The sequence below is a fragment of the Cibotium barometz genome, chromosome 7 (assembly GCF_041138505.1).
Source record: "Cibotium barometz isolate CiBa-2024 chromosome 7, ASM4113850v1, whole genome shotgun sequence".
Taxonomy (NCBI): domain Eukaryota; kingdom Viridiplantae; phylum Streptophyta; class Polypodiopsida; order Cyatheales; family Cibotiaceae; genus Cibotium; species Cibotium barometz.
Window position 1 is genome coordinate 2426077 of NC_141052.1, and position 72089 is coordinate 2498165.

General features: G+C 42.2%; 3 protein-coding genes and 2 pseudogenes across 8 annotated transcripts; 4 read left to right on the forward strand and 1 right to left on the reverse strand.

The window, feature by feature from the left end:
- Nucleotides 1-20063: 20063 nt before the first annotated feature.
- On the forward strand, nt 20064-22380 carry LOC147636581 (uncharacterized). Its single transcript, XM_086799809.1, has 2 exons — nt 20064-22105; nt 22186-22380. The coding sequence occupies exons 1-2, from the start codon at nt 21818-21820 to the stop codon at nt 22378-22380; spliced, it is 483 nt and encodes a 160-aa protein (XP_086655935.1). The 5' UTR covers nt 20064-21817.
- Nucleotides 22381-22573: 193 nt separating this feature from the next.
- On the reverse strand, nt 22574-24162 carry LOC147636582 (uncharacterized; annotated as a pseudogene).
- Nucleotides 24163-24895: 733 nt separating this feature from the next.
- Nucleotides 24896-25669, forward strand: LOC147636583 (uncharacterized; annotated as a pseudogene).
- Nucleotides 25670-25877: 208 nt separating this feature from the next.
- LOC147636584 (uncharacterized) lies at nt 25878-26797 on the forward strand. The gene is made up of 4 exons (XM_086799947.1): nt 25878-25918; nt 26057-26146; nt 26234-26414; nt 26501-26797. The coding sequence occupies exons 1-4, from the start codon at nt 25878-25880 to the stop codon at nt 26795-26797; spliced, it is 609 nt and encodes a 202-aa protein (XP_086656073.1).
- Nucleotides 26798-56408: 29611 nt separating this feature from the next.
- On the forward strand, nt 56409-61709 carry LOC147636585 (uncharacterized). 6 transcript variants are annotated; one of them, XM_086800002.1, is made up of 6 exons: nt 56409-56506; nt 56595-56837; nt 56928-57135; nt 58130-58405; nt 61012-61231; nt 61337-61709. In XM_086800002.1, the coding sequence occupies exons 3-6, from the start codon at nt 56993-56995 to the stop codon at nt 61601-61603; spliced, it is 906 nt and encodes a 301-aa protein (XP_086656128.1). In that variant the 5' UTR covers nt 56409-56506; nt 56595-56837; nt 56928-56992; the 3' UTR covers nt 61604-61709. The 6 variants fall into 6 exon arrangements, with proteins under 6 accessions (XP_086656128.1, XP_086656127.1, XP_086656130.1 ...); XM_086800004.1 differs by having other exon boundaries at nt 56428-56506; nt 56595-56652; XM_086800001.1 differs by having other exon boundaries at nt 56595-57135.
- Nucleotides 61710-72089: the final 10380 nt, after the last annotated feature.

Below are 72089 nucleotides of genomic sequence, written 5' to 3' on the forward strand. Positions count from 1 at the left end.
GTCAAAGCTACGCCGACCAGCTCCTGGTGTCCTACGGCTTTCTGTCCTTTGGTGGTTGGTGGTGTTGCTCGCCTTTACATTCTCGACGGTAGTGGCTCTTTCTTTTGTACCTCCTCCTTCACCTACTGGTCGGGTGATGGTCATGCAGTAGAGAGCAAGTCATCTATCCCTAGAGCAGTGGATGCGGGCGTAGACTTTGTCCGTCTCTGTGTGTGTTGACGGCAAGAAAATTGATAGAGACGACCCCACACAGTATAGTGCTAGTAAGGGCAATGCTGTGCGAAGGAGCTGGGGTGGCGAGGCTGCATGCTCTACATGGCCCTCTGGGAAGTATTTCACCTTGGTGCAGCTTACCACTTAGTAGTAGCTGTAGGAGCACTCTCGGGCCTGAGGCTAGACCATCACCATGCCTAACCCCTCAGGCAAAGCCCTCATGCTCCATACCCCCACGCCTTTGAATCTATCGCCTCCCGCTTCATACCACCACGCCTTCACATCTTCATTTGAATCTGGTGGTGACGCAGCAACAACAGAAGCAGCATAACCGCCCTTGCCTTTCATTGGCGAGGTAGCAATAACAGCAACAATGGCACAACCTCCCTTGCCTTCCGTTGCCATTCTTTTTCACCTGTGAATTTGACTTGAAGGTTTTCTGAGGACCCGGCATCCCGCTGAAAGCGGTGGCGTCTCCAAAAAGCAGGCAGAGAGGATGATTGAAGAGCGATCCAGATGCTAAAAGAGTTGAAATGCAAGAAAACGCTTGTTAATGAGCAATCTTGCACAACTGAAGCTAGGGGAAAATGCTAATTTCTGTGCCCTCCAAACCCCCAAAGCACACACCCACACACGGGATGGAAAAGCGAACCAAGGTTCAGATTTGTCTAGATATATGAAGTGCAGAAAGAAACGGAAATGCTTCCAACAGAGTGGAATGCTACAGCAAAAAGGATGCCTTTCTTGTAAGGAGAGGAAAAACCTCATCGTTAGGAGCGATGTTGCAGATGGAGAGGCGGGGTGGCTGCTGTCCAAGAGGCTGAAGAAGAACCTATTAAAAGGCTGGCCTATGCTTTGCAGTGAAGTCTTCCATCTCGCCCCTTTTCTACATCTCTGGAATGCTCCTTTACATGGGAACACCATCCCCCTCGACGTCCCTACACTCCCCCGGAGTTCACTGCCAGGAGGTCTTCCATCATCTCTGGCTTGAGATGCAAGAAGAAGGCTATGTAGACACTAAAGCAATGAGCTGTATGGTGTTGCGTGCAACCCTCCAAAGAGAGAAAGAGAGGACGACCCAAACGGCTAGCATTTGAATTTGAAATAGAATTTTTTGAATTTGAAATAGCAATAGCCTTTATTTTTGAAATAGAATTTCTTGAATTTGAAATAGCAATAGCCTTTATTTTTTGAATTTGAAAGATGTGAGATGAGATCTTCTTAGATTCAATTTCAAAATTGCATTGGAAGATGTGACATTTGGCTCCTCCTCACGCTTGCAGGAGGAGTGGTTATTTTGAAATAGCCCCACCTCCTTTGCCCACGTGGAGGGAGGTGGGGTTGTGGGGTTAATCCTGTATATATATATATATATATATATATATACACACACACACACACACATATGTATGTATGTATATATAAATGTAAATAAAAACACACATACACACACACACACACAATGTATACACACATATACATATATGTTTTCTATTTAATTTATATTTTATTAAAAGATACTTTTTATTCTCTATCTCTCACTCTCTCTCTTTTCACCTTCCCTCATTACATCTCTCTCTCTCTCTCTCCAAGTCTGCCCCATCTCACTCTCTCTCTCAAGCAGATAGATACATTCTACACATAGATGCAGATGTACGCACATGCATGCATATACTCTCTCTCTCTCTCTCTCTTTCACACACACACACACACACACATGTACACACCGCATATACACTAATCTAAACGCACACTCTCTCCTCCCACACAAACTATCTCCTACGTAAAAATTATCTATCGCCTCTCTCTCTCTCTCTCTCTCTCTCTCTCTCTCACACACACACACACACACACATACACACACACATGTACACACCGCATGTACACTAATGAAAACACACACTATCTCCTCCCACACAAACTATCTCCTACATAGAAATTCTCAGCCTCTCTCTCTCTCTCTCATGCATACACACACACACACACTCTCTCTTCACGCACACTCTCTCACATAGAAACTCTCTCTCGCTCTCTCTCTCTCTCACACACACACACACACTTAAATAGATTTACACACACATATATAATTTTAATAAATTAAATTTTAATGGTAGGGATGAGTGGTGAGGTGTGCTCACTCTCAAATAAATGCATCTTACATGTAATCTCTCTCTCTCACACACACACCCACACATGCACATGCACACTATTTATATATACATGCTTACATACCTATAGATACACATACATACATAATATATATAAGTGTGTGTATCTATAGGTATGTAAGCATGTATACAAAGATTTCATTGAAAGATGTGAGATATGATCTTCTTAGATTCAAATTCAAAATTGCATTGGAAGATGTGAGATTTGGCTCCTCCTCACGCTTGCAAGGAGGAGTGGTTATTTTGAAATAGCCCCACCTCCTTTGCCCACGTGGAGGGAGGTGGGGTTGTGGTTAATCCTGTATAGATAGTAAGATAATTTAATTCTTTCTAGCCTATGGTGCCCACTATAAATACACTTTTGGGGGATCCATGGGTTCTATGGTGTCTTCTCTCTATGTCAAACTTCTTGCCTTGTTATTACCAACCTCGTAAAAGGACATCGATTGTTTCCGGCCAAATTTTTGTTCTATTTAGTTGCCTGATAATACCTCCATCTTTGTGATGAATTGAACTTTTTGCTAAAAAAATGTGGTTTCCTTTCTCTTCTTAGATCAAAACATTTTATGAGGTAAAAAAAAATTGGCCCAATTTTTTAATTGTTGATAAAGACTTTTTTTGTCTTTTATCTTTCAAGGTGTATATTCAACTTTTTTTTATAAGCATAATCATTGATTGTTGACTAACATTTTGTTTTATAAGGTGAAAGAGACTTTATTGTTGAATTACATCCTTTGTTTTATTTTGACCTTTTTTTTCTCATAAAAAGATCCTTCCATTGTTATAAATAATCTGCCATAAGGATACATCACTCCTTCAAGGCATAGAATACATTAAAGGACTGTCCCTCTTTTGAATTTTTTTATGATTAGCATTTAAGTATAAAATAAGAAAGAGACTTTGTTGTTAATTTTCAACCCTCCATTTCTTTATTTTACCATTTTTAAAAATGAAAATATCCTTTTATTAGTTTAAACAAATCCACCACAAGGATACATCAACCCTTGGAAGGGAAGGCATAAGTTACAAAAGAGGGGGACTCCTCCTACAAGAGACAAGCTAAGTAGGGGATCATATCACAAAATAGAAGGTGGAAAGAGCCACACAAGTGGCATATAGTGTATGCAGATGCCCTGCTCTTGGCTCGTATCCAAAGGGGGATGAAAGCCAAATCGCATGATTCGAGCTCCCCTAGATGAGATCATACTAAAGGCTGAGAGTGTTAATAAGGTCAAGCAAGAGGGTGTAGGTAGTCTCTCTAGCCTCCACTTGAAGATCCTAAAACAACAAGCCCGCCAAGTAAGCCGTAGTGTAGTTGCTAATGAGCTCTCAATGTATGTCTTGCTCCTAAATGTAGACCTTTATTGAGGGGGGATTGGTACAACCTCACTCTAAAAGCTCTCTCAATACTTATAAAACCAAAAATCTTGCTCTTTTCCTCTCTCTCTCTCTCTCTCTCTCTCTCTCTCAAGTGTGGTAGAGTGGTTAGCTCATTTCCCTCTTGAATCAAAGATCTTGAGTTCAGAACCCGTCGGATAGATCAATTTGGTCTCTTAGACGTTAAAAAAAACTCTTCTCTTCTTCTTCTTCTTCTTCTTCTTCTTCTTCTTCTTCTTCTTCTTCTCTCTCTCTCTCTCTCTCTCTCTCTCTCTCTCTCTCTCTCTCTCTCTCTCTCTCTCTCTCTCTCTCATGTAAATGTTACAAACGTTGATAGCCACGCCTTAGAGTTTACAAATATTTACACATCTAAATAACACGATTACAAATATCCAGAGCCGCACACGACAAGTTACAATTTGTCAGAGCGGTAGTTCTTGGGCTCCCCTACATAAATGGTAATCCACTACATCAATTACAAAGTACAATGACAGTTGAGTACTCGCAATAGATCTTCATTTGTGAACTTGCTTTGATTGATAAATATTCTAATTCACATCCAATCCAAAGTACTGAAGGAAAAATAAGGTAAATTTATTTGCAAGCCATGTATGGCTTGCCTTGTGTTGTGTGATTTATAAAGTCCCCACATGTACAAATTAGATTATTTGCAATGTGAATTTCATACACCTAGCCTCGAACCTGTGAACTAGATGTACCAACCAAGAATTAGATCTTCATTTGTGAACTTGCTTTCATGGATAAATATTATGATTCACATCCAATCCAAAGTATTGAAGGAAAAATAAGGTAAATTTATTCGAAAGCCATGTATGGCTTGCCTTGTGTTGTGTGATTTATAAAGTCCCCACGTGTACAAATTAGATTATTTGCAATGTGAACTTCATACACCTAGCCTCGAACTTGTTAACTAGATGTACCAACCAAGAATTTTTCATGCATGTTAACCTTAATACCAGTGTGCCCCTCAAACTGAGCCTCCATCAAAACTATTGAATCGATTCGCTTTGAGATTGCTATTGAGATGCTCGGTCAATAACGCACATTTGTTGGTTCTTTCATTGCACTCTTCTTAATTGTGTATCCTGTATCCTCTAAATTCTTCAGTTCACTAGGTGTTAAGCTTGTTCCTTTCTCTATAGGCCATATTCTTGGTACTCTTGTTGGACATTGTGTGATGGTGTTACTATCAGAGATGGTAGCGAAAGTTTACGGGGAATTTGACCAAATCCCCAATCTTGGGAATGGAACGGAGCACACATGGACACGAGAACAAAACCCTAACCGACTTAAGTCCTTTGGGAGGGAAAATCGACACCACACAGCACTCGAGAGTGTGTGTGTGTGTGTGTGTGTGTGTGTGTGTGTGCGATCTCGGTTGTCTCAGAGAGGGAGAGAGAGTGTGTGTGTGTGCAAAAACTTCTCGGGCACTCAAAAATAGAAAACACTGAGCAAAGAGAGTTGAAGATGCAATTCGGCAAGCAAGGCATGCACACGTGTATGTGTGTATGGGCTGTAGACGGAGAGAAACAGGAAGAGAATTCCAACGCTGATCAAAGAGAGAGAGAGAGAGAGAGAGAGAGAGAGAGAGAGAGATGGGGACACTTGGAGATTGAATTGAAGGTGGGGAGGGCACCCTCTGCTATACTTCTTCTCCACACGAGCAGTACAATTGCTTCTCTATGTTAAGAGAAGAAGAAAACAAGAATGCACTTTTCTACTCTCTGGTTTGTAATCACGACTCAATATTTTGCCATGACACACACTTAATTGAATTGAGACTCTCAATTCAATTAAGGTACAACTTGGGCACCCCACACTTATCACGCAGATAAAATTGGCCCCCTAACTGGCACACTGTCTGACCTAGTAGCACAAGAGGTCGGGCGTAGCCACAAAATAGCCCTCACTCACTCCCAATCCACACGAGAGATCAAAGATGAAACACATAACTCCGGAGTGGAGTTACATAAAATCACACCCCCAAAACCCCCACGAGATCCTAACACCCCCTCTCAACTCCAAGAACAACCCGAGTGATTTGGAGCGCGCAGATAGAAGCGTCTAAGGTAGAGGCTTTGTCAAAAGATCTGCTAGATTTGATGCCATAGGTCAGTACAAAAGCTCCAATGTATCGTCCAACACCTTTTCTCAAACAAAATGGTATTGGATCTCAATATGCTTGATCTTGGCATGGAAGATAGGATTTCGAGCAATCATTATACAACTCTGGTTATCGGTGGAGAGTACAATCTTTTGTTGGGGTAGCCCAACTCCTTCAAAAGACACCGTATCCAAATAGCTTCACAGGTTTCAGAACAGGTAGCACGATACTCTACTTTTGTAGAGGAAAGAGTGACGATCAACTACTTCGTACTAATCCATGAAACGAATCTTGATCCAAGTGAAAATGCATGATCAATGGTAGAATGCTTGTGATCCGAATCACCTCCCCGATCAAAGTCACACCAACCATGTTGTGTGATTGAGGACTCAAATCCTCCTACAGCATACCACAAACTAAGAGCTGGAGTATGTCAAAGATATCGCAAGATTTGGAGCACCTGCCCCAAGTGTATCTGCCAAGGCAATTGCATAAAAGAATTGAGGATGCCGATTGACTAGCTAAGATCTAGCCGAGTGTCATGAATCTAGATTAGAGAACCAACAAGATGATGGTACAAAATAACATCCCCATGTCCAAAGGAGTTGACTGTGGGAAGCTTGACATTGGCATCCATCAAAGATGAGATAGGTCAAGCCGCACTCATCTGAAACTTCTTGCAAGCAGCTCTCGGACATACCGCTGCTGCTGAGAAACAAACATTCGTGCCGGCAACTACTGAATCTCCAAACCAAGGAAGAAATGCAACAAACCTAAGTCTATCATCTCAAAGCGCTGGCATAGAGCGGACTTGATCCGCTCAATCAATTGTAAAATATTGCCGGTAAGAATCAAATCATCAATATACAAAATGAGAATACATATGTGACCCCCTCTTGATGATAGTACAAGTTGTAGTCCGCCAAGGAATGTGTGAACTCCATGGATTTTAGGAAGTCATTGATCTTCTCATTCCAAGCTCACAAAGCTTGCTTCAATCCGTACACGGCTTTGTGAAGCCGATAGACACAATCTTCTTTTCTAGGGATTGAGAAACCAAGATGTTGAGACACATACATATCCTCTTTTAGATCACCATTTAGGATTGTGGATTTGACATCCATCTAAAAGATAGGCCACTTCTCATGAGCAACAAGGGCAAAAATTGTGTGGATTGTTGTCATACGTGCAAAAGGAGCAAAGGTCTCATCAAAGTCCATGCCAACCTTTTGGGTAAATCCACAAACTACAAGTTAGGCTTTATGTTTGTCCAAATTGCCATCTGATTTGTACTTTGTCTTGTACACCCAATGTACTCTGATCACTTTCCACCAATGAGGACGAGGCACTAACTCCCAAGTATCATTTTGCTCAATCAAGCCAATCTCTGCATCCATAGTAGCAGCCTTCCACTCTAGTTGTGAAAGAGGTTCTTCAATGGTGATTGGTTTGTGCGCCTGCATGATAGTAGTCAGCAAAGCATAATTGTTCTACAAGACTACACTCACAGACTTGGATTGTTGTGACGTTTGAGATTGAGCCCAACAGACCCAATGTCGGAGAAGATGTAATATCGATAATTCTCGAGTCTTTCAAAGCCTGGATCACCCAACAAGGATAACGCTCAAGCTCTTCTGCTACTTCCACTTGTTCAAGAAGATGATCCAATCTAAAGCCAGGATTGTTACAAGACAACTCATTGGGACCATTGTCTTCATCTGTAAAAATATTCACCTTCTCCAAAATAGGCGCTTTTGTGGCCGTGTCCAAAAAGAAGGTAAACGGTGGAAATTTGATGAAGTAGGGAAATTGTCGGAGGGTCCAACAAAAGTCTCAAAGACTATTGTATGGTTTGGTATATCAAGATCCACAAAAACATGAGGAGAGTCCCCTCTCTAAAGGTAAATTGGGAGCTCCTTCCAAAATTGAAGACTCGTCAAAGATAATATCACGACTATGCTCGATCTTCCGCGTAGCAAGACGATACGATGCAAAAACAGAATTATATCCCACATGAATCACGACTATGCTCGATCTTCGGCGTAGCAAGACGATACGATGCAAAAACAGAATTATATCCCACATGAATCAACTTGCAAGACTTTGCATCAAACTTTGATCTATCCTTCTCTAGACTATGAGCGTATGCATCACATCCAAATACTTGCAAATGGGAGATCGATGGTTTTTTCCCAAAGTAGGCCTCATAGGGAGTCATTTGGGGAATTGTGAAAGTAGGAGGGTGGTTGAGGATATGAACAAAAGTAGCCACAACTTTCGCCCATAGGAATCAAGGCATATCATGATGCTCCAACATAGTACATCCCATCTCCACAGTCATTGTTTGATTCTTCCACTCCACAACCCCATTCTCTAACAGAGTGTCGACATTGGAAAATTTGCAGTAGATTCCAAACCTCGTACAATAGTCAACAAATCGATGCAATGTAAATTTTGAATCGTGATTGGAACGGATAGCCTTCACATGGTGTCTTGATTCTTTCTCAACATGTGCTTTCTAACAAATAAATGTAGAAATGGCTTTGAACTTGTTAGTAAGAAAGTATACCCGCAGGAATCTGTTGTAGTTGTTGACAATAAGCATGAAATACTTTGAGCCTCCTAGAGAGTCCACGGACATAGGAATGCAAAGATCCATATGTACCAACTCGAATGGTTGAGCCTCCTAGAGAGTCCACGGACATAGGAATGCAAAGATCCATATGTACCAACTCGAATGGTTGAGTAGCTCTCCTAGAAGCCTTCTTTGGAAAAGCTTCCCTATCTTGCTTCCCACAGATGCATGGAATGCATCGTACTTTGAGCCTCCTAGAGAGTCCACGGACATAGGAATGCAAAGATCCATATGTACCAACTCGAATGGTTGAGTAGCTCTCCTAGAAGCCTTCTTTGGAAAAGCTTCCCTATCTTGCTTCCCACAGATGCATGGAATGCATCGTCCTTTGGGAGGTCAAACAGCCGTCCACCAATTACTGTGTGAAAGCAAGCCAAAGAGAACTTGCATGGAGATGTCTATAGCAGTAGTGCCATAGATCTCCTAAGTTGTTAGTAATAGTTGAGAGGGCATGTAGCTTGTACAAGCCACCAAAAGAAAATCCCCCTTTGACTTCTTGTCTCGTCTCCTTGTCTTGGATTGATACTAAATCTTCATCAAAGACCTCCTACTTCCCTAGCTTGCAAATCTCATAGATTAAGAGTAAATGGAAACCAAGTTGTGAGGGCAATAGATTACCTAGGAAGAGTGTACGCCTCCCTTGCCATCCAAAATCAAGCTCATGATCCCCTCATTGCATATAAGGATCTGAGACTTATTGCCGATACATACGGCTCTATCTCGAGGAAAAAAGTTGCTCAAGTTGAGATACAATGGAGTCATATGTCAAGCTGCACCACTATCAATAATCCATTCTCATTGAGAGGGAATGGGATTGCTTATTGTAATTGCTATAAGAACAGTGATCTCTCTAATGAAGGCCCGTAGCAACTAGTGGAGTGGAACCAAAAGTGCCTTGTCAATGAGGGCACTTCCTCTAATAGTGGCCTCTTTTCCCACAATTACTACATGTCCTCTAAGCATGCAGAGCATCTCGCTTTGATTGAAAATGCTGCTGAGTAGGACTCGACTGGGGGGTGGATCCCCTCAAGGTAAAGTTGGAGGAGCAAGATGTCGTGGATTACTTGGGCCAGCTTGGGGTTGAGGCCTAGGAGGAGTAGGTGCTAGAGCCTCTATGGTCCAAAAGTTGCCTTGCCAAGTAATCCGCCTGCTTACCTAGAGATATTCCAATCTTCTTGTTCAAGAAGAACTTGACTACTGGCTGAACAGGGCCCTTTGAAGTATTCAGGATATATGAAAATGGTTCAGTTCAGTTAAAAGATCTAGAAGGCCTGGAATTTCCTGAATGGGTGAATATTGCAAAAATTAAGAAATACCAGATAAGGTCTGGGGTTCAAGAAGCAGCTGATCAGGAAGTGCCACCACAAGAGAACCTAGAAGAGGGTGAACCAAGAGAGGCAACACTGGGAACTGAATATGAAGGGAGAAATCAAGGGGTAAGGGCACCAAGAGTGACAATAAGGGCGGGTTCAGATAAGGCGGCAGCCAAGCTGCCGCCAGCCTGCGCTGCAATCGCAGAGTGCCCCATGGCACCTTTCATTCACAGTGGGCGGTGGAAATCCACCCCCCCCTTGCCACGTGATGGAAGAAGGGGGTTGATGTTGTGCCGACCCCCCCCCCCCCCTCGCCCAAAATGTATTCCACCCTCCATGTGCAGGAGGAGCCCACGAAATTCCCAACGTCCATTTTTCCCAACGTTCATTTTCCAACGTTCATTTTCCAACGTACAAACCCCCCCCCCCCCCCAACACCCTTCAATTTCCTATAAATTAAAGGGTTTAGGGTGAGATTTTGTACCCTCTAGAATTTCTAGAGAACATAATAAGCTTCACAAGTTCCATTCTCCAAGGTGCTTTTACATGCACTTCAATCATGCTTTCTTTTTATCCACCCATTTACCTTTCTTTTAATGTTTTTGTGGTACACTTGCCATGCCTTTGACATTGTGTGCTTTTGTTTTTCTTTTAGGGGTGTGCGAAAAGGGCGGGAGGCAACGTGAAGCGAGCGCATAAGGTGACCCCTCACAAACCGCATTTCCATTATCATGACTTATCTATGTGTTTTTAATTTATGTGGTGCTAATATTCTCTTCGTGTTTGATGTAGGTACTATGGATTCCAACACGAGCCATGAATTTGATTCATCGCAACAACGAGGCGACGATGATCCTATTTTCTCCCAAACTTCTCTCCCGCACTCTAATTTCTATTCATTTCCCCATCCTCCTTTTCATGTGCCACCTCATGGCTTCCAAGCCATGCTCAATTCTCCTTCCTTTTCTCCAAACTCTCCCTTCATGTTTCGCCCCCCCATTCACCTATGGTAGCGCAACCTCCTAATCGATCATCCCCCCTAGGTATCCCAAACAAGGGTTCCATTCCCAATTCCCCAGGAAGCCAACCATCACCCAACTCGCTCAATAACTCCCCTTTATCTTCTCAACCAAAGCGAGTTCGTGGCATGAGGAAGGAGCCTAGCAATGAGGAGATTGTGTCAGAGACCCAACCTGCGCCAAAGAAACCCAGGAACTCCAAGGTGGTGGTGGACTTGGGGGAAGATGACGACAACGACAATAAGAAGCGAACCGTAAGAGGGGTCATGAACACAGACAAGCGTGGGCATATCCACGGCCTCAAGGCTTTGTAAAATGCTATCTCCTAAGTGCTTATAGTGCTACCATGTTCAAGCGGCGTCTTAGGGTTAGCAAAGAAACCTTTCATTACCTTTGTGGGAGTCTAGCACCATTCATGCAAAAGAAAACCACAAACTTCCGTGTGCCTGTGTCTATTCAAGATAGGGTAGCCATTGCTCTAAGCAGACTTGCTACAGGAGATGGACTACTGGGCCTTGGTGACACCTATGGTTGTGCTAAGAGCACATGTTGTGAAATAATCCTTGCATTTTCCAAGACAATTGTGAAATCGGGTCTCCGGAATATGTACATAAGATGGCCTTCAAGATCTCGGCTTGCAACGAGAGTTTGAGGCACTTAGGGGAATTCCCTACGTCGTTGGTGCGATAGATGGTTCTCACATCCCCATCATTGCACCCCGTGACAACCATGTTGACTACTTCAATCGGAAAGGGTTCCACTCTATTTTGCTACAACTAACAGTAGCCGCCAATTGCTCAGTATGGAATTATGATGTCGGTTGGGCCGGATCAGCGCATGACTCCTTGAACTTCTCCAGAAGTGATATAGGGCAAGCATGTGCAAGGGGCGAGCTGGGTAACTATTGTTTGGTTGGCAACTGTGCTTACCCCGCACAGCCATACATGTTAGTGCCTTTCAAAGGATGCAAGGAAGGGTTGACACGTCTAAAGTACCATTGGAATTTCATTCAATCGAGCACAAGGATGCCAGTTGAGAGAGCGTTTGGTATGCTCAAGGAAAGGTTTCGCATCTTGCTAAAAAGATGTGACATGAATCTACGTCATGTCCTAGATCTTGTTGCGGCTTGTCTTGTGCTACACAACATTTGTATCCAACATGGAGAGTCTTTTGATATGGAGTGGGTACGTGAGGCGGAAGCAGAATTGTCAGCATGCTCTGGACGTGTAGAAGAGGATCGAAGAGCAATAGCTACCTCCATGAGGGAGCATCAAGCAATACGTGAAGTTGACATAGAGGATGCAATGGAGCGCGCTCAAGGAGGCAATGAAGGGGGTGCGAGTGACCTTGGAGTTGGCTCGGAGCGGCGAGATAGTCTTGCCCGAACAATGTATAGAGAGCAAGCAAGGATGAATGTCCTACAAGTTTTTGGAAGGGCGGCTTTAGAGGAGCTGGACTCACCTACCAACTCCGATTAAGCCTTTGTAATACAAGTCTTTTGTCTGGCTTATTGTGGTTTGTAGTGTGGCTTCTTTATTTTTGTAGTTACACTATGCTTTGTGGACATAATATAGCTTTGTTCTATGGTTTTTGGTATGGTGTTTACTCTTTCTTCCGCCGCCCCCCAGTGTTCACAGTGGGCGGCGGAAGAAGTCAGGCTCCCTTTTACTTCCCCCTCCCTATGTGAACACTTGGACGGCGGAAGTGTGCATTTTGTAAGAGTTCCACCTGGAAAAGTGTGTTTGAGAGTATGTTTTCCGTCGCTCCAATGTGAACCCGCCCTAAGAGTGACCAGACAGTAGGCTCAAGAGGCGGGAAGCTGACATGGCAATAGTAGCTGTCACTAAAAATAATTATGAAAATAGGGGGAAAAAATTAAAAATAAAGATCATAAGAAATGATTGTGTAGGATTGAGCATTATAGGGCTTTTAATGCTGATTCTGATAGGATCGTGGGTGCACAACTCGATGGCAAGCACCGATAACACAGGAGAGAGAAGTAACGCGCAAAGCCATAGGGTAAACAAAGTTCTCTTTTGCGCACTATCACCTTCGTGCTCTCTATCTTCTTGTTCCCTACCATCTACTTGCTGTTCACCCTCCATCGCTACACCTTTACGCACGCAAAGCCTGCAATACATTCTCTCTCTTCAAGATAACAAGATGGCTGCTTCTGTTGCGCCAAAAATAGTCAAGATAAAAGTCCCTGAGTTGAACGCAGAAGAACGACAAGAGTTCAAAGCTGCGGGACTATACGGGCTCTATGAGATGATGCAAATGCAAGTGGATGAGTCCATAGCCGAAGAAGCAATAGCAAACTACAATAAGTCCGCCCACAAAACACGCATCAAAGGGGTAATCCTGCAGGTGACCAGGGACACATTACAAAAGTGTTTAGGGTTACCAGGGGAGTCTACAGGTCATAGCTGGACTTCCAAGGAGGTAGCAAGTTTTCTGGGGAAAACTGAAGAAGAAACAGCCAGGAGAAAGAAAGGGACACAAGGGGTGCCTACGCAGAACCTCCCAAAAAAGGAGAAGCTTATGAAGTTTGTAGCTTAGGCAGTGTGCCTGAAGAAAGATGATAAGTACTTGTCCGAACAGGCATTCTGTGAAGCAGCTAGGATGCTTGAAGGCAACAAGTGTGACCTGGCCAAATTGTTGGAAAAGGCCATGACCACTCAGATGACCGCGATAAAGGAAAAAGGGCAAAAGTTATATACTTATGCCCCAATCTGGCAAGCATTATACAAAGCCAAAGGTCGGAAAGTGTTGAAAAGGCCCAGCACGACAGAAGGTGCTGGGGTATCGAAGAAGGCAAGAATTGAAGAGGCAAAGGGTGAGGGCAGCCAGGAAGTTGGCAGTCCATAACAAGGGCAAAAGGGGGCTCAAGGCAGCCAGGGAGTGGGCAGCCCAGGACAGGGTCAGAAGGGGGCTTGAGCATTGAAAATCAATATTCAGCCAGCAGGCCTATCCCAGGAGAAGGCGCAAGCAAACTTGAAAGGGCTGTTGGCGAATATGACAAAGAAGGCCTTTGGGACTCCAACGGCTGCAAAGAAGGCTGGCCAGGAACCAGCTCAGGCTAGGACTCAGGAAAAGGAGACCCAGACAGTACCCCCAGTAAAGACCAGGGTTCAGGGGTCCCAGGACCAGCAGACTGCAGGGACAGCACCTTCAGCCCAAACCAGCACCCAAGAAGCCCCAGACACAGTTGGCAAACAAAGCTCAACCTTGGGAAAAATATGGGAAAACCAACGCAGCAAGGTTGACAGGCCAGCTCAATTGAGTTTAAAGACCTGGGGGAGACTGGTAAAGGTGGATTATTGTTTCTTGAAACCTCAGAAATTTTATTGCCTAAAGAGCAGCAACCCAATAACCTGGAAATTAACCTGAGGGCAACAATGATAGCAATGAATACAATGGCTCTTCAGGTGGGACAACTGGCCCAGGCAGCCCAAGAAGGATCGGAAAGGGCCAGAAGGGAGCAAGCTTTCAAAGAAGAAGTCAACCAATTGGAGGCTCAGGTGGCTGACAATGCCAAGAAAGAGCAAATGCTTAAAAAACAAGTCATTCAGCTGGAGGCCCAGGTGGCCGAATTAAAAAATCAAGCCAAGGAGAGCCAGAATGAAAAAGAGCAATTAGAAACCCAGAAGCAAAAGTGGGCAAAGGAGAGGTCTAAGTCTAAAAAGAGGCTTAGGAAGGCTAAAGAGGAGGTGGAACATCAGAAGAAAAAAGCAGAGGAAGAGACAACTAGGGCCAAGGAATGCACGGATAAGTTTAATCTGGCCGTCCTCTTAAGGTTAATGGAGGGAATGACCGATCCATCGGAAGAAGGTCTCTGGGTGGATGCTGGGATAGTTCAGCAACTCACGACCAATGCCCATGAATTGATAGCCCAGCACACTCAGAGTCTGTTAAGTGAGCTTTCAAAAGGTAAGGAAGAGGAAAAGAATGAAGAGGAAGAGGAGAGGGAGGAAAATTCAGATGAGGATCATAGTTCTGCTGGGTCTGACTCTCAGACGGATAAAGATGATCATGATGGACCAGGAGGATTAGCTCAAGGGGGAGCAGAGGAACAGCAGCCCACCGGCTGAGTATGGGGGAGAAGAGCCAACCCAGGAGACAACTGGGGAGCAGCAGCCACCGGCTGGGGAAGGAGAGCCAACCCAAGAAAAGGCTGGGGAGGGGGAAGGCCAAGAGAATGCTGAGACAACTGGGGAGCAGCAGCAGTCACCAGCCGGCGAAGGAGAACCAACCCAAGAAAAGGTTGGGGAAGGAGAAGGCCAGGATGATGTTGGAAAGGACACTCCCCAGAAACAGAAGAATCAAGAGAAATTGGGGGAAGGGGCAGATAATCAGAAGCAGAAAGGCAAGTGGTATGGGCAGAAAACATTTATAGTCAATCTGATAAGTAGACTGAAGAAAGACCACGAGGAGTTAAAAATTTTCAAAAGAGATCATCGACTCAGCAAGTTCACAGTAGCTGGGCTTGGATATGATCAAAGATTGACTGAGCTGAAAAGTAATATTAAAGGATTTTTGAAAAATTGGCCCAGGAAACTACACACGCCAAAAAAGTGCCGACTACCTCCTCACCCAGCGTGCATTCAAGTATTGGATGAACCGCCAAAAATAACCCTTCTAGAGGAGGAACAGTTAAGGCTCAGGGATACAACCTATAGTTTAAAAAGTCTGGCGATCAAGGTTGAGCTCCTACTGGGAGAAAAACCCAAGTACACCTGCATGGAGGAGTGCAGATGAGGAGTTCAGGCAATCATTGAACAGGCTCAGTCCCTGAAAGAAGATTTAAAAAATGAACTGGATCAGATCCAGATCCCAGAAGGAGAAGGGACTGAGCGCTGGGAATAGTGTTTGACCCAGGCTCTTGGTTGGCTCCAGAAGTGGTTCGGGGTTTTTAGAGGAGAGGTAAACTACATGGAAGAAGTCTTGGCTCAGTTGCCTGATAGCCCAACATTACTCTATGCGGTAGCTCCTCCACCTGAGGCACTTCCCCCCTTCTACCCAGTATTATTCCCTAACATGACACAGCCACTGGATGCTGATACATATGTGGCCCTAACAAAGGATTTCAATAATTGGAGTGCACATATGGAAGGAAATAAGAAGATGATGGAGCAGACGATTCAGAATCTGCAGGGCCCAGATAAAGAGCTTTGCCAAGATATGTTTGATAACTGGGCCCGCCATCAAAAAATGCTTATCAGACTCTGTAACGACCTGCTCCAGCATCATGTGTTGGCTCAGAGGGTACCACCAGAAAGTCAGGAAAAGATGAGCCTAGACTCGGAGGTTCAGTATCTGGCTAATAAACTATTAACAGCCAGGATTCAGGCAAAGAGACTTGCCTTTGGGTCTTGGCTGGCTACTGCTTACTGGTGTACACAACTGGCCAGGGCTAGGGCAAACAGTGACCCTAACATAATTGAAGATATTAAGGATGGGAAGCGCAGGTGGCAAAGGGTGCACATATTTGAAAAAATAAGGGCCTCAAAAATTTGTAAACCTGAGGTGCACGGCACTACCTCTGGCGATCTCTGGGAGGCTGCAAAAAGAAGAGAAGGGGAACCGTACGACGATGAAGTGGCCAAGGGACTACATCTTGACCATGAGCTGGAGTGGGAGAGAGTGAAGAAACAAGCCCAGGAAGGCAGAAGAGCTGAAGATGAAAAGGAAGAAGCTAGAAAGAAAAAGGGCCAAGGAATTGAGGCAGAAGCTGGGACTTCTGGTTCTGGCAAGAAGAGTAAGAGTCAGAAGAAGAGCAAGATGGCTAAAGAGCCACCCCCAGTAATGGAGGAAATTGATTTTGATTAATCTCCTGGATTGGGATGTGTCACAGCAGCTCCAACCATGATAGTTGGCTTGTTAAAGGTGCTACACATCTGAGACAGCACTGGGAAATTACCCTCAATTGAGTTTCGCAGATTCTTTTCAATTCACCATAGGGTGTCTTCAGACCAGCAGCAGCTGGAGGATTCCTCTGGGATTACTGGCCTGGGAAGCTGGAGCTTCCAATCTCCCACATTCCTGGGATTTTCATTCAACCAGAGGCAGATGCTGATTCAAAAAAAGGGAGAAGAATGTTAAGGGTAAAAGTAGATGGCCGGCATACGAAAGGATGTCCAGTCGGCAAGTGACAGCTCAATGGGAGCCGTTAGAGTTCAAACGAGCACAAGCCCTCATAAAAGAAAGAGCGGCAAAGGCACGCGGTGCGCGAGGATACCGAAGTGACGTCGACTTACTACCACTGTGTGTGTGTGTGTGTGTGTGTGTGTGTGTGTGTATGTGTGAGTGGGCTATCTTAGCCTTGTAATCAGTGTACTTTGTATTGTGTAGGTTACCTATTTGTGTATCTGAGGTTGTGTATTAACAGTCCAGCAGTATCTCTAACTGTGAGATTTGACTGCTTACACAGTGTTGTACTTCTCTTAGTATCAATGAGTTAATCTGGTTTATAGTAACAGTCCCTGGTAATCTTTGGTGTACAAGGTTTTCTTGGTGTCAGCTAGTGGTTGTCTAGCAGGTCCTCTTGGTACAGTCAAGGACTGTCACCATAGTTAGCTCACCTAGACTTTGTGTGTAGCAAGTAGTACAGTTCAACAGGTCCTTACAAAGTAGTGAAGAAGTACGACAACGGCAGCTATCAGCTCATGGATGCAACAGGTACACTTCATAAGACACGGGTGAATGGATGGCGACTCAAGCCATATTCTCCTCACAATTCCCCAAGTAGTCACCATCATAAGGTCGTAATCAAGGAATTAAGGCGGTCACCTCTAATGAAGAAAATGCTACTTTGGAGCTAGGTTACCTTATCATAAGTGCCAAGCTTCTTTCTATTACTCCCTAATCTCAAAAGGAGCCTCTCTTTTCATGCTCCATAGCCACTAAACCTCTTCCCCTTGACGGCGACAATTGTACTCTCACTTTCAACAATGGAGCTTCCACTTTCTATGGTAAAGAGTCTTGCTTATGGTGTTTTTGTGTTGTTATGTTGAGTGATTGTATGCCGTGGGTCTTGTTTCAAGTCTATGTGAGTTTGATGCATGCTTGTGTGCATGTATGTGAGGTGGTGGGCTGATTTGCCCTTTGTGTCTTGTGTGTTATGTGTTGGAAGTGGTATAGAATCCCCACGTGTGCATAGCATCCAAGCAGTAAGGCTTGTTGATTAGCTATAATCGCACTTTTGGGAGTTTGTTTCCACTGAGATGGTTGTGCGTGTTTATGTTGTTGAATTAAGGATATGTGAAACAAGATTGCATGACTAATCACTCAAATGTGGGTAGAGTTGTTGCCGTTAAGGAAGCTCATTTGTTTGAAGTGCTTGATGCTTGATTTGGGATATAGGTGCCACTGAAATTCTTGCTTGTTTGATGCATGTTAGCATGAGGTTTTGTTTCTCAAAATAGTGCATATGTTGTGTTTTTGGTGTGAAAGTGTTGTGTCAATCTCATGAGAATATTCATTCATTAGCTTACTCATTTCATTAGTTATGTTTGCTTCATTAAGGCGTGTATTTAAAGTATTTAGAGTCTTTGTTTGGCTGGTTTTGAGCATGTGCATGAGCTGATTTGAAGCATGCTTATGGTCGCCTAAATAGTCCATCATCCTAGCCTTAAAAGAGGCTCATTTTATCATGGTCTATGGTAATCCATTTAGTGCATGCATTTTTGTGGATGGGTGTTGAGATTTGTGTGTGTGTGAAGTGTTGCTTTAACCAAAGATCTTGTGTCTTTGTGAGCACTGTGTGTTTAATGCATACATATGATTCCCACAAGTGCGTAGCATCCAAACCTTGGAAGAGGCTGTGTTTTGTCATGGTTTGCGTGCGTCAAATTAGGGCATACCTTCATATGGTTTGAGTTTCTGGTTGTGTGCATGTTTGAGTGTGATCTTTTGTTCATAGTTCTTGTGTGTACATAAGCACTATGCACGGTTTCCTTGTTCCAACCTCAAAACAAGGTGGTGCCCCCTTTAACATTAGTGTCAGGTTATCGTCAAAGTGAGCACTGTGAGAGTGTGTGCACGAGTAGAGAGGCAAACCCGACTGTGTACATTTTTCGACACTCAGTACCTACTTGATCCATGTGACAGCTGATTTAGAAATATTTGTGACTTGAGTAACCACCTGTATCCCATAGACTCTCACTAATTAAAAATTGAGCTTATTGACTTGGTTCACCTCATTGACTCACTCTTTACTCTTTACTTTTCACAAGAGGTAGCTTCCACATTTGCTTGGGGGGAAATAGGAAATAGTAATAACCCATATGCACATTTACTTTTTTACTTTTTATTTTTTACTTTGCAATAAATAGTGAATATTATTTACGATGGGATAAATATTTTTTACTTTTTATTTTTTATTGTTGTGCAATAAATAGTAAATATTATTTACCATTGGGTAAATATTTTCTATCGGGGGTAAAAAATGAAAATTTACGGAGCTGAAGAGGAGTCCAAAATACACACACCTATATAAAAAATATGATATATGTACACCCGTAAATGCTCGTATATATATATAATAACTCACACACTCATACGCACACATTGAGACGGCCTAACTAACGGCCTAAAACATAAAAGCAAAAATAAAGTAGTGCCCTGGTGATCCCTGTTGCTTGAAATAAGGGGGGTTTTCCATAGTGCCAAATTCTTGCATCATTAGCCCTCCCCCTAGATGCTAGAGGTATTCATGCCTCTAGCTCCAAATGCTCTTCGTTGAAGTCATGTGCAAAATATGGCATTAGGGCCAAAAACGACTCAAAAAGGGTTGTGTAAAGAAGTGATTAATTTGCTAATTAGCGGAGCTGTTGACGGTCAAAACGACTCCAAATTTAGCGATTTTTCTAAATAAAAGCACATCCAAGTTATTTAAAGCGCATTCAAGTACATACCTTTTAAAATTAAAAAACAATTTCACGATTCTCGGGATAGTTAATGCCAACGTGACCACGATTCTTATTTTTGAATTTTTGTTGCCCCTCTCTCATACCGACTTGACTCACGATTCTTACTTTTGTCATTTGAATTTTTGCCGTCCCTCTCTCACTGTTTCTTTGCCATTCTCTCCCTTTTTTTGTCACTCTCGGATATGGCTCTGTTCTTCACGAGCTTTCTCTACTAACTTTTTATGCTTATTGCTCTGTTGCATCTTTTATCAAACTTAACATGAGTGAAACACATAATAAATTTCACCTCAATATTAAGCTCAATAAAGAGTATGCGACTACACGAAGTTCTTTTCAAAGGCCGTTGTGACAGATTTCAATGAAGTTCAACGACTTTGGAATGAAGGTAAAAAACATATCGATTTATGGACGGAGGGAAGTTTATATCCACCAGACCCTGAAACTGGAAGGTATCCTTCTTTTCATACTCCTCATGATTTGACGAGATTTGTTGGAGATGGGGTTAATGGCTTACTGGGTTATAGTTTAAGGCTTGCTTACTCTTCAATAAACTATTTATCATACATTCAAAATCTTGAAATATCTTTGTCTTTTGAAAAAACAAAAAATTCGGAGCTTGAAAAACAAATAGTTCACCTCAAACAAGAAAATGAGCACTTACAAAGTTTAAGAGAAACTCCAATAGGATTAAGAGCACGATCTAAACAAATGAAAGATATAATAAACTTAACAAAAGGATCGGGTCAAAGAAAAAAAAGGTTAAAAATTGTTAGACAATATGTTTCTCAGCTTTTAGGACTTAATATGTCGAATGTTGAAGAGAGAATTAATTTCTTAAATGAAATAATGAATAGGTCAGATATACTAAGACTTCTTAAACTTCCTGAAAACAAATTTCATAAAAAATTAGTTTTAAAATATCTATTAAAAGATATGGATTTATTAGTTCAACCTTCTCAAATGCAAGAGGTTTGTGATACTGTGGGAGTAAGTAGAAAAGGATACAGAGCCATTTCTAAACCTTGGTTTCAAATTTTAAAATACAACCAGATCAAAGCCTTTGGACTGCCAAGACCACATTGTGTTGGAAAAGAAAGAATTATGTTAAATGAAGAAATATCTAAACATTTTGGAGACTATTTTCATATCGAAAGAACTATGCCATATGAAAAATAGAAGAAAAAGGCTTTTTTTGAGTACAATGCTTTCAATAATATTTGGATGGATCTTAAAAAAGTTCAACTTGCAATGGTGAAATTCTATCAAATTAAAGAGACAGATTGTGAAGGAAAACTTGTTTTCGTCTTAAAATTAGATGAGGCTCAGATTCAAAAATGTCAAAAAATGGAAAGAATGTCTATATCTCTTATGAACAAAGCCTTAGACTATAGCCAGGGTAGGCTTAATTCTCCACAACACAAGACTCAATCAGAAATGGAGCTATGGTGGATTGGATCAGCACAAGTGCCAGTTGAAAATCATGATACATTAAAGTGGCTCTTTCAACAAACCGAAATTCCATCACTAATACAGAGCCAAAATGCAGGTGAACAACTTCATTTAGATGACTTTGGTGATTTTACTGTAGAATGGCATTTAAGTGCTGACCTCAAAGCTCTCAAATGTATGTTTGGTGTTTGTGGAGGAGCAAACACTAAGTATCCTTGCCTATATTGCATGGCAAGCTCTGGAACAAGAGGATGGACTGCAGAACAAGAGGTTGGGAAATCGCCATCTAGGAATAATGTGAATATAGCCAATTATCCTTCGTCTCAAATGATTTGGGATCCGATTCTACAAATAGAATTGAAAAACGTACATATATGTACTCTTCATGCAGAAATTAGGATCTTGGATAAATTGCTTCGACTACATCTTGATTATGCATATTCTATCAAACCGACAAAACTTGCTGATGAGTTCATAGAGAAATGCGAGGCTTTACTTTCTCAAATGGGATTCCATGGTGGTCAAGTTCATTTAAAAAAAGACACAAAACTTTCTAGAGGAACAGGTGATGTCCTATAAGATGTTTCAATGGGAGGGGCAAAAGCCAGAAGATTCCTTAGTAATCATGACAATAAACAGGTCAATGCTATGTGGAATTGTTGGAAAGATCTTTGTGTCATCACAACAAATATCAAAAGTAGGCCAGACGTAGCTTACAAACGTTTGGAGGTGTGGAAACATCTCGACAATTTTTTAAAGGTTCTTAGACGACAAGTATGCTCTGATACTTATGCAGATGACTTTAAATCAACAATAAAAAAGTTGATAAAAGCAATCATAGATGCTTGGGGAGAGAAGGACATCACATATTACTTGGTAAGCTCAATCCTTTCTTTTTTAACTATCAGTTTAAAATAACAATGCAAATTTTAACTCTTTAAAATATGTTTTTGCAGGATATTCTCTACTTGCATGGACCATATTTTGCAAAACAGGGTACCCTTGCAACATGGAACACACAAGGAATGGCAAGGCCTTCATTTTTTAGATGCATAAGAAAGGGAGGAGGAGGACAAAGGAGAAGCAATGCACTCAGGGAATTATTCAATTGGTTCTACAGAAGGCAATTACAAAGAATCAGATCAAACTAACTGAAGCTCCAGATGATTTTTGTAACTCATTTCAAAAAGATCAGTTGAACTTACAAGAGGCATTAACTAACTTCAATGGCATTCAAGATGATGACTTTGTATCTAAGTGCAAAACTTATATGTATATCATTTCAAAAAGATCAACAAAATAAAAAATCATTATATGGGATCTACATCAGTTTTTGATTCTTTTTTAATCACTGGGCAAGTCACCTCTATATCTTAGAAATTTTCTCCTTTTGTAACCTCCGAGAAGTTGAATATCTCTTTCCTTGGCTGCAGCAGCATAGCTAGCATAGAAAAGAAAGTAACCTGTTCTAGAGGCATTAAAGCCTGCAGCATAACCAAAAATCCTAAGGGCAGTAGCTCTCTCAAGAAGCAATATCTTGTTAGCATTTATTTGAAGGGGTGTGTAACCAAGAAACCTTGACAATACCTTTAGTGCAAATAAAGGTAGCTCAGGCTCTTCAGAATATTGACTATGAAAGGCACAAAAGGTTGCCTTGTCCAACAAACGAAGATAGTGCAAAAGAGAGGATGAATCTTTCTTAAAGGTTCCTTCTGTTGCCTTTCCTCGTGAACCTTTGGCTCTTCCAAGAAAATTATCATTGTCAACAAGTTCAAGCTGCAGAAAAAAAATAATTGATTAAAAAAAGCTTTAAAAGACAGAAAATAAATCAAGGGTCATTAATGAAACAACCTTCTGCAATTCATCATCTGCAAAACAACCTTCTCCTGTGCGAGGTTGAATAAACCAAATTTTTCCTTCTTTGCAACCTCTTCTTCTAAATCTCTCAGCTTGATATCTCTCCCAAAAGATTGAATACCAAGCTCCTGGAGCCTGTTTTCAAAATCCTCATCCTTCAAAGAAGGTGCTTCCTCCTCAACTCTCTTCATGCAAACAGCAAGTGCATCAAGAGCAGTAACAAAAGAATCATTTGAAGTCTGGAGATCAAGAGATAAAAACTCCTCCTTGGACTCTTCCTCTGTGTCAATAAAGTCCAAGGCAACCTCAGAAGCCTCAGCTATAGCTGCAATACAGTAGTCCTCCCTTATATTGAGAAGAAATTGAATCTGATGAAGAGGGATGAAATCTTTGTCATTAATAAGAAAGGAGGGGAGGCTTGGTATAGTAAGGGAGGCCTCAGACACCTCCACATCTTCAATGGGTTCAGGGATGAGGGTGCTTGCTTTACACTCTGCAACATCCAAACCTGCACTTTCTTTTTCCTCCGAAGCAAAATCAATCTTTTCCATCTCCAAGGTCTCAGATTTCTCTATGTTCAAAATAGTGGAGACATTCAAGTTTAATTCATCCTTGGAAGGAACATCCTCACCTAGAACTTGAGCACTTTTCTCATCTTTGAAAAAAAGAAAGAAAAGAAAAGCAATGTCCTTTGAAACAAGGTTGCAACTTTTAACATGGAGTGGACAGGATATGGATTAGGGGATTAGAACATTGGACTTCTTTGAAAACCTGCCAAACCTTCTTAAAACTTTATTTTTTTCAAGAGAATTTTGAGTGAAATCAGTGAGATGAATGTTATCTTTTCCTTCCAGAATCAAACACCGACCAAGAACTGCATCCTCAAATTCCTTTAATTCATCTAAAATAAACTCTCTAAGTTTATCCAAGATTTCACCACGGACAAATTTGGGATTGAAAATTTTCAATGCCTCTGAGTAGACTTGCATGTCTCCACCAACCTCCAAAACGGCCTCCAGCAACCTTTCACTTGGGTCATCGAAAATTTGTTCTCTTCCCTCAAGATTAGTACTCATATCTTCGGTTCAATCTGCAAAAGAAATGGAATAGAAGCACCAAAACATAGTGGAAAACCTGCCTTAGAACCAATTCAACGTCTTAATTCAAGCCTCTAGGTTGTTTAAAGGTTCAAGAAGCACTTACCAATACGGCGCACATCCTCTGACCCTCCACTATTGCGTCGTTCTGACTAGCTCATCTCCTTCACGGTGCTCTAACGCCCCTTCAGTCAAAGTCCAATTCTCCTTCACGACGCGATAGGGGCTCTTCCCACATCCTCTGACCCTCCACTATCGCGTCGTTCCGGCTAGCTCGTCTCCTTCATGGCGCGATAATGCCCTTTCGGTCAAAGTCTAAGCCTTCTCCATCGTGTCGTTTCGGATACAATATTCACCTCTGAGAATTAAACAGAGCAAGAAGCATATCTCCTGCACGACGCGATACAGACCCTTCAGTCAGAGTCTGAGCCTTCTCCATCGCGTCGTTCCGGCTATCATATTCACCTTCTCTGAGAATTCTACAGCGCAAAAAGCAATCCTCCTACACGACGCGATACAGCCACCTCAGTCAAAGTCGGAGCCACATCTATCGCGTCGTTTTGGATATCATTTTTACAACTTAAAAAAGGCTGTTTTTTCAATCTAAAAGCCTTCTGTATCGCATGCTCTTTTCAATTCTCTGAGCCTTGTCTCGCTTCATCTTGGATTCAGTCATTCTTTTGTGTCAACTTTTTCTAGTGTCCTCTTTCCGATGGCAAGGACAAAGCAGACTGCAAGGAAAGTTTACGTTCAAAAAGATATTCCTCCTCCAACATCTCAGAAGACTTTTCGAGCCAGACCAAATGCAAGGAAAAGACTTAATTATCAGGTCAAGTCTTTAAGGGAGATAAGAGCTGCCCAGAAAAACACCAATATGCTTATTCCCATGCTTCCTTTTATGAGGGTTGTCAAAGATATTTCACAGAGATTGTTGGCTCTCATGAACAGTAGTTTTTTAACAACAATGAGATGGCAGTCGCAAGCATTGATGTGCTTACACGAGGCTGTAGAGGATTTTCTCATTGACTTTAAGGCTTGATACAAGAACAAAATCTTTTACCATAAGTGTGACCCTGTGTGCAAAGGCAGCTGCAATGTAGATAAGGTTTTAGAGCCTATTCCCAGTGAAGATCTCAAAGCATTTCGTATATTGAATATTCCACCTGCTAGAGTGAAGAAGCCAGCTGTTGTCATTAAAGACGTCACACACCTTTATGAGACAAGAAAATCTCATGAAATCAAAGCTGGAAAGGAAAAAGAGAGAAAAGATTGTGATATGCAAGAGGATGAAATTGTGAAAGAGAGGGTTGACATTTTAAGAGCTTCTAACCTTCAACAGTTTAAGCATGTGACAGGGCAAATGGTTGTTGATGTCTCCTTGCATGGAGATGAGATGTACTGTGACATTGCTCCTGAAGACACATCAATGTTGATTGATCACAGTATTGAGATCTCTGACAGTGTTGTTTTAATTTGTTTGAAGTAAGTTTTGTAAAATTGTTTTTTTGATTCTTTGTTGAAAAATGAGTTCAATTATCTTTACATGTATTTGCTTTTGTCTTTGCCACATTAGGTGTCTTTTGAGAGATCTTCCCATAGAATCTGCCATGCAAGTATTTATACTTGATCCACTTGTTACCCAGTGTCTCTTCAACAACCAAGGAATACTTTCAAAGTTTTTTGAGCAGTCTGACATGCTGACCATCAACTATATTTTGTATCCCTATGTAGAAATGTATGTCTCAATACCAATGTTTTGATATTTTTTTATTTTTTCTATTTTGTATCCCTATGTAGAAATGTATGTCTCAATACCAATGTTTTGATATTTTTTTATTTTTTCTATTATTTATACTTATTGTTTTTTTTGTAGTGGACACTGGAGTCTTATTATAATCAACCTCTTGGACAAAGAAGTCTTGTTTGTTAATTCACTCTCAGGTGTCCACGGTCGAAGCAAAGTGTAAGCACGAGCTTTTTTGGTGTTGAATATTAATATTTACTTGATGTTTTATTGCTCATCTAGAAATTTTTCCTTTCATTTTTGCAGAGCTGCCAAGCTAATTCTTTCACACTTGAACTCTCAATATGAAGAAGATTACAATATGAGTGATTTTAAGTTCTTCAACCAAAGGTGTCCTTTGCAGCCTGACTCAACTTCCTGTGGGTGGAGGGTTCCTGCGAATGCATGGCGATATTTGGAATCAAGATTCAGGATGACAACACTTTCTGTAAGTTTGTTTTATATTTACAAAAGACTGAAGTTATTGGAAAGCTTTATAGCTTTTTTTTATCTTTTTTCTTCTTCTTGTTACAGTTGCAAGAATATCCAGAGTCCTGGGTCAGCTGGGTAAGGGAAAAGACTGTTTCAATGGTCCTTGAAAGATCAATCAATCCATACGACCCAGATTTCCCTTTCCCAACCAAAAAGCAAAAATCTTCGAAGAAAGTATCTACAAAGAAGGAATCAAAGAAGATTTTGGAGGAACCTATTAAGACTGAAGAGAAATCTGAGAAGAAAAGCCAGGGAAAAGAGAGAAAAGGAAAGAAGAAGGCGAAAGGTCCTCCGTTCCATTCACCACATTCAGATTCAACATTAGAAAAATTCTATTGAACAAGAATAAGAAGGTTGCTCAATCACCGAAGCCTCCTATGCCAACACCCATGCCTCCAAAATCATCTCCCAAATTATCACCTAAAAAATCTCCCAAGCCTTTTGAAGAGCCACAATTCTCAGAAGCCCCCAAGGTTTTATCAAGAGAGCACCCTGAAGACTCTTCACAGTCCCCTGTCCAGTCTCCTAAGCCAGCAACCCCCCCCAAGACCAAGTTCAACAAAGAAGGCTAGTGAGCCTTTCTTTTCACCTGGATTCAGCAAACAAAAAAGAAAGAGGGACTCTGAAGCTCCTGGGTCCTCGAATGTAAAGAGAAAGATGGATTTTGATTAATGTTCATTTCTAGCCTCATTTATGTAAAAATTTGTTTATTTTTACTTTGTAATGAAGCAGCCAGTTTGTGTCAAATAGATGTACTCCTCAACTGAGAAAAATCTTTGATGATGATTTTGCAGTAAAAAATGTCATAAGTACCAGCATATTGAGTTAGACAACAAGATCAAAACAAAATCTTTATTTGAAAAGTATTGTGATTACAATTTCATGATCTTGCATTTGGCTCAAATACAACTCTTTTGGGTGGAAGACATGTGATACAAGATGTTACATTCTCCATCCTTTTGCTTACAACAATTTCATCTACTTTAAATTTATATTCAGAGGATGTTTCATCAAGAAACTCAAGTGACTCTCTGACATCTTTCAGCATCCAATTAGTTGTAACTATAAGTTCTCTAGGCTCAGTTAGTTGATGTACATATATTTTTAATTCAAACTCTGGACAGTTCTCTTCTGAATCTAGGGGTACCCAGAAACCTGGCTTGCTTCTCCATCTTCTATAATCATAACCTAAAACTAATGATTGACGACATAATTGATATGAAATTGACAGAGAATTGGGGGTACCCAGAAACCTGGCTTGCTTCTCCATCTTCTATAATCATAACCTAAAACTAATGATTGACGACATAATTGATATGAAATTGACAGAGAATTGGGGCTTATTCTGCAACTAATATTGTCACCAATGTGGTAAGTTTCTTTGGTTCTCCATCCTTCTCCAAGCACAATGTCGAGTTCAGCCATAGAAAGTCTTCTGTTGAGCCACATTGTCTTTGATCGTTGTAAATCCATGGTTTTGAAACATGCCACAAAGAAATGTAAAGGTAAGAACCATTGAACCTTTATCCTTCTTGATATTCTACCCGGAGACATAGCTTTCAAAATGTCTTCTTTGATTTTGAATTTGAAGCTCGATAAAGTAAGTGAGTCTGGAGATTTCCAATGGAGTTGATGGTAGGAACAGGCACTTCACGAAGTTGTCCTTTCTCACCTTCTCTTGATGGAACCATATATTCTGCAAAATAGACAAACAAATCCATCGATTTGAAAAAAGATGGTGGTTTATCAGCATACAAAACATCTGCAATTCCTTTGTGAATTGCATTGAAGGTTCCACTCAGACTTTCAATAGGTTGCCACTCCACAGCTGTCGATGGAAAGATAACTGAAAGAAAAACCATAAACACTTACATCAAAAGAAAATATGAGATATTTTCATATTGTCTTTAAAAATAATATTTCTTACAATAAGATTGTAGCATGTGATGCTCATTTGGATTAAGCATCATATCTTTGGCCATGTACACATGTTGAACTTTGGCAAGCCAGCCATTGTTAGTCACTTTGAAGGCAAGAATTTTTCCTTTCTAGTGATTTTTAACTGCATCTCGCTTGATTCTTTTCACTTTATGTGCACCTTTACAAGAAGGAAGCATTGTTACCCAGTCATTTATTTGAAAAGACATAGGTTTCCAAAGTCCTTCCTCCCTGATATTATTAAAAACACAAGAAGTGATACTATGAGATGGACAACGTGCAGAGTTTGCCATGGGAACTTAGAAACAGAGAAAAGCCGCAAAAATTCTACAAAGAGAGAGAGAGAGAGAGAATGTGAAAGAAAGGATACGAGAAGGAAACAATGTGAGATTGAAACAAAGGATAGTGTAGACGTTCGAGACTGACTTGTCATGTCATAAATGACGTTATTTTCAAATTTTGAAATAAAGATTTCGTATCTTCTTTGATTTTTTTGAAATAAAATATAGAGCTCACGTCTGGTACGGTGGGTCCAAACTTTTATGTTTAGTCGTCCGGAACTCTCAAAAATAGCGGTCTCTGCCAAAAGATAGTGATTTTTCGCCGTTCTGCGTGAAAATAGTTCTCCAAGACCCAAGATGGAGGAGACAAGCCTATGCCATACTTTTGTATACGTGGCAAATATCTACTGGACCATTCCTTAATCTTTAGATTAACAAACAGCCCGTTTTTAGACGTTTTTGGCCCTAATGGCTTGAGTCTCCATCCATTCACCCGTGTCTTATGAAGTGTACCTGTTGCATCCATGAGCTAATAGCTACCGTTGTCGTACTTCTTCACTATCTTGTAAGAACCCTCCCAATGAGGCACAAACTTGTCATCCTTCTTATGATCAAACCTGTTGTCGTATCGCAGAACCAAGGTGTTCTCCTTGATTGCCTTGGTTGTCAACCTATCATTGAACTTCAATCTTCTCTTCTCTGCTTGGCGTAATGAAGAATTGCTTCTTCTCTGTTCAAGTGTAAGGATTCTATACTTAATCTTTTCTTTAGGACTATCCTTACCCCTTTTCATGACACGCAAACTAGACAACTCCACTTCTATGGGTAAAAGTGCTTTGTGCCCATACACTAGCTGGAAAGGAGTGTAACCTAAGGATGCCTTAAACAAAGTGCGATATTGCCCAAAGTGCTGAATTCAAGTGCCTCTCCCAAAATTGTGCTTTGTCCCCAATGTGCTTAGTGATTATTTTACAAATCATTCCATTCACTTTCTCAAGTAAACCATTGCATTGGGGGTGGTAGGGGATAGAATGCCTACGCTTAATGCCCAATTTTAACATGAGTTCCCCTACTAACTCTCCTCAAAATCCGGGTCCTCTGTTTGAGATGACTTCCAAAGGCATGCCAACCCTTGTAGGCAGATGTTATTGAAGACAAAATTGGTGACGTCCTTGGCGGTGATTCTACTTATAGGTACAGCTTCTGCCCATTTGGTCATGTAGTCGACACCCACGATGATGTACTCCTTACCATTGGCTGTTGTGGAAGTGGTCCAGTGGCATCGATTCCCCATTTTTCAAATAGACCAAAAGAGGTGATGGGATGTTAAGGTCCATAATTAAGCTTCTTAGGTCTTGTGCATTGACAAGCATCACATGTTTTGCACCAAAAATGAACATCTTGATGAAGAGATGGCTGCTTGTAAATTTTTTCTAAATGTAATGTCATGAGCAAAATGTCCACCACATACACCATTATGCCATGAATGCAAGATGCAATGGATTTCTTCTTTTGGGGAGATTTTGCGGAGTATTTAATCCTTCCCCAGGTTGTAAAGATCTTTGTTGATGAGCCAATATCTTATCGCTTTCCTTGCAAGCCATCTTCATTCACCTGTTGTGAGATGAGATGGTGCTTCACTTATTTCCAAGAAATTGATCACATCATTTAACAATTCTTTACCCTACAACTTTGGTTCTTGAAGTTTTAAGGCTCCTATCATAGCCTCCTTAAGACCATCATTGGCTAAAGTATCAGCCAATTGATTCTTTCCCCTTGCTACATAGTGTACCTGCACTGTTTTAAATTCCTGAGAATTTTCTTAATTGCACGGAGCTTAGCTGCCAATATATCACTTTTACAAGCCCAAGTTCCTTGAATTTGCTTTACAATTAACATAGAATCCCCATAAACATTTAGATGAGTGACCCCATTAGATATACACCACTCCAGACCAAAACTCAAAGCTGCATATTCAGCTTCATTGTTGGAGTGAATATCCTGCTAAGAAACACCTTTTATAATCATTTTCCCAATTGGATTGAAAACGACCATGCCTGCAGAGGATTTGTCTTCCTTTCTCTTGTGAGCTCCATCAAAGTAGAGGGAATAGGCCTCCTCTAATTTCTTCACTGCTAGTGGTGGTGGCGTACGCTTCACTTTCTTTTCATGAAAGCAATGGATCAAGACGTTGGCCAAGGTCACTCTGGTTGAATCTTCTACCATGATGGTATAATCAAATTCTTATAATTTGACTACCCACTTGGCTATCCTGGTTGAAACATCCATGTGTTGCGAAACATATAAAAAAAAAATTCAATAGTGAGCACAACAAAATGCCTAGGCAAAAGGTAAGAACAAAACCACTGTGTGGCAAACATCAAGGCCTGTACCATCTATTTTGCATTAGTGTAATTTTTTTCAATTTCTTTCATGACTCTTCTAGCAAATTAAACAAGCCGCATAAGAGACGTCTTTGGGTCCTTTTGAAAAAGAATTGCACCAATAGAATCTGATCCCACACTAGGATTAACATAAAATTCTTGATCCCAACATGGTGGCATAATCACAGGTAGAGTGTTGAATACCTACTTGACATTTTGAAAGCATTCCTTGCCTTCCTCATCCCAAACTAAGGCTTTTACATTAGTAAAACGCTGCAATGGTAGTGCCAATTGTGAGAGCAAATAAATAAACCTTCCCAAGTACCTAACCTTTTGAATGAAGGATGTAACCTCCTTAACCAAAGTAGGTAAAGGTAATGCCATCAAATCTTGCACCTTAGCCGGATCTGCTTCAATTCCTTCTTCAAAAACTAAGTGGCCAAGCAATGCTACTTTTGACTCACTAATGTGACACTTTGACTCATTTAGCTGCCCTCCCATTTACGTTAACCTCTTCAAATCTTCTTCTACCTTAACAACATGAAGCAATCAAGAACTATAGATGCAAAAGTCATCTATGTAAACCCTGATAAATTTTCCAAAGTAAGGCTAGAAAACAAGATTCATAAACCTTTGAAAAGTAGTTGGAGCATTTGTGAGACCAAATGGCATCACCTTATAAGCAAAATACTCCCATGGCATGATGAAAATTGTCTTTTTTTTATCCTCCTCTGCTATGCTAATTTGAGAGTAGCCATCGCACACTGTGTGAAGCTCATGACCTACCACTTCATTTAAAATTTCATCTTGAAAAGGAAGAGGAAAATGATCCCTCTCTGTAGCTGCATTCAAAGGTTTGTAGTTAACACACACCCTCTATTTACCATTCTTTTTTGGAATCACCACCACAAGAGACACCCACTCCAAATCTGAAACCGCATAGATGAAACCTGCTCGCAGTAGTTTCTTCACCTCTGTCATCAACAATGCATCTTGTTGCACTATTCCCAATTGTTGTAACTTCTGGGCCACTGGTTTGCTACCCACCTTTAGGTTGATGTGGTGTTGAAAAACCGTCACACCTAAAATCTATTCATAGTTAGAAATGAAAAAGGAAGCATACTTCCTCAGCATGTCCTTGTAGTCTTCTTTCTCACCATTTGTAAGATCCTTGGATAGCATTTGCTCTATTCTCTCATCACTCAAGCACTCAATAGAACTTTTCCCACTTAGTACAGGATTAGCCAAGACCACACCCATCACTTCAAGGGAACTCTCACTCTCACTCGTACTTCTACTAACCCCACTGCTGATTTCTTCAGACAAAGAAGAGGAGGATCCACTCATCCTCTGAATCCTCTAACCTCATGTCTCTCAACTTTGTCTGATTTCTTCAGACAAAGAAGAGGAGTCCTCACTGATCCACTCATCCTCTGAATCCTCTAACCTCATGTCTCTCAACTTTCCCTCCTTCATGCTATAGACTATGCGCTGACTTGATCTCCCTCCCTTTCCTTGTGGCTTAAGTACTAAAGTACCCTCATCCCAATCTTGGTATGCTTTCATTGCCATCAACCAAGGCCTACCTAAGATGATAGGATAGCCCTCCCCCTTGGTAGGTAGAATATACATGTCCATGGCTACTTGAGTCCCAAACACAGTAACCTTTACATTTTTAACAATTTCCAAGAACTTGGCTTTCCTATTGTTAGCCAATTTTGCCTTAATTTCAGCTGGGTTGCTAACTTCTAACCCCAAACCATTCATCATCTTTTCACTCATCACACACACTTGTGCCCCCCCATCCACATATACATTGGAAACACTTTGTCCCTTAATTTGGGCTTTTACAACAAGTAAAATGTCCTCTTTGTTGTGCAGTGATTGCACCCACCAATCTGGGCCTTCTTGTGCTTACCATGCAAGACCACTAACGTCGCATCTTTGGGGATAGGTGTAGAAGTTACGGCCAAGACAACTTTGGACCTTGGTTACTTACATCTTCCAGTAAGTCATATGGCTGTGAACCAGCTCCCAATGGAAAATCTTTGATCCCAATCTTCCTTTGGCTTGTGCTGTTCTTCTTTTGCTTATGCCCTTGCTTTGAAGTGCCCGCCTCATTCTGTGACTCCATGCTGTCCCTCCTTAAGCTAGACTCTTCATGGATTTGTGCCTTCTTAATTGGCATGATTGTCGGCTCCTTGATCTTTGTCTTCCCTTTTTCTTCCACACTGATGACGTTCACCGTACGGTCCCCATTGTTGGTTGGTAAGGGCAACAATTGGTTGAGGAATCACCGGAGGTCATAGAATAACAATTGGTAGTTTTGGTAAAATTGGAGGTTGCATTTGTGGTATCGGCCTTTCCCTTGGCGGAGTTAATTGTTGTTGTTCCCTCAATATCCCTTCGTGCTGTCTTTGTTGCCGACCAAGCCCATTTGGCCCTCTTTCTCCATTGCGGGGTTATTGTGATTGCCGCGCACCTTGCACCATATTAATAGATAGGTTGTTTAGCTGGTTCGTCACCCTCTGGAGTAACTCAAGGTGTGGGTCTTCAACAACTGCTATTGGAGTAGGTAAGGGTTGCTCGTTCTCCATGTTTGGAGCTTGAGTATGCAGCTTGAGTATGCTCCACTCTTGACACATACGCCTGGAACTGCAGCTTACGATATTTCAAGCACGCTATTTGTAACGCCTCTTCAAAGGAGTCAGGAAACTTTCCTTTCACCTTTTTCTGCAAGTGAGGTGACAGTCTTGCCAAAAACTTTTCCTTCTAAAGAAAATTAGGAGCCCTCTCCCCATTTTCTATGCTAGCTTTTCATTCCGCCCATAGCTTCAAGAACTATGCCGCATAAGCTAAGTATGATCCCATAGTAGCCTGTTGCAATGCAAAAAGCCTATGCCATAACTCCTCTAGGTTGGTCACTCCACCAAAGTGGTTCATAAAGTCTTCCCTCAAGATGTTCCAATTAGTCTTCCTCCTTGGGTCTAAGCTTTGATACCACACTTTAGCCTCTTCCCTCAAGACAAGTGGAGAGGCTCTAAGCTTCACCTGTTCTTCATCCCTCCCAGATACTAAGAATGCCATTTTTAAGTCATCTAAGAAGTTGTTAGCATTTTCATACTTCTTTCCAAAGAAGTTAGGGAACACCATGGCTCGAGAAGAACAAAGATGAAAACGTCCAGTGATCGATTGAAATCCAAGTGAGGTAAGATGAAAGGGTTCACTGACGCGTTGATGGAACCAAGTCTTGCTTCACCAAAGATTCTCCTAGGTGTCGCTTGAAATCGAAGCTTTGTGCCTACAAATATGTGGATCCTTTGATGTGGAGATGGAATGAAAGGTCCTGATACGTCTCTAGCACTCATCACTCATCAAAACAATATGAAGATGTGCATATTGAAAGAGTCGACATAATCCATTAAAGTTAAGATGATGGGATTTGGGTCAACCATAACTTGGTTTAGAATTGCTAGACCAAAAAGAAAAACAATTCTCTGCATAAAGTGTATTTTTCTATGATTACATACATGCACTCTCATTTATTGAACCATATGGAATGGTTGGAAAGGATGGTCTGGATCATTGTTCATAACTACAAATTTGTAAGCTAAAATTTATGCACTCTCCTTAGTGAGAAAGATAGAAAATAAACCCTCCCCAATGGATTGTAAATTGAAATTGAATTCCTCAGCGGGGGCACCAAAAAATGAGTGTTCGAAAGAGTGCGCAATTGGGTTTGCCTCTCTACTCGGGCACACACTCTCACAATGCTCACTTTGGCAGATAACCTAACACTAATGAGGGCACCACCTTGTTTTGAGGTTGGAACAAGGAAACCATGCAAAGCTCTAAGCACACACACACACACAACACTTATGACAATGAAAACAATGCAAACATACAAACGACCATCAACACAAAAACATAGGAATGTATGCACCAATTTGACTACCGCAAACCATGACACAAACCAGCCTCTTTTAAGGCTTGGATGATAAACACATTTGGCAACCATATGCATGCTTCAAATCAGCCCTCCCTCATGCACAAAATCAGCCATACAGACATACAACACACCATAGATGTACACACATCAATGTAAAAACCATGACTCATGAAATCAGCAAGACAATGAACGAGTACTCACATAAAACCTGATACACAACCATCACACAAAACCATCAAATCATACACACTCATTTGGCAACCAAAACTCATGATACCATCCACCATACAAGAAACAATTTCAGCGGCACATAAATATCAACTCAAACATCATGCACCATAACCAAACATACTTCTTTTACACCAAAAATTAGCCATACAATCGAGTGATCACTCATGCAAACCTTCTCACACATATCACCATGCAAATACCAAAAATAGACACAACAATACTAGTGGGAAACAAACTCCCGAAAGTGCAATTCTCGCCACTCAACAAGCCTTCATGCTTGGAGACTACTCACACATGGGGATGCTATACCACTTGTGACACACCACACAAAACACAAGGGCAAATCAGCCCACCATTTCACACACATGCACATAAGCATGCATCAAAATTGCACGGGATTCACACAAAGGTTTGGGACATTCAATCACTCAACATAACACAATAATTATGCAATAAACAAGACAAGTTACCAATGACAAGGGAAGCTCCATTTTTGCTTATTTGGAAAGTAGATAAAGAGTACAATCCGCTGCCGTCAAGATGAAGAGGTAGAATGGCTATGGAGCATGAATAGAGAAGGCTCCTTTTAGATTAGGGATAATAGAGAGTAGCTTGACACTCTATGCCAAGGTAAGCCTAACTCCAAGCTAGCATAGCCTTCATTAGAGTAGAGTAGCTTGATGGTGACCACCTTTGTTCCTTCAGTACAACCTTATGATTGTGACCCTAATGGTAGTGACCAACGGGTAATGACCAAAGGGTACCTTGTGAGGGAGAAGAGGGGTCTTTATATAGGAGAAGAGGCTAGAGACTTGTAGTTTTCATCCCATGGGTCATCTCAAAGACTTGGCTGATTTTTGACCATAAGATGTGAATTTTTCAAGATGGGGCTGAATAATCATCATCAAGGGCTGAAAATTCAGCAAAGGGGGCTGTAAATATATTTTTTAAATACCCAAGTTGTCCCCACATTGGGGTGCTTTTTTATTTTATCATTTTTTGACATCTGAAGTCCACTTTGGCTGGCTGGGGTACCTCTTTTCAATGTGTGGTACCTACTTGATTCATGTGACAGTTGATTTAGAAATATTTGTGACTTGAGTAACCACCTGTATCCCATAGACTCTCACCAATTAAAAATTCAACTTATTGACTTGGTTCACCTCATTAACTTACTCTTTACTCTTCACTTTTTACAAGAGGTAGCTTTCACGTTTGCCTGGGAGGAAATAGGAAATAGTAAAGGATAATAGTAATAACCCATATGCACATTTATTTTTTTACTTTTTATTTTTTATTGTGCAGTAAATAGTAATATTATTTACCATTGGATAAATATTTTTTATCGGGGGGTAAAAATGAAAATTTACGGAGCTAAAGAGGAGCCCAAAATACACAAATCTATATCAAAAATATGATATATGTACACCCGTAAATGCTCGTATATGTACATAATAACTCACACACTCATACGCACACATTGAGACGGCCTAACTAACGGCCTAAAACATAAAAGCAAAAAGAAAGTAGTGCCCTGATGATCCCTGTTGCTTGCAATAAGGGGGGTTTCCCATAGTGCTAAATTCCCACATCAATAGAAATTTGTGCCCTTGAGATATACTCGACTGCTGTCTAAAAGTATAGCTCGCTTGCGTGCATCCAATAGGGTGCATACAATGGCTCTCGGCTTTCCATCTTCTTTCTTCTTACCCATATGTCGAGCGCCAAAAATAAGTACATCCGCCATAGCAAAGTGCTTTCCAAAAAATCCAGTGACTTTCGTGGCCAGAGAGAGTGCGTTCTCATCACCCTTTTCTGGCAACCCCCAAATAACCAAGTTTTAAGCCCGTTTTTTCCTTTCTTTCCGTTCATCCATGTCCACATTGTCTACTACCTTGCCACCATTCCCTGCATGAGATACAGGTATGTTTCCATTTGGAGTCGTGTGTGCCACCACTCCAGCCCACCCCTGTGGTGTTTCCATGCATGGACGTGTCATGTTTGTTTCTATGTCTGTTATCTTTTTGACTTGCTCTTCCACGATCTGTTCCAACTTTGTATTCTTGCTTTCTAGCTCTGTATACTTGCTTTCTATCTCTTGGCATTTGAGAGTCAAACGTGTAATCTCTTGGTTTTGCGCATTGATAGAAGCTTGCAGTGTCGCCAAAAAATTCCAGAGTCCGTCCTGGAGTCTCCTGTTCCATGCTAGCAGAAAGAGGCAAACCTGTGGTGATAACTTTGTTGCGTGCAGATGGTGGCTTGGATTCAATCGATCTTCCACTCCGAGAGAGGTGCTCGTGTTTATCACCTATCATAGTCATACCTTCGGCATGCAAAAGTCCCAAGCTCAAAGGCGAAGAAACTTAAAACGGAAGGATGAAGAGAGAGAGAGAGAGAGAGAGAGAGAGAGAGAGAGAGAGAGAGAGAGAGAGAGAGAGAGAGAGAGAGAGAGAGAGAGAGAGAGAGAGAGAGAGGCATGAAGGCGACAAGGGAAAGGTGGAAACAAAGGGGTGGGACCCCCCCTCAAAAGAGAGAGAGAGAGAGAGAGAGAGAGAGAGAGAGAGAGAGAGAGAGAGAGAGAGAGAGAGAGAGAGCAATAAAAGAGAAGAGAGAGAAGAGAGAGAGAGAGAAAGAAGAGAGCTTGTTGAATTGCAAGACTTACTACACACAGGAGCTTTAGGTAAGACAACTGTGGTGACAGTCCTAGACTGTACCACGAGGACCTACCAGACAATCACAGATACACACACTCAACACAACCCAAGGTACTCAGAGAGATGATACACGAGAGAGCCAATGTACTTCTATTAATTGCACCATGTATACAGAACTAGAGCAGCCCACACACACTCAGGTAACGGGGCTAAGGCAGCGTGCACACACACACACATATCGAACACCCCACAGCGAAACCCCATTCGGTCACAGAGACAGAGAGAGAGATCCACCATGGTGCCCCAGCCACCCTGCTCTCACACATAGGCTTGTACTCTCCCAAAAGCCCCCCTCCCCTCGGCTCCAACAGCCCTTTTCTTTCCTAAGTCTAACTTTTCAAATTATCGTTAGGCGACCTTTCACTTCTAACATTCTTCTCCCTTTTTCTGAATCAAGTTCAGGGCATCTTTCAGATTTCAGGATGCAAAAGCTAGGCTTCAAGTTCCAGGGGTCTAAGCTTCAGGTACCACTGACCAGTCAGGTGAGCTCTCTTTTTTTTTTCTTTTTCCTTCTTGGTTGCTGAAGCTTTAGATCAGCTTCAGGTCAGCTTCAAGTTCCAGCTTCTAGTTAGATCAACTTCAATTCCAGCTTTAATTCAATCCTTCACTCCAGTAGAAGGCTTCAATTCAGTATCAGTACTTCAGTTCAGGTTCCTGAAACTTCAGGTTCCAGCTTCCAATTAGATCAACTTCAATTCAGCTTCAATTCAGTCCTTCAGTCCAATACAAGGCTTCAATTTAGTATCAGTACTTCAGTTCAGGTTCCTGAACCTTTAGGTGCTAGGCCCAGCATCTCAGTACTTCAACGCTTCAGTGGTTTAGGAGCCAGTTCCTTCAGAACGCTCTGTCAATTGCCCAAGCGCCTGCACCAAGCCATCTTCCACAAGAAGAGACCAGCTAGAGAGAGAAAGAGGCAATGTTCATCTTTTTCTCCTTGAAACCCATACTGATGGCCAAACACATCCACAGACTAAGCTTCCCCCGTCTCCTTTTTACCATCTTGGTTAAGGCTTGCCTCTCCAGCTTTGGACATGGCATGTTTCTCAGGTACTTTGACCTCCGATAGTGGAAGATTCCCCGTGTGACCAGGGCTGCTTCCTGCCTCCACGCTTTCACCCAGCACCCTGTCACTATCATCTTCAAAGCCGGAGAATGTGTACACAATTCTCTCTAGAAGCCAATTGGACTATCCTGGTACAGCTAAGTGGACTTCATCTTCCCTCCCCTTGTCACCCAGATCTAGTAACTCCTCGCTTGAGCTGCCATTGCTTGCTGAGGCCTTTGTGGAGAGTTCAGGGTGAGATCTGTAGGATGGTGTCGCCCTTCCTCTACTTGATGCAATTCTTCCTCTTCCTCAACCTCTGTCCTAGGCGGCCATTTTTGGAACAACCTCTTCCTCGTGTTTGTTGCTCTCTTGAAAGCTTGCCAAGCTGAGATCGTGAACTCCATATGCTTCCTTGCCATAGATGCCATGGAGAAGGCCAACTCCGGGCACCCTGGCCTCTTCATGGGATGCACCCCCATGGGTCACATCCTCTATGATGAGATCATGAGATATAACCCCAAGAATCCGTACTCGTTTAACCGCGATCCATTCATCCTCTCTGCTGGCCATGGTTGCATGCTTCAATATGCCCTCCTCCACCTGGCTGACTACGACTCTTACACGTGGGTTTGGTGCTGTTCACCTGTTTGGTCTTGAAGTTTGAACGAGGTAGTTATTTTGCAAATTCTATGTGGAAATGCCGCTAACCTCGTGTAGCCTTGTTGATTTTGAACAAATGTGAGCTTGTGTATGCGGTGTTTCTATTGATGATTTGTCACTTGTCCAACAATATGCCCACTGTACATAGAGGTACTATGTCATAACCATCTTCATCATAGAAATTTGTCCTCGTGATCTGATTGGTGCACACGTCTAGCATAGCTAACATGTGAGGCCATTCAAATGGTTCAAATTGATTGTCTATGCATGACCTCATAATGTGGCCCTAACCTCATGCTTTTATGCATGGGAACATACGGTGCAAGAATTGGGTTCTTGGATAATTAGTTTCAAGGGCATTTACTGGCAAGGTTTGCCTGTTGGTGCTTATCACTTGCTTGGCTGTGAAGCATTTGATGAGGTATTGGCTTTTAATCTTCTATGCAGAATTGCCAATATCCTTGTGTAGTTTTATTGATTTTGAACAAATGTGATCCAGCGTTTATCTAAATTCGCTGAAGATACCGACGTTTACAAAAACGTTGAAACTTTCATCGCTTAGAAAGAGCGTTGAAAATACCAGCGTTTACTTCTTAACGTTGAAAATACCAGCGCTTGTACAAATTCGTTGAAATAATTTTTTTTGGGGCATGAACAGAGGGTTTCATGCCGTCGTGTGAAGCTGACTTCACGGAAAGTTAAATTCAAATTTTCTTTTGGTTGCGTGAATGAAGGGTCTCACGCCGTGAACCCTTAGCATTTCACTCTGTGAACTCCGACAGACTTCACGAAAAAGTTAAATTCGTTTTTTTTTTAATTTGGGCCATGTGAACGAAGGGTCTCACGCCGTGAACCAGACTTCACAAAAACGTTAAATTCAAAGAAAAAAAATTGGGCACGGACTCCTAGGGCATGAAACCTTAGGCCGTGAAGTTACAAAAAAGATTCACGACATGAACCATTTTTTATTTTTTATTTTGCCATGTGAACGAAGGGTCTCATGCCATGAACCCTTAACATTTCACGCCATGAACCAGACTTTGCGAAAAAGTTAAATTCGATTTTTTTTTGGCACGGACTCCTAGGGCATAAAACCTTAGGCTGTGAAGTTGCAGAAATAGTTTACGACATGAACCATTTTTTGTTTTTTTTTTGGGCATAGACTCCTAGGACATGAAACCTTAGGCCATGAAGTTGCAGAACGTTGTGAACCATTTTTCGAAAAAAAAATTAGAGTCTAGAGGAAATTACGAATTTACTTTTTTGGAGGGATATTTTTTAAATTTTAAAATTAAGGACATATGAGCATTTTCCCAAAAAGGTAAGTAGGATTTATAAAACTCAACCTTTTTATGACACCCCTTACATCCTTCGTCAATGACTCCCAAAATGAAGGATTTGATAACTCATAAGCATCTACTCATTGAATGCTCATTAGCCTTAATGAGTTATGTTAAAAAAAAGTGATTAAAAATTAATCCAAGATTAATCCTTTACATTAATCAAGGACTCTAATTAACCACTAATCCCTAATGAATTCACACAATTGAGTACATCATTGGATAGAGCAAGGGAATGCTAATCTTTGTACATCAAAAAATGTGTAAATTAATCTAAAATAGGAGATTAATTAGACTCTTAATTGTGGTCTCCTCTTTTAAGGCAAAATTAAGCAAAGAGAGTTAAATTTCTCCAATTAATGAAGAAATTGATGTAATTAGGTATTTTGATGCATCTAGATACTCTCAAAACACTCAAAAACACTAATTTCTACTACTCCTATGATCAATTTAGACCCCAATTAACACATTTTTTAATTTTTTTTCTCTTAAACAAGATTAATCACCCTTAATGAAAAAAACCAATCCATTAAGAGAAATTAGTCAAATTCAAAGGTTTTTTATGGTTTTAAGAAAATTTTTGAAAGATTAAGCTACTCCTAATGCTTGCTAAAACTTTAATGCAAACAATTTTTGAAAGATTAAGCTACTCCTAATGCTTGCTAACACTTTAATGCAAACAATTTCAATAAAAAACACACAATTAAACTAAAATTAATTATCTTAGTTAGAAAAACAATACATATGACATCCATTATAATTTCATGTCACATTAGTCTTTTCTAATTAAGTTTAGAGCAAAAGGAACTTGCCTTTGATTTTACATCAGCATCATCTCTTCCAAGAAATTGCTAAGCTCGGTGTCTCCCATAGCAACATTGTTATCCAAAACAAGGCAATCCAAAACTATTTGACGGGCCAAAATCATTTGAACTTTTTGTGGACCACTCCCTCTATCCACCCTCAAAACTATCCGAACAAGTTTCCTTATCATTTCAATAGTTACTCTTGATGTCCCACTTTGGACCCCATGTTTGTACTCGCCCACATGCACCACCATGTGTGTCATGCCTTCATCTCTTTAAGTAGCACATAGTAGATCATACAATTGCATGTTGCAATGCAAGAAACAACTTTCTTACAATAATGACATGTTATTCTTTTCCTCTCCTCTTCTGTCGAAAGTCCTTTGCTTACCTACTTATTCAAATATCCATGAAACTAGGAATCATTGAACTTCTTATTATTCAAATAGTATTGACATGTCACCCTATGATACTCTAGTGAACCCAGGCTATAGGTTAGACAAACAATACAATTTATAGACATGTTTGTTCTTTGCAGCCTTGTCCATATATGACCATCAAGTCTCTTCTACATGCCATCCATTGTTTTATATTGGTTGTACGTAGGTGGGAGCTCAAATAAAATGTCTCCATTATACTCCCTTGGTAACTCAGAAACATGATATGGTCCCTGTGATTTATCAATCAATTTCCTCAAGCGATGGACACCTGTAAACTCCAATACCCATGGCAAAACAATCCTGACCTACCTCTTCTTTGGATCATCTACCCTACTGTCTATATTCACATGTCTATCTTTATCCATATTCTCAAAGTCCAAAATGTCACCATCTGACCCCTCAAGGAGGTCTCCTATAGGATCATCACTGACATCAATATCAGGTAAGTCATTCCTTAAGGTTTAATAAATTGTTGGTGTGCTCTCAAGGTCAACTATCTTTGTGTCCTCATTATCATTAAAAGTCCCTCTGTCATTGCATAGATCAACATCCTCTTCACTAATAGCATAGTGTGTACCATGACATAACTACTTGACAATGAAGCATCTAACAAGTAATACTACAGGCCCTCAATATCCCATTGAAAGGGTGCTTCTGCTTTTGTAGTTTCACTACCAAATTGAATTACTACATTCAATGTCAAAAGCTTGAAATTTGGAGGTAATAGACTTTGCAAGAAATAGGCACTCAGTTTAAACTTATCCTCTCTCATGTTTGAACTTGTTGACTAAAGTTTTGTGCACCAATAATCCATGAGATAATAGCCTCTGCATTTTCCAATTCCACAGTTGCTTGTGAAACAATTCTTTTCTTAGGTTGTAAGAAAGTAGATGTTAATTTAAGAGAAAGGTAAGAGTAGGGGCTACACTGCTTTCATTAAACAAGCCACACCTACTTTATAAAAAGTCACGCTTGTTTAATGATTTTCATGAGATCCTCTTGTTGTCAGGAAGAATAATACACTCTATTCACCTCCCATCATTATTTAAAAGAATTACTCTCTGGATGCACATTTATTATTCACATCTCTATATCTTTAAAGAAATCCTTCGGGGGCTAGGGCCAGAACTAATCAAATCAGGGCAGCTTTAAATGCAAGCCATCCATCAACAGTAAAATCATGTGAATTACATTTGTTTTGATTAATCAAAAGATTTGATTTAAAAAAATTAATATTACTATTAGCTTTTAATATTGTTGACATTGAAATTAGCGGCAGCCTTATTAGTATGGTGCATAGAAAAGATAAGTTTATGTTTGTTCGTTTAAAATTGTTTATGATTTCATTTGAAATTGGACTTACGCAGCATACATTGTTGATATGGCTCCTAAAAGAGAACTGGCAACAACAAGCATGGAGCTAGTAATGCTGGTCAATCCAAGCATGGAAGAGGTTAGTGATTTTGCTATATTAAATTCTTGTTAAGTGCAAATTAGTGGGCTAATGTTTATAGCAAATTTTTGCTTGGTTTCATGTTTTGATTTCATGTGTAGGATGCAGCATGCAACTTAGATCTCAACCCTCTGGTCATCATAGACATGCCAATGACCAGGAGGCCTCCTCTAGGAGTAGGGTGGGCTAATGTTTATAGCAGATTTTTTCTTGGTTTCATGTTTTGATTTCATGTGTAGGATGCAGCCTGCAACTTAGATCTCAACCCTCTGGTCATAGACATGCCAATGACCAGGAGGCCTCCTCTAGCAGATTTTTGCTTGGTTTCATGTTTTGATTTCATGTGTAGGATGTGGCATGCAACTTAGATCTCAACCCTCTCGTCATAAACATGCCAATGACCAGGAGGCCTCCTCTAGGAGTAGGGTGGGTAGTCCATTTAAGAAGCAAAGGATGCCCTTAAGACATTGTATGTTTGTTGATGAGGCATTCAAGGAAGCTAATGTCCTCAGTGAGAGCTATGTGGCCCATAACTATTAGGACTACTAGCCAAAAAATGGTGGAAGGTACTCAAGATGGTGGGCACACATAGAATCAAGTTAAGGACAACATTAAGGGGCAGCATAAGAATGTTGACCAAGGTTGATCCTTGTTATTGCCATCAATTGGGTAAGAGAGTTCCGTTAGGCTTGATGAGTGATGTTTTGGAGTCGTTCTATGTTAAACGCTCTACCCCTCCTCCCAAAGTTCCTCTAGTTTCCTTGTCTGCCTTTGAGCATCCAAGGTCCAAACCGAGAGGTACGAGCATCTTTAGGTTCTTTTATGTTTTCAAGATTGTGTTGTGGTCTTAAGAATGAACACCAGGTGCATTGAAGGGCACTAGCTCAGGCATCTTCTTAGCATCCACGACACTTTTAATTTTGCCATCTGAGAGGTCATCGTCTACACGGCAAAAAGGTATCTTCACTTGAATATATTTTTAAGACATAAGGGCTTGCATGTAGTCAATATTATACTTATTTACTTTGACCCAATTTAGGTTTTCAATATATCACTACAGTCGATACATTGCTCATGGATGTGGGGCAATTGATGACTTTGCTCGTGAAGGTTTGCATACATGTATTTGAACGTTGTGATCTATTTTAAATGGTTATTGTTTGTAATGATTTATAGTAAATTACTATGTGCAGTATTCGAGAATTCATGGAATCTCACAAGAATGACATGTATACCTATCATGGTGCACAATATACAAGGTCGCTCGGCTTGTCTTTGCCGATTTCCCACCTCGCTACTAGTTTCTAGATATCTCGGGCCAATGACAGAGGGTAAGTCATGTGACCACTCAAGCAAGCATGTGCTCTTATGTGATTTCTCTTTGTTTGTGGGTAAAATATTTAGTTTGTTCTCTCTTTTACACCACACAAAATATTGTAGAGGATATTGAGAGAGAGATTCTAGAGTGGAATGTTTTCTCTACACGGCTTGTGAAGGGACTTGTAGACTTGGCACAAGAGTTTCTTGCAGACTAAGGTTTTCTAGTTACTTTATGCCTTGCCCAACATTTTGGGAAGGTTTTGAGGTATGCAAGCAAAGGTGGGTTGAAACTCCATCGTACATGGACTCTCATGTGCGATGGAGGATATATGCATCCCAACACTGGCGAGGAGGTATGTTTATGTTTAGTTATTTTTGTATGTTTGATGTTGTCTTCATTGAAGACCATCATCTTGAACTATGATCGTTTTGGTGGTACACAAGTATTGGCCTCAATGTAGGCTTGTTCTACCATGCCAATGTGCATATCCCTTGCTATGATAGAGAGGAGGGAGAGAAGGTGTCTTGTTATATGTTCTGATGAGTGATGAGTGATGAGAAGTTTTCTTCAGGAGACTATGACAAGTGGAGATGTAGACTGTACGGTGGTGGATGGAGTATCCGTTCGGGGAGGTGCTAAACACTCGCGTGCTTTTTTTAGGTATCTGAAACAACTTTCTTCATTAACCATTTGCGAGAGAATATATAAGCTTACATGAATATATGTGCGTTTTTTAATTCTTGGGGCTAGTGTGTAGGTGGTTGCTCGCGCCATATTCATGATGGAGTCAAATTTGGTACTCGATATTTTTGCAAGTTGTGGAGGCCTTGGTTCAGCTAGTGCAGAGTTGCTTTGGCACTGCTTATGCTTAGAGTTGGACTCCTATACATATACTAAGTGCTTGATGAAGGTGGTGTGTGGTCCACCTGTTAACCACTCTGGTTAACATGACCTTTCGCGCAGCTACTACGCCACTTTTGTAACACATCCGTTTTGCAATGTGTTAATTGTGTATGAGACATGGGATGACTGAGCTTACGGCATGTGTAACATTGGTCATGAGGAATTGATGTACATAGAGCTAGTAAAATTAGGAAGACTAGTTTTGGGCCCCCACTTGTAATTGGGTGGCTAGACATTGTAAATATGAGCTCATGTATATAAGATATTTTATGAAATATGAAAAGGGACAATCCCCATTTGTCTCACTTGAGTTTGCCTTCTCTCTCTCTTTTCTCTCATTTAAGCTTATGGTTGCTTGCTTGCTTGTGTGGTTACTCCAAGCTTCTACTGTACATATTGTGTCAAATGGGGCAATCATGAGGTCTCCAACTTCTACCATCAAAAAGATGCCTTAGCAAGAGCCCTACCTCAAGCGTTTCTCATAAACCCTAGGCAGCCGCCGCTGGCCTTACCAGCACCTACGCATCATAATGCACCTCAACTTGGCCAAGAAGTGGCCCAAAGAGGAATCTTAAGGGTTTTGAAATGCCCTTACCACCTCCAATTCTTCCACCTCAGCCCCCACTCTGCCAAGAGTTGCACCCTGATAGAACTCTTCGAAGATGGAAATGAGGGAGAAATTTCAGAAGTTCCTATCTATGAAACCCAAGAGCCTACTGCATACCTTAAGCCATGCCCATCAATCTCAAACTTGAGAGACCTGCTGAGGAAGCTCAAGTGTATCCAAGAGAGATTTAAGATCAACCACCCTCACTAAGACAAACAAAAGCAGCAGCTCCTACTCCAGCACCCAGCAGGGAGACAGGGTGGTCGAGTATCTTAGGAACCTGGGAGATGACCTTTTTAGGGGAACAAGCGTAGAAATCTCTTTTCCTATCCCTCACACACAAAAGAGCTTAAGACGAAGCCAAACTAACCTTCCTCGTGAAACAACCCTGGTTCCTAGAGACATTGCAGGTCTCTCTTCTTTCCTCTCTTCTCAGGTCCAAATCCCCATCGGCATTTTGCTTCAAAGTAGCCCAAGGCTATGGAATGACCTAAAGGATTAGATGGAAGGAAGCCTCAGGGCAGGCATGTATGAAACCATGGAGCCTGACAGTTCCAATGAATTTAAGGAAGAAGAATTTCGCATACCCCTTAAGGTAACTAGAACCCCTACGGTTTGAGTGAAAAAGCTCGAATAGTACTTTGAAGGTGATGAACTCAATGTAGCTTTGCCAATAACCTTCGATGTCCACCAAGTTATAGCAATCTTGGATGGTGGAGCAGGTGTAAGCATTGTTACAAAGCAATGCTGGGAAAAATGGGGAGCAGCCTCCTTGGATGACACTACTATGTTGGTTAAACTTGCTGATGGAGCCATAACTAGTAGACCCATTGGTCTACTAAGGGATCTTAAGATTAAGATCTTGGGAACCACTTATCGCCACACCTTCGTGGGGTGATGAATTTTGGATGTCAGCCAGTCTCATACGATTGCATCCTTGGTAGACCATTTATGAGAGAATAAAAAATGATTCATGATTGGGATACTGACCACATATACATTCGGAGAAAAGATCTTACATTGAAGATCAATCTATGCACGTGGAAGGTACACCCCATGAGTGGTAGACCATTCGCGAGTCACAACTGCACGATCCAGCAGTCCATTTGTGTCAAACGTGCCACAAGACGATTGAGGATGAAAAGGGGAGTGAGGGATGTGCACCTCTTCCAAAGCCTGAGGACTCTGATAACTGGATGCATATCCTTGCTACCCTGGACATTCTACCTAGAAGAGCTGGTACAAGGTTTGCCCTGGTGGCAGACGGGAAAGAAGAAGCCAAAGCAAGGCAAGCCAAGCTAAGGCAGAGACATATCATGGTCAATATGGCCCAAGTGGTCGACTTAGAAGAAGAAGATTGGGAGGTAAAGCCAGCTCGGTTGTGGTTAGGAATGACCACCCCGACAAGCTTTGTCCAAAAGCTAGCTCTTGTTGATACAAGGGCTAGTTACAATTTAATGTCTTATGAAACATGGCGTTCCCTTGGGGAACCCACACTCAAGGAGACCCCTGCCATTGTTACAATAGTTGCCTCATAGCATGTTCATTGCATAGGCACAGTCACACTCTTGTTCCACATTGGAAATAATCCCTTGGAAGGGAAGTTTTATGTGATGCCTGCACGAACAATGCGTGAAGAGATCCTCCTAGGCAGGGGGTGGATGGGACATAACCGATGCAACATCGACTAGGATGCACGGACAATGACCCTACAATTGGCTTCAGGCCCAGTTACTGTTCTCATGACAAATGCAAAGCCAATTCCCCCTTCCCAAGCACTCCCCATTCCACCGCTCACCATCATTCCGTCACCTCACCCATATCAATCCATCCCCCTAAAAAAGAGGCCACTAATCATGCCAACCACACCAATGCCTCTCACACCCACAACACCACCGCACATGAGAGCAACTCATGCTTACATCGCCACTTCACAAGCTTTTGCCCCATCAAGCCGCACTAACCCGATTAACAAAGCTAACACCACTAATAAAAGTCCACAAGGCTCACCATCTCATCTTTGGGTTTCAAAGAAACTTCTCGTAGGACAAGGCTACTATAAGGGCGAATCTCAATTGTGGATCCCTAAAAGATCCAACCATCCCCTTCGTCCACAAGCACCCAAAGCTCCTCATCCCCAATGTCGGCAACACATTCACCAACCTCAAGCCTACAGGGTACAAGACAAACGCAAGCCCAAGCGCTCTCCATGGCATCCTGACCCTCAACCACACCCTCAAGTATGTCCAAAACCAACTCCCCGGTGGATCCCAAAACCTCTTCCCCAAGCCCAACACTTCTATGAGAACAATCATCACATTTGGATCCCCAAATCTCCCCAACCTAAGCCTCTACCTTGTGTCACTTCGCAGTCCCCTACCCTTCAATGGATGCTCAAGGTAACATCCACTGTTAGGACTGCCCAAAAGAAGGGAAAGCAAAAGCTTCATAGTGACACCACAACCCCCATGCTGTCACCACTGACAGAGCTCCTTATTGATGTACCTTCAACATCCACAACCCCCATGCTGCCGCCCCACTGACAGAGCTCCTTATTGATGTACCTTCAACATCAGCAACCCCCCCACATATACTTGTGAGGCTGCAACCACAAAGCACTACAATTCCTTCACACCCAGGTACTTCCTTACCACCTGCATCAGAATCCTTTAAGGAAGTAACCCCTACCACCTCGTCTTCGACTAATTGGAATCGACTCTTTACTTTGGAGAACTAGGCACGTGGTCAGTACAAAACCCACAATGGGGTGCTAGCAGCATAGCCTATGTGTACAAAACCTGCTTCAGGGTGCGCACCCAAAAAAAATACGAACAAAAGAAGCCATGGGCGTTCCACATTTGCCACGCCCAAAGTTTGCCATGCTTGTTCCTTTCTCAGGTGTTCTGGAGTGCCCGGCCATTCCAAGTTTGCCCCAAGCGTTCCTTCTTCAACCAAAGTGCCCCGGCCATTCTAAGTTTACCCCGGGCATTCCTTCTTCAACCAAAGTTCCCCGGCCATTCCAAGTTTGCCCCAGGCATTCCTTCTTTAACCAAAGTGCCCCAGCCATTCCTTCTTCAACCAAAATGCCACGCCTGTTCGAAGTTCCCCGCGGCTGTTCCATTTCGATTTGGTGACCGAACACCCATTCCCTTCTCCAAATTGAAAGCCCACGCCCATTCGCTTGACTTGTTGCGTTCGTTTGCTCCCACTGGCCAACTGCCACGCTCATTCGTTCACCTTGCCACGCCCATTTGTTCACCTTACCATGCCCGTTCCTTTGATAGTGTTGCGGCTGTACCCTGGACTTGTCACACCCGTTCCCTTCTCCCAAAGCTATAAATATGCCCCCCCTCTATTTCCTAACTTTCAGCTCTCACCTTAGCCGAACTATTGCCATTTTTTCTCTCGAGCTCCCACGCTCACCAGCCAGCCACCAACATTTCTAAAGCCTCCACCTCCTTGCAAGAGGTTACCGTCACACCTCTGTTAGGAGGAAGATATCTGCAGGGGAGATGTTTTGAAGAATATGCTAAGCACCCAACCCGGCTCTCTCACTTGGGTAAAGCACTAATGAAACAGGTCAATGGGCATACTGTACACTCCCTTATGAAGAACAATCATAAGGTGGAACACAAGCTCCTTTATTACACCGGACCATGTTACAGGGCTGTGGTGGCTAGTAGACCCAGTTGTGGTACAAAAGCTAGAACAGCTTGGCCTGGGGAGACTACCCACCTTAGAGCCCTAGGGTCTTGACCTCCACAATGCCCTATACTTCATAGAGACCTACGATGCCAATTAGCACACTGGCAGAGTAATAGATATCGAGGGCCAGATACACCAAGTGTAGCTCAGTCTAGAGGTGGTCAGGGATGCTTTGTCACTACCTCCTATGGATCAGCCATATGTCCACCTCAAAAATGCATCAAAGCTCACCAAAGGTCTATACAGGGTCAACCCTAACAAGGACAGTATTGAATGGGTGAATATTGCATAAGAGGACCTTGTCATGCCTGCACAAGCATTACATTTTTTACTCACCACTAGGCGGACAGACCGTTTCAGCCGTTGCAGTATGTCTACTTTGGATCAGATCCACTAGTAGGGACAAATGGTGAACTGGGCAAATTACCTTTTTAGAGAGCTGCACGTAGTTTGTTCGAACCCCCAAGGGAAGCTGACGGCTGCTACCTTGCTTACCAGAGTACTCTACTATGTAGCTGGATGGGAGGAGTTACATCGAGCAATCCTACCGAGCGAGCCAGATGCCGCAGTGACATTATTACCTCTCCATCCACTTCTCCTGATCCACCACCAGCAAAGAGGCCACACCACGAGCCAACAGTTATAGCACAGGCTCCGCCGCCCAACCCAGGACCCACACAAAAGAGCTTGTAGCAGCAAGCTGTTGTTGCAGAAGCCACTACGAAGGCCGCAGAGGAAGAGGAAGAGGAAGAGAAGCATAAACATGATTTTTTCAACAGGAGCCTCTTTGAAACACCCCCTCCCGAACGCTTCAACAAAATGCCATCATATTAAGAGGCCAGTCCTTCTTCCCCCAGCGCTACACAAAACACGGTCAATACTCTGTTGGGCATCCTCGGGCAGCTTTCGTTCTAGTCAGGCTCATGCAAAGAGCGTACATGCGGCCCATGGAGATGTACCCAATTCTGCACTCGGCTTCTCTCAAATAGTAAGTGAGCTTATTACACAAATGACCGACTATATTTACCAACAAGAAGTGGCCCAGATGTCCCAGCTCTGGGGATGCTGTTAGCCAAAGCCCATGAGAGAGTTATGTCTGAGCACCTATACCAGAGAAACCTCCAGTACATGCAGCCGCGAAGTTCGATGAGCAACGAATATACATCAACCTTTTGCAACACAACCTCTACATCAATGAGCCACTCTCCCGCCAGCACTTCACCTACGCCCTCACCAAATTGCCCATCGCCTTTGTAACTCTAATCCCCCACTTCTACTTCTAGGGGCTTCTCTCCTTCCAGCACCCCCATGACGTTCGATCTTTTGGGCGAGCAGCTGGCCTGGTGAGCCTGGTGGTGACCGTTCCTTGCCAAACTGTTCATTTGGGAGACATATTGTCATGCGCCAAGTGTATTGTGGATCACCCCAGACTACCTGAACACTTTCCATGCAGAGCAGCAGAAGAACCCGAAGATCAAGTTCAATTTTCCATGGTTTGTGCCCCCGTCCGCGCATCATCTCTACACTGAAGAGAATATGTTCTGGAGATTCATGAGTTTATCTGTCGCTACTAGGAACGTTCACTACATTGTCCTCCCTCTGTGTTGAGCTTCTAAAGAAGGTGATAAAGCACTGATGCGCTTGCTTTGCTACATTGTCCTCCTATGTGCTGAGCTTCTAAAAAAGGTGATGAAGCACTGATGCTTTGTCAATGTCTGGCACCTCACTAATTGTAAGCTACGTTTGCTCATTTAGATGCCACTATAGTTCTGTCTTGGCAGAGCTTTGAGCTTGGTATATACCTAGCTGCTGTCGATCCACTCAACATCTCACATGGATGAACTTAGTGAAGATAACAAGTTGACAGTGGCACGGGCTAGGAAAATCCAATGGTTTATGAGCTAGCCTTTCCATGTGGCTGAGGTCTTCACAAGGCCTCCTAGAAAATATGTTGAATTGAAGGATTGTCTCGCTAGCTTTAAGGGCGTGCTAGATGGTAAGTTCAATGACTTGCCTGAATGGGCTTTTTACATGGTTAGTGGTATTGATGAGGAAGTCATACAGAAGGCAGAGAAGCTTATCAAGCTCTCCTAAGTAAGGTCTTGTGCTGGAACAAGTTTTGCTCTTTTTTTAATTAAGGTTTTGAAACAGTTCTTTGCTTTGTAGTGTGTAGCGGCATCCTGGACTACCTCAAATCCTACTCCAACGATGTAATCCCTATTCACCGAGCCTTGAACCAGCAAGGCAATGAAGCACTACAGTGTGCTGTGTTCCCTAAGCCTTGATAATTGGAAATATCAAATTGTCAACATAACTTTGGTGTGCTTATATAAGAGCGAGTTATAGTCTCTAATAAGTCTTGCTTATCAACACCAAGCTCATATAGAGCAACCATATCATTGAGACGGACTCCATCCATGTGTTTCAAAACAAGGACCTTTTCTGTAGATTGAATGACTTTAGGGACCAAAACATCACTGGGCTTATTGGCCCCTACTATAGCAACCTTTGCATTTTAATGTGCGTGTTACTGTGATGTGCCTGCTTGTCCCTAACTATAGCAACACTTTGCATGGATTGCCCGTGACCCATTGCTACAGGACTTGAGATTTGTGACGTGTTGCCACTCTGCTATAGTTTCTTAAAGGAGTTGCTCTCTTTTGTGTGCTTTGCTTTAGCTCAAGCCCTCTTTATAGATGTTGCCCTGAAGCTCATACTGTAATGAGGGTAGCTCTCCGTAAACATTTATAACCATCAGATTGCAAGATTTGTAGCAACAACTTCAAAGCACACTACTTTTGGTTATGAGGAGTGACATTGCTCTCCTTTTGATCCATGCAGGCTTGTGTGTATGCCTCTACTTCTTCTTGTGCTTGTGTTGAGTAAATTATTAAATTGTCTTCTACACAATGATGTTTCGCAAAGCTGAGAGCTCAAAGCTTTATGATGCCAACCCTTCTTTGCTGTTAGAACTCCAAAAGTTATCTGCCTAGATGCAAAGCTTAGTAGTAGCGAGGTTCAAGATCATCATAACACTACTACTGATGTAACTCTCCCAAAAATTCAATATTTCATGCTTTTACTTTTGTCTTCTCCCACTGTAACCAACACCTTGTATATTACTGCATATGCATCTTCCATAGATCTGTATTCTACACATTTACTTGATGAAAACTGCATCAAAACACTATTGTCCACAATGTGTGCTTACAAATAGTGTGTTCTTAACCCTTTCCTTGCTCTTTACTTGCATTACATCAAGATTAACACTAATCTATGTAGATTAGTACTAATCCAATAGATTTGAGTTCTTTGTCCAACTTCTTGCAAAAAAGTAACAAGATATGTAAAGTAATAGTAGATTAAGCTTGAAAACACGCTTACTGTTGTAAGTTTACACAAATCTTCAATGAATCGTGATCACAACATCGAGAACTAGAATTCTGCACACTTGTCTTTGCACATTGCATTAGAATCTTTGTAAACTACACTTTGCATAATCTACAAACTCTGCTATAGATTTGTAATTGAACTGTATTGTGCACACAAATCTAGAATTGAATGCAACTACACACTTCTTGATGAAAACTCCACCAAGGCTTGCATAACAACCTTCAATATTCTCCAACTACCAAGATCCCCCAAAATCTAGGCAAATATAGAAGGAAACTAAGATTTATAGATATATTTTATGAAAGGAACTACTAATCAAGGAGATTTAGCAAGAAAGTTCAAAGAAAATCACTCTAAAAATAGATGGAAACCTTAATTTGAAAATCAAAAAAATCAAGACTCTCTCAAATTTGTGTAAGAAATAGGATAGGGTTTCTATACGTGATTAGTATATATCCGAGAGTGATTAATATTAATCCCATTGCTAATTCACTCCTCAAAATAAAATCAAAAGAAAATTTAAAAACTGGTAAAAATCAAATTTGAAAATCTGATTAGTAATTCCTTAATTACTCCATAGTTAAAACATCAAGATCTAAGCCAAGAGCTCTAATATCAATGCAATGAAAAGATCCATGGATTACACTCATTAGCGCATGGAATATACATGTCTCACTCATCATAGGGAGTAGCACCTAGACATGGAAAGACTGCCATGAATCAACCCCATGAAAACTTGGGCATAAGCTTCAAGAAATGACATAATGGTCATAAGCTCCAAGAAATGACATAATAGCCTAGACCAAGGTCACTTATATAGTTCTTGTCCATTTCACACTAGCTAACAATATGCCCATGCCCCAAATCTATGCTCAAGGGACCCAAGGTCCATGTGCCTAGGCCCAAATCTATACATGTGTACGTGCATATATAACTGCTTCGTTACATATAATCTTTGAAAACTTAAGCTTTGTGTTTGAGCATACCATATTGCACTTCATGTGAACACCATTGGCCACTTAAACTCGAGTCAAGCAAGAAAGACCGGGATACATTTTCAGCTTTTGAAGTGATTTTATATTCAAAAAGCTATATGTGCTTCCACTATCTACAAGGACATGAGCTACTCTTCCATTCGTGCTCCCTTTGAGATACAATGTCTTTGCACCTTTTCATCTTTCAAATGCATCATATAGCAATGCACAAAGTTTGGCATCTTTTGCAATTAAATCCAAGGCACACATAGTAGGAATACCATCATCATAATCACATATGATCCACTCGAAAAAAAGGGAAATCCCCCCTTTAGCTCATGACCTTCCTCTCCTTCCATTACTTGATAGCAATGATCCCAAATTTTAGATTCTTCACCCATATCCTCATGGTTTGATTTGGTAAGAATCAAGCTCAAAGACATCTTCTTTGCTTTGAAAACTTTGAAGTGGACTTTGTTCTAGTTCTCCCCACAAACTTTGTTCTAGTTCTCCCCACAAACAGGAGTCTACCAACACCGTAAGGCCCTTTTTCTGGATTGGTGTCAAATTTGGAATTCGGTTTCTCGCCCTTCCATACATTGTTGAGTTCATGGGAGTGGTGGGTGGGTGATGTCGATGAAGCTTCTCGTGTAGGTTTTTCAAATGAGGAAGTGGTCATTCGTGGCATTGCATTGAACTTAGACTTGTATTTTTCTTCATAGATTTCTATCCAAAAGAGTTATGGATTTCTGGGCTTTTACATCACCATCAATGTATCTCTTGAGACCTTTGATGTACTTCAAGATTTTGAAATGTGTGTGTGTGTGTGCAAAGAGCAACCTCTCTCTTTCTCTTGATCTCTCCTTTCTCTCTGTTTCTCTCTTACATAGATCGATTATTAGAACCTCGAGTTTGCACCCACACATGACCTTTTCAAAATTCTCATTCCATAACAATGTTGTTTTTCATTAGCGAACACCACAAGTCTTGATAGCTAGGATTTTATGTCACCATTCACCAAAAAGGTGTGCTCCGAATGCTTCTACTTGTTTTAAAAAATCATAACTACTTCGTGACAACACTTTTACGAAATTTTCTTCCATAGGTATTTTTTCAAAATATTGAGCAAAAAAGCTATGGTGAGAAAACATCCATAGCCCCGTCCTCTCTCATCAATAATGTTACTCATTTGATAAAGGCAACCTTAGCTTTAGCTAAGGTTAAAACATTCACAACACGCACCCCTCATCACCCTTGGTTTGCAAGGTCGCCATGGTCCTCTTGCTGGGGACTATCACCAAAGCATTCATGCACAAAGAAGAGACTCACTCCCCTCCTATTGTGCGACACACACACACACACACACACACACACACACACACACACACACACAGAGCTCGAGAGCCTGCATCTGCATCAGAGAGAGGAGTGCTTGGCTCATGCTTGATAGCCACATATGCAAGACACACACACACACACATATATATAGAGGGGTTGAGAGAGAGAGAGAGAGAGAGAGAGAGAGAGAGAGAGAGAGAGATGTATATTATGGCAGGTAAGAGAGAGAGGGTGCGAGAGAGAGAACGATGTATATGAAGGCAGAGGCGGCTGTAAAGAAACTGCTTAATCCATCCCAACTAATTAATTGATCGACAAATGTTGGGGCCTAACATACCTTCACTTACCCAAAATCCATCCCAACTAATTAATTGATTGCTTTTTTTTAACATATATATATATATATATATATATATATATATATGGTCATTTAGGCCCCTATTTATGCTTTTTAAATGGAGCAAAGTCTACTTTTTAATCAAAAGTATAAAGAGAGGTTAACATATCCTGTGCTTCTCGTCTTTCATCATCATCACCCATCTAGCTAAAGCGCTTGTGTGCGATAGGTATGTACTCTGCGGTCCTCTTACTTCTAAGCACAGAAAGGCTGTAGAGTGTTTCATCTGCTAATCAATTTCTTTCCACTACATTCAGAGAGGAAAAAAGCAAGTTTTCGCGATCGATTGCGTGCAAGAGGAGGGCTCCATTGCAGGTAAAATTTTAGGGTTTTTAGCACCCCTTTCTTTCTCAGAGGGAGGGGCACCTTCGTTTGCAGAAGGTAGGAGCTTTTGCCCCTGCTTGTGGCGATTCATCTGCCCGGAAGGTGGGTCTTTTGTTATGCTATGTGGGATGTGTAGTCATGGCGGAAAAACCTTCAATGGCTCTTTTCTTTTCAAGGTAGGGTTGAAACTTTCTTTTCTGTAATGTGAGGTTCATGTTGTATGTCTTTATGCCATGGTTTGGCCTCACATTTTCTGCCATTTGCAGCCCCATCAAGCATCAACAGGGCCTTGTGAGCAGGTTCTAGGGTTTTCTGTAAGTGGTGTTGAAGGATGGCACGAACCCGGTCCCGATCGAGGTCACCTTCTCGGAAAAGCAGGCGGCGACGGTCCCCGGAGCTTTCACCTGTGGCCAATCACAAGCACAGGAGTCGCCGGGATCAAGAAAGCCGATCTCCTCCACCTTCTAGCAGCAGGTTTGTCGTATACATCGGATTTATCCTTCACTTCTGGCTTATTAGGATAGTTGTCAAGCTTCTACTGCCTTTCATACAAGAGCAGGGGGCTGGAAGCTTTCCGCATCATAGGTCATCGCATAGGTTAGGTTTATAGGTCCTTGTGTTTCTTACAGTAGAGCCACAGATCATAGTAGTGTAGAAGTTTTTTTTTTGAAGGGGTGTGTGTTGGGGGAGCCGCAGGTATTTCTTGTGTGTAGGTCTCAGCGCTGGCCCCCTGCAAAAGGAGGGGGGGAGGGAGGGCTTGATTGACGTTTCTGATTCAGGGTATGGGAGTCAAAGCCACGAAAGGGGAATGGAGGGTCCTGCCATGGGGACAAATGAGAAATGCTAAGTATCCCCTATACACAGAGCCTCCCTCTTGCGCATACTGGAATCTTCAAGGCTTGTTCTTTCTTCATCTGGTGGTACCTTACATCCCCTCAACTTGCCCTGCCAGGATCCATATAAGGTAGTGCTATTGTAGCAGCATTTAGAGGGCAACACCTTTAATTTTTTACATGTCAGGGTAGAGAAGAGAATAGAAGGTTCTTTGTTATGGCACCATGGGCAGTGTCAAGTCTTGCAAAGAGTGCATACAATACATTGAAAAGAACTTTTCTTAAATACTCAGCAACAATCTGGGTGCTGTAACAGAAATTCTGAAAGAGGCGAGTTGCTGTGCGCATGATGAAGAATGTGTGCATTTGCAAGGCAAAGCAAATTTCCACTCCTACATGTTGATTAAATTTTGTTCTGTATGAGAAGCTGTTTTGGATGAGGGATGGGGGAAAGCAAGGGTTTTGAGAAACCAAAATAGGGATGTAAGTTTACTATGTGTTTTCTCTTGTGATAGCTAGATTGATGACTTTAAATCTGCTGTTAAGAGTACTAGTAATATGGTGCAACTGGATTAGCATGTGTTTGTGTTTGTGTTTGTCAGAGCACTGAGCCCCTGCGTGTTGGCTAAAAACAGGCACAGAAGCCGGTCTCCTAGTTCAAGGAGGCATCACAGGAATCGATATAGTTGTCGGAGTAGATCGTCCACCCCCAAAAGATACAGAAGCCGTTCCCCAAGCTCCAAGAGACATCGGAGGACTCCATCACCTGTAGCTAAGAAGTCTCGAAGGCATACAAGTCACAGTTTGTCACGAAGTCCTGCTCAGAGATCACAGAGCCCGGATCTCCCTTCTCACGACCGAAAGAAGACATCAGAGAAATCCTGGGAAGAAGAAGAATCAGACAAGAAAAGGTACTATTTGAGCTGTTTATCTCTTTAATTAACTGTACCTTGTAGCTAAACTACAGCAGGAGCTAACCAAATCTTAAACATTGGTCTGGATCAATAGCACAGTGCTCCATCTCTTATCATAGTGCTTTGTAACTGCGGTCTATGCAAGGGATTTGCATCCTTGTAGCTGGACAAATTTTCGCCTACTGTTTTTCCAGCCTGTGCATAGCTAGATTTTGCAATTTTTGGCTATGCACTTCGTAAACAAGTTTCTCTTCTGCCTTCTTCTCAACTCCGGAGATGGTGCTTTAACCTGCATGGCTGAGGGACATAGGTACAAGCTGTTTTTGGAGATGTATCTGGCTGAAACATGCCCAGGTTCCGAGGAGGCGTCAGCTGAATGAGGTATAAGAGCCTTTGTAAGTCTAGGTCTGAGTACTCTTTCCAGCTAGTATGCTGAAGGTGATGCATTGGTTTACTTGAACTGCGTTGTACTTGTGCTCCTTTGCCCTCTCAAGTGAATGGTCATGTCTTTACCACTTTTGGTAGTTCTTATAATTTAACCACTGCTTGGGTCCAGCTGCTGCTCTCTCCTACTAGTAGCTGTGGTCGCTGATACCATTTCCTCTTGAACTCTTTAGTGTTTAAGAGTTCAAATTTTGGTTTGCCTAAGTACATATATGTATTAATGCTAGAAGGTCACACCCAAAATTTGCATGATTTCTTCTTTGTTTTAATAATAAGGCATCTAGCTCAGTTTCTGAATCTTGTAGCTGCACACTGACAAGCAGGAATATTAGGGCTCTTGTCCCATGGATGATAATACCTTAAATAAAGGTGGAAAACTGCGGGGTTGCCAATAGCAGACATAGGACCTTGGCCATGAGGAGAGATTGGCAGTACATTTTGCTGACAGGAAAACAAGGGCGGCTGCTTGAACTGGCAAGAAGTTACAATCTCGATGATGGCTGGCACTTGTAGTAGCCATGGCAGCTAGATGTCCTATCAGCTTCACCAAGCATTGCCCCCCCCCCTTTTTTTTTCTGTTTGATGCACCTGTAGCTCATGGTGCTCAACGCAACACCACTTGTTCAGCTCACAAAACCACCTTTCACGGGAAAAATTCTCATGATCTGCAAGTTCACAAAACTACTAAGACCTTGCACCTTCACATATCTGACACCAAGACAGATGGTGTGGGTAGTGTTGGTCACTAACTAGCGTTGGCTGGCCCATTGTTTCTGCTAGCCAGCCAAAGTTTAAAAGTACCTCAGAGCAACCAATGTGCTGCAACGTTTCTGTCCAATAGATTGTTGCCAGGAGGTTTGCTTGAAGAAGATATCTTGCACCAGTGCTGGTTGATGCTGAGATGATGGTGTCAGAGAGGGGCAAGGTGAAGGACACAAGATCTCGGCATAATAATGGTGTGATTATATGACAAGACAAGACCAGACATGAAAGGCGATTTTCCCCTCGGGGCCTTCACAATTGACCAGGATAGCAACACATGAAAAGAGATTTACCCCTCGGGGCATTATGAATAGCATGACATGTAAGGGCCTTCATGATTGAGCTTCCTTGTGTGTGTGTGTGTGTGCACCTTCATCATGGCTGAGTCTGCCCTTTACTTCGAAGAAGTGATAGAAGCTTAGTTCAATGGTTTAGCTATGAAGATTTTTCTGCTAAGGTGACATATCTTTATGCATGAAACTGCACCTACTCTTGGGTGCTGATGACATGAGTGGGGATGTCACAGCATATGGTCTATGCTGTGTATGATGGAATTGATGATTTGAAGTTTTGTGAGTAGGCAGATTCTCATGAAGTCAAGATTGCACTTCGGTTTTTGTCAAGTTTGGGAAAGAACCTGAAGTTTCCATTTTTTTATATGCTAATTACGCTGTGTGTTATTACATGGGCGCTTTACTGTTTTCTCTATCGGTTGCATGTTATATAATATTCCATCCATCAAGGGCCAATTACTTATCCAGAGTGGAGTTTTGAGTTTCATTGCAATGGGGGTTGATACCAGGGCAGCTACATGACCTTTCTTTGAGTTTGGGTGATAAGATTGTTTTTGGAAGAGGGCTTTACTGAGAGTCAACATCTTGTTCTCAACGCATCCATTGATATGCGCACTTGGGAAATTATCAATTTGATGAAATATGAAGGAAAGGCAAAGCAGAGGATTTCATGAGAGCTTTAGGAATATTATCTGATAAACATAATAATTGCTGTTTGTCTGCCTGCACGTGCTGAAAAGCCATCAATAAAGAATAATTGCCTAGCGAGCTTTGTTTTCGTATTAAGGTTTTGCTCAACCCAATCCATGGATTTTTTGCGGTAAGCCCATTCAAGAGAAAAGACTAGCCTTGTTTTTGAGAGGCCCCTAACAAGAAACATCTGCTTTGATATTGAACATCTTGAAGACAGGTTCCATACCCAGGTGGTAGGAGATAAGGTCACATTTTTATTTTGGCAAGGAGAGGTACTTTTTACTTGATTTGGATGTATATTCAAGTTGCTCAAGCTGGCTGACAACATGACTGATAATTGTTTTGTGTTAAGGCAGACGTTTGCTCCCCTGTTTCTATGGCAAGTTTGATAACAAGTGTCAATATGCGCAGGCGGCAACAAGAGGTGGAGTTGAAGCTGATTGAGGAAGAGGCATCACAGAGGATAGAATTGGCCATTGAGAAGATGGTACAAGATGCTCTAGATTCTGAAGAGTTGCGAAGGGAGGTGGAAAGAAGGCTACAGGAGGGTCGGAAAAAGATATCTGAAGATGTTGTTAGCCAAATGGCAAAAGAGAAAGAGGAAGCCGCCTTGGAAGCCCAACGGAAAGAGGCAAGATAGATTTGCTTCCTGTTTTAAGTTGACATGTTTCTGTTCTGTAAATTGGGTGTCCACGCTTGTATATTGAACCCTCGTCCCATTTTGATTTTCCCTCAGGAAGCAGCTCACCGGCAGGAGGAGGAGCTGCAGAGGATGCGGGAGGAGAACCAGCGCAAGGTGGAAGAGTCGTTAAGAAGGGCTGCTGAAGAGCAGGCAAGGAAGGAGGAGGAACGTTATCGTGAGCTGGAGATTCTTCAACAACAGAAAGAAGAGGCACTACGAAGAAAGAAGCTCGAAGAAGAGCAGGAGCGGGCTGAGCAAATGAAAATCCTGGGCAAGAAGAACGCCCGCCCGAAACTGTCATTTGCTCTCGGGTCCAAGTGACCTCTGGCGAACAATATGAGAAAGCAGTGTGTATCAGATAAATACACGAAATTGCAAGTGTCATGTTCAAACCATTCTTATGAATGCAGTATGTTTTAGCAGTTTAGCCTTGGTGATTTGTCTTTTACAATGCTAGTGCTGGGACTAATCTAGAATGGAGAGTTTGTCTGAATGAAGTAATGGGGAGTGATTGTGGGAATTGAAGGCAGTGTTGGTGGTGGTGACAGGATGGTCAGATAGCAGATAAATGGGATGGCATTCTTGAGAGGAGTGAAAATGGTGATCTTTTCCAGCTTATAGGGGACTGTTTATTCCTGAGTAATTTAAGCAAGGTCCTCTTGTTAATTCATTTACGGTTCTCTTAAAACCCCATTCTAATTTGGCACATCCCATAAAATATATTTCTGATTAACATCTCTCGTGCAAACCTCCTCCATTGTGGGAATCACATGAAGTGTTTTATTTGCAATCAAGTTGTAAAAAAAAAAAATCCACCACCTCTATGCTAACTTTTGAATGAGCAAGGTTGTCTTTAATGTTATGTTGTGAATTCGACAAGTACTCTATTCTTTATTTATTTATATACATTTTTTGTCAGGTTGTCTCTTACGCCAAACTTAGGTTCCTTGCACACAACCTTGTTGTACTTGTGTTTATGACAAGCAGGGGATCCAATGATTTCATGTTGATGGTTGGGACAAACCTGCAAGTGAGGGGTTTGTCGATGGGTTTGAGTGGGCAGCCGGGTACGTGAGCCTGTTTACAACCCCACCCCTATCAGCATCTGATAATCAAGGATGGAGAAAGCAAGATGGTTGGCATGGGTACGTGCTTTTTTTCACATTCTTGGTCATCTTCGAGTATGTGAATAGCCCCTTACCCTGGCTATGAGTAATCTGCATCATTGTCTTTGTGTTTGATTTTTTTTGCACGCTACACAACGTGGTAGTATTTGTGATATTGCATGTGTTTTCACTTGAAGATATCATTTTAAGACCTAGAGTGCTTTCTTTGATTACCATTGCAATGTCTTACCCATGTTTTTGATCTAGGCAAGGTGAGAGGTTCAGAAATGTACATATGGTGACCAAAGGCCTTCGGGTCATTACATGGTATTTTTCTCTCAACAATCTAGCAAACTTAATATGGGAAGGTGGCAAGCCTAGTTTTTAAGAGGGTAAAGGTTTGGTGGGGAACATTTATGTTACTTCATTTTACATCGACTACATTTATGGTATCAAATATAAGCTTCAAGATAAGATGTATTGAATGGTGGCTTTGGGACTTCCAAGAACCTTGTTTCCCATAACTAGAAGTCTCTCCCATTATGTGGTTTGCATGCAGTTGGCTCTCTTTGCCTTTGCAATTCTTGCACACAGGCCTTTTGGGCTCCGAGCTCTTTCTCTTCGGACACAAACTTCATAGCTTACTAGGTGGTTGTATTCTTCTAGTTCCTTAATTTTGTTATGGGCCATGTTTTGGAGATCTTCTCTGGCCTTCGTCGCTTTCTCCTCTGCAATTTTTCAGTGAGGGTGTTCATTAGCTTTGTGATCATCTATTTATGCAGTTCTGATTGAGATCCATCAGATAGGTGATAAGCTATTGCAAGCTGCTACCTAGTTTTCATGTCTGATGTGTGCTTGCATGTACTGTTGATAATACTCCTCAGTGTTCTCATGTTTTGATGTGTTCGATAACTTGGAGCATTGAGGTTACTACAATTTGTGTTACCTCAGTTGACAGCCTATCCACTTGGCCCAATAAGGTAAGGTTTGGAATCCTTAACCCTTCATATGATAAATGGAATATTTTTCTTCTTTTGGCTTCCTCCCATCTTCTGAGGCACCTGCCTCTCTATCATGCTTTCTTGAGGTACTGTCAATGGTCTCAATGAATATAATGGGGGTGGGCACAGGGGCTATGGGCTGGACCTATACATGCAATTAAACTTTCCTTCCACACCTTGTGATTCTAGCAGAGGCTCTGGCAAACCTGTAGATACATTGATAGTCTTTATGATCTACATATGTGGCAGCGACATATGTAGATCCATGGCAAACCATCCATGGCCAGTGTTGTTGCCATACTTTTTATTAGTGGCTAGGACTTAGGCATCTCTACATCCTTGGCACTATATCTATGTCCTTGCCTTGCTCTGCCTCTTGTAGTGCTCCAGTTAGTTGTTGTTGATCTACCCGTTTGTTGGTCGACTATGGTAGTCACATCCGGCTTGTGTTCTTGCATTTGGGTAGAAATTGGAGATGCCATTCTATACATAGCTTATGCATGCTCTTCTTCCTCTTCTTTCTCTATCTGAGGAAGTATTTCTTGTCTATTCTCACTACTTGCAACTTTGCCTTGAGATCTTGATTGAAACCGATCCTGTCAAGTGGGAATAGACTCCGTTGGACACCCACACGCGTAATAGCACAACTTAATACCACAATTTGAAATGGACAACTTAATAACAACTTGAAATTGAAATGAAATGAAATGAGATAGATGGACACCAGCACTGGGGCCGGAACGGGCCGACCCCCCCCTCAATATATGATATATTTATTGGAAGTATTTAACAAATACAATGCTCCATGGGTTCCAAGAACCAGATGATGTCCATGCACAAATGAATACAGTACCAAACAAATAGGCTCGAAGTCGATATTCGAAGCAGAGTGACCACTTGTGTGGTCCAGTCTCTACGGTCCTGTGCTTTCACTGGACTCCACAGAGAGCACCCCACTGGTGTTCCAAGACCACGCACAAACAGGCGCTCTCTTAATAACGCCTGGCTCTCCCGATCTCAGCACCTTTGGACCGTGGTTCTCCAAGAGCTTGGACTACCCGGCACCGAACGGGTGCTGCCGTGGAGAGAATCCCTTATCAGATTTATCACAAAGTACTTTACTTCCACACAAATCTTATCCATTCATTTCCTACACAATGCACTACCAGAATGCAAAGGCAATCATGAATCTTATGCAATGGGAGCTGAAACTCCAAGAGAAAGGAAGAAACAAAGGTGTTTCCTTGATAGCGGCGCCAAAAATGTAATGGGCTACCACACCTCCAAGAGGGAACTCAATGCATTCACCTAAAGGAAGAGCAATAGAACACAATTGTCATAGGGCACTTACCAATGCTTCCAACTTGTCCCTTGAGGCCTCCAAGCTCACTTGTTAAGCTCCAAACCTCCAAGCTATCATCATAGAGTCGCTCACACCGTCACATAAGGCAATCACTCTCTCACTCTCCCACACAAGCATGAATCATACAAGCATAGAAGAGGCACAAATGTGGTGGTGGACAACTATCTGGCTGCAGAGCACAGCGTGCTGGAGAAGAACACACACACACACAACCTGTTTTGGTGATGGACTTACAGTCGGCTGCTGTGGTAGATTGCGCAGCAAGCTGTAGTATAGCCGCTTGAGGGCAGAGCTTTGCTAGCTGGAAAATAGGCGCACAGCCACCTGCTATGGCAAGCAGCGTAGCCTGTTGGGCTGCCTGTCTGGAGGCGCACAACCACAGACGTCTGGCGTTGAAAGTAGAGGGACTGCCTGTTGCTGCAGTAGTCAGGTGCAGCCTGTATGGTTGCTAGTAGAGCAGAGAAACGGCCCTAAGAAGATGGTCACATAGCTGCTAAGAATGAATCGCACAGGCAGCCGCCAGCCTGCAGAACAGTGGGCGCCGCCGTCAGCTGAGGGAAAGTAGTTGGCGCAGCCTGTAAAGAGCGAAGAGATGAACGCCAGCATATCCACGATGGAGGTGGTGGTTTCTTTTTATAAAAATTAGAGTGGAGTTTAAACTATTGTGATTTGGCTGGCTCCCCTCGTTTTCATGTGGGCGGCCAGTTTCATGGGGGGTTGGGTAGGTGACCATGCACCCACCCCCACACACACACAAGTCAAGTGTGGCTCCCCACCTTGGCCCCTAAGTGGGTGCCCACTTTTAAGTAAATGTGAACATATAACCTTATAAAACAAAAGGTTAGAATATAAAATATTAAACCAACATGTGCAATACACTTACCACCTGTTCACATGCAACAAAACTCGTCAGAAGACAGCAAACTTCACGACTCACTGGCAGGCGTCCCTGCTCAGTAAGTGACACGTCAAGCAAGCAAACACAAAAATACAAGTTATGCGAAAATAGTTTCAAACATGTAGAACATGAGTGCATGTGCAAATAGTATCATGGACATATCTCCCATTCATGGAACAAGTACAAAATATCTATCGGCAGAAAAATGGCACGACGTAAAACATAAATCCTGGTCTTCCTATGGAGTGACAGTCCCATAGGTAAGACACAGTTCCAGGCACGAGCCTCCCTATGGAGTGACAGTCCCATAGGCAAGACACGGCACGAATATTGGCTCTTCCATGGCGTGACAATCCCATGGATAGAAGAACACAGTCCAGGTCATACACGGGTGGCACCAGTCTGGCTCCCGTCCATACGACACCTTCTTGCTAACACACGGGTGGCACCAGTCTGGCTCTCGTCCATGTCGAGCAAAAATACTAGCCTCTTCACATGAGACACTGGCCTGGCGCCTCAAGTGAATGAGACACAAAAACTGGAGATGGACCAAATGGTCGGCCAATTGGTGATATCCCCCCGGGCTTCTAAAGAGTTGTCCTCAACTGAAAAGCCTCAAGATATGCCTGCAACAACTGTGGGTAATCAACAAAATAGTCCTCATTTACCCATTTTGCTACAATAGGCAAATAATTTTTAAACTTCACAAGGTATCTCCTGGAAAGCTTCCATGCAGGTAGCTTTCGCTCCTTGTGAAAAACAATCTGTTCTGGCTGGAGGATCTCCTCAAGCTCATCAATCTCTGGCGGATCTTCTGTGATAGGCTCGTCAAGATCTGGCCCCACATATTTCCGAAATAGACTCACATGAAATGCATTGTGAATCTTCCAGTGACTAGGTAAAGCAAGCCTGTAGGACACTTCATTGATCTTTTGAAGCACCTTGAAGGGTCCATAATAGCGAGGAGAAAGCTTAGGATATGATCCTTCTCGTCCTGGCCTCTTTCGAAGCCTAGCCTTCTCAAATTTCAGCAAAACCCAATCACCTTCTTTGACTTGCATGTCTCTTCTATGCTTGTCAGCCCCACCCATTTTATGCTTATCTTGTGACCTTGCAATGGCTGTCCGTACCTGACCAAAGGCTACATCCAAATCACGAACATATTCATCAGCTGCAAAAATCTCATCCTTTGTACGAAGGATGGGTGGCAATACCACTCTGCCATAGATAATCTCAAACGGAGCCTTTCCCGTGGAGGCATGGATTGTATTGTTGTAGGCAAACTCAACAAGTGGAAGATACTTCTCCCATGCAGTCTTTTGATGTGCCACCACGTAACACTTCAACAAATCCAACACAGCTAAATTTGCAGCTTCACTTTGGCCATCCATTTGGGGATGATAAGCTGATGAAAACTCAAGTTTAGTACCCATATTATCAAATAAAGCCCTCCAAAAGAGGCTTGTAGTCCTGGGATCTCTATCCCCAACAATGGATTTAGGCATACCATGATGCTTGAAAATATTAGCAAGAAAAAGCTTTACCATATGATTAGCTTTAATGGTTTTCTTGACGGGCAAGAAATAATGGTCCAAATAGCATCATTCCCATGCTGGGATCTAGGCAAGTCCATAATAAAATCCATAGTAATACTTTCCCAAGGTTGCGAGGGAATAGGCAATGGTTGAAGCAAACCTGGAGGTTTTTGCCTATCAAATTTCGCTTTTTGGCAAATAATACATGCACGCACATAAGCCTCAATGTCTTTACCCATGCTTGGCCAAAAGAAATATCTCTGAATCATGCGTGTAGTAGGCATGATACCTCTATGACCAGCATAAGGTGGAGCGTGACATTCGTCCATAACCTTTGGACGCAAATCCTTCACCACACATAGGCAATTATCCTTCATAAGATAACCCTCGTTGATAACATAAGAGGCATGTGAATGACCAGCCATCAAATCAGTCCATATATGGCAAAAATCAGCATCCAAATGATACAATTCTCGCATAGCAGATAAGTCTCCATGAGAGGCCACTGAGACTGCAGCTACATAAGGCCTCCTGGATAATGCATTGGCCACCACATTTTTCTTTCCTAGAGTATGCACAATTTGAAAATGAAACATGGAAAGAAAGTTTGCCATTCTCATTTGCTTCTCCGAAAGCTTTGTTTGAGATAAAAAGTATCTCAAGCTTTGATGATCTGTCTTGACTACAAATTCAGCCCCAAGAAGATAATGTTTCCATATCTGTAAAGCATGAATTACACCCAATAGCTCTTTCTCATAGATATCCATATGAAGCTCAGCATCATGCAAACGACGGCTCTCGTATGCAACTGCATGCTCTTCTTGATTTAGGACAACTCCTATGCAATCACCACAAGCATCACATTCAACTACGAATGACTTGTGCAAGTCAAGAACAATCAAAACTGGACCACATATGATAGCATGCTTGAGCTGCAAGAAAGCATCCTGTTCTTTTGAAGTCCATTTGAAAGTGGTTTTCTTCTTTGTGAGATCATGTAGAGGGGTGGCAATCATAGCAAAATGCCTTATGAAACGCCTATAATACGAACATAATCCCAGAAAACTACGTACTTGATGTACGTTTTGCAATTCGGGTCAATTCCGAATGGTCTCTATCTTTGCAGGATCCATTGTAACTCCATCCTTGGATACAATGTGTCCCAGATAATGTATCTTTGAAAGGAAGAACTCACTTTTCTTGGCATTAATGAAAAGTTTATGCTTCCTCAACTCTTCGCACTGTGACCAGATGAGTTCTGTGTTCCTGCTCATTCTTGGAGAAAACCAAGATATCATCAAAGATGGTCTTGTATTCTTTGCGGAGCTCAAGCCTATGATGCCACGGCTTGCCTAACAATACATCACATCCATTTAGTGGTGCAACTAGGAAATGTTCATTATCAATGTAGCCCTGGATATGTATGCGCAACTTCCCTATCAATGGGGTAACTTGCACCTCTTTGCAGCTTCGGCTTCAATCTGAGGTCCCATGTTCTCAACCTCAATACCCAATGCAGCTGCTGTTTGCATAGAGATGAAGTTATCGGTTGCACAGTCATCAAACATGAATAAGGCGGGCTGATCCTTGATTTGCCCAAGCCTTGCATACCATTCGCTCTTTTGCATCATGACTTGTATTTCCTTGCACATCAGGAACTGCATATACATTAGCCTTGGTCTGCTTGTCCTCGTGCTTAGGTTTGCAGTCAGGGCATTGTCGAAACATGTGGTCTTTGCTACCACAAGAAAAACATTTTCCCTCCTTGGCATATTGCTCTCTTTGCTCCGGGGTCAAACCGAATTTGTTCTTCTTTGGGCCCTGATCTTTAGATGTGGTATTTTCAGCTTTACCACCCTTGTGGGTCTCCCGAAAGTTCTTTTTAGGTGGCTGTCCACCTTTTTGTAGATTTGGGACAGCCTTGTCTTTCCCCTTTGAACTGCCTTGATCCTGCTTAATTTTGAGCACCAATTGCTCCGTAGCAAGAGCAGAAGCTGTGAGCTATTGCAAAGTATGTTTCGGGTGCAATTCAATGCCCGAATGATATCCTGGTTGCAGTCCAGAGTGAAACTTCCTCTTTCTTTCATCCTCAGTGATTTGCATGAAGGGAATTACTTCCAGCAACACTTTCCAAAACTTGTTAACATACTGTTGCACGCTTTCATTATCTCTTTGCTCAAGTCTATCCCACTTTTGGGTGAGAGTTTGCTCCGCATTTGGTGGCAAAAACTGAGCATAGAATCTATCCTTAAATTCCTTCCAGGTGCAAATGGGGTCCTTGGTGATCTTTTCAGTGATCCACCAATGAGCAGCGGTCCCTTTCAAAAACATGCTAGCATGGCATACTTTAGACTTTTCAGTGAAGTCTTCATCGCTAAAAGCAATGTCGAACTGTGCCACAAATTCTAACACTTTAGAAGCATCATGCTCTCCATGAAAAACATCAAACTTAACAGATTTATCACCTGCTTTAAATTCCTTGAGCTTTCTGGCATGAGGCTCATGGTCTTCTCTTTTTCTTTTCCCCTTATCCAATAGGGCAGCCCTATCTGCATGGGCTCCATGGGCCGTCATAGAAGTTTCATGAGGCACGGTGGCATGTGCTCCACGAACTTGAAATTCAAATGCATGTGATTTTCCTGTATCAGGCATTGTCTCTCCATGAGACAATTCACTGGTGGGCAAAGCTCTTCTAGTTGTAGACCTATCACCCCTACCATGGGATACATGTCTTGAATGCATGTGACTTTCATGCCCTCCATGAGCACTAGCATACATATATCTGTCAGGTTTTGTGCCTTGTGGAGAAGATGCATGACGAGAGGTGACTGTCACCTCTTCCTTTTGCATAAAAGACAACCCTTGAGATACGGGATCTCCATGCTTCAAGCGAGGTGGATTTCTGAATTTCAGCTCTCCGTCGTCCCCCTCTTTGATGTCACCTTTGCGGAGGAGGTAGGCAAGTGCCAACTCCCTTGGCTTCTTGCCCACTTCCCGTGCCATGGACTCAAAAGTTACATCTACCATTGCATCAGCTTTCCTAGCTTCAATGGCACTTTGCACATGGGGATCTTCATGCAAAAATTTTAACTCTTGCTCTTGTGCCTGCAAAAGTTTTCTCATATGTTCCATTTCAGCCCTCATTGCATCAGGCTCTTGTTCAAGCATGATTGTCTTTCGTCGAGAGAGTTCACCCTTTGATTCACTATCATTAACCTTTTCAAGGGGCTTGTGTCTTCCTCACAGAGCATCAGAACCACGAGAGGCACTAGATGGACCCCTCGAATTAGGCACTTCCAAAGGGTTGCCTTGGCTGTCCATTGTATTAAGTGTGCTAGAAGCGGGGTGTCCAATACACAGGTTTGTTTCCCCACTAGGAAGAGGAAAACAACTGTGCTCTGATACCAATGAAACCAATCCCGTCAAGTGGGAATAGACTCCATTGGACACCCACACGTGTAATAGCACAACTTAATATCACAATTTGAAATGGACAACTTAATAACAACTTGAAATTGAAATGAAATGAAATGAGATAGATGGACACCAGCACTAGGGCCGGAACGGGCCAACCCCCCCTCAATATATGATATATTTATTGGGAGTATTTAACAAATACAATGCTCCATGGGTTCCAAGAACCAAATGATGTCCATGTACAAATGAATACAGTACCAAACAAATAGGCTCGAAGTTGATATTCGAAGCAGAGTGACCGTGTGGTCCAGTCTCTACGGTCCTGTGCTTTCACTGGACTCCGCGGCGGCGGAGAGCACCCCACTGGTGTTCCAAGACCACGCACAAATAGGCGCTCTCTTACTAACGCCTGGCTCTCCTGATCTCAGCACCTTTGGACCGTGGTTCTCCAAGAGCTTGGACTACCCGCCGAACGGGTGTTGCCGTGGAGAGAATCCCTTATCAGATTTATCACAAAGTACTTTACTGAAAATCTGAAAATTCACTTACTTGTGGAAAAGAAGTGCAATCTCTTGCAAAAAGGAGATGGAGCAACCGCCTTAGGAGAGGTAACGCCTCGCTGTAGGAACACACCAGATGTATAGGAGAAGGTGGCTCAGCCTAAAGAGGCATGGAAGAGCAACCAATATATAGTCGCCTAGCTGCAGATGAACACCCTGGCTGCAAAGAGGAGATGGAGGCAGTGTAGGCACCTGCTGGTGGTGGACAACTATCTGGCTGCAGAGCACAGCGTGCTGGAGAAGAACACACACACACACAACCTGTTTTGGTGATGGACTTACAGTCGGCTCTGCTGTGGTAGACTGCGTAGCAAGCTGTAGTATAGCCGCCTGAGGGCAGAGCTCTGCTGGCTGGAAAACTGGCGCACAGCCACCTGTTGTGGCAGGTAGCGCAACCTGTTGGGCTGCCTGTCTGGAGCCGCACAACCACAGCCGTCTGGCGGCTGAAAGTAGAGGGATTGCCTACAGTAGTCAGGCGCAGCCTGTATGGTTGCTAGTAGAGCAGAGAAACAGCCCTAAGAAGATGGTCACATAGCTGCTAAGAATGAATCGCACAGGCAACCGCCGTCAACCTCTGCAAAATAGTGGGCACCGCTGTCAGCTAAGGAAAAGTAGTTGGCGCAGCCTGTAAAGAGTGAAGAGATGAATGCCAGCATATCCAGGATGGAGGTGGTGGCTTCTTTTTATAAAAATTAGAGTGGAGTTTAAACTATTGTGATTTGGCTGGCTCCCCACATTTGCATGTGGGCGGCCAGTTCCATGGGGGGTTGGGTAGGTGACCATGCACCCACCCCCCACACACACACAAGTCAAGTGTGGCTCCCCACCTTGGCCCCTAAGTGGGTGCCCACTTTTAAGTAAATGTGAACATATAACCTTATAAAACAAAAGGTTAGAATATAAAATATTAAACCAACATGTGCAATA

Bases quoted from the DNA above. Each gene is read 5' to 3' on its own strand.
- LOC147636585 (XM_086800001.1), top strand. From the start codon at position 56,993: ATGGCACGAACCCGGTCCCGATCGAGGTCACCTTCTCGGAAAAGCAGG. The intron at 58,406-61,011 runs GTACTATTTGAG...CAATATGCGCAG, and splicing joins GAAGAATCAGACAAGAAAAG to GCGGCAACAAGAGGTGGAGT. The intron at 61,232-61,336 runs GCAAGATAGATT...ATTTTCCCTCAG, and splicing joins TGGAAGCCCAACGGAAAGAG to GAAGCAGCTCACCGGCAGGA.
- LOC147636581 (XM_086799809.1), top strand. From the start codon at position 21,818: ATGGGAGGGGCAAAAGCCAGAAGATTCCTTAGTAATCATGACAATAAA. The intron at 22,106-22,185 runs GTAAGCTCAATC...ATGTTTTTGCAG, and splicing joins AGGACATCACATATTACTTG to GATATTCTCTACTTGCATGG.
- LOC147636584 (XM_086799947.1), top strand. From the start codon at position 25,878: ATGCTGACCATCAACTATATTTTGTATCCCTATGTAGAAAT. The intron at 26,147-26,233 runs GTAAGCACGAGC...TCATTTTTGCAG, and splicing joins GTCCACGGTCGAAGCAAAGT to AGCTGCCAAGCTAATTCTTT. The intron at 26,415-26,500 runs GTAAGTTTGTTT...TTCTTGTTACAG, and splicing joins TCAGGATGACAACACTTTCT to TTGCAAGAATATCCAGAGTC.